We start from the raw sequence: 70,393 nt of genomic DNA, 5'->3' as shown, positions 1-70,393 counted from the left end.
CTTCTGTGGCCTCAGCTCTCCTGCTTGAGCTTTCTTTTTCTGTTCTCCTTCCTCTCTGCTGTTCACTCCAGGTATCCCAATACATGGTGAAATGTCCTAAACTCCCTCCCGAGGTAGGTGCCAGTAGGAAGGAGAAACTGAGTAGTCCACTTTGAGGGAATTCTTATGAACTGGAAGGATGACTGTCAACAGGAGCTATTGATCAGGGTGACAAGGGTGACTCCCTTTTAGGATTAGTCCAGAAAAGAGAAACAATTGTGGTGAACTTTGTTGATATCTTGTGTCCCTGAAAGCAATAGAATATGTGACAATGAATTCCCATGTCTTCCTAAGGGAGCGGGGAGCTGGGATCTCAGCTGAGAAACGTCTGTCGTGACAGAGTTAAGTCTCTCACCTGTTGCTATTTAGATTTCCTTGGCTTCAAGGCTGCATTTTGGTATACAGAAAGAGCAACAGAGTGGCTGTGACCTGCTTTTTCCCCTCAGGTGATGATTTTAGGCTTCAAACTGTCTAACTTCAGGCACAGAATTTAGGTGCTCTAAATCACACCTGCTTTCTCTGTCATTCTCAGTAAGTATCATAGCCTACTAACATAGATGCTCTAAACTACATCTTAGTCTTATGCCAAAATTTACTTAAGCTGGTTAGTGGAGTTGGCCCTTACCGCTGCTTTTAGTGTTATTTATTCTGGCGTTATTAAGCAGAAACGTTAAGAACACCTCAGTTTGTGGCATTTGCAGTATGGTACTAAGAACTAAAATTATGCCAAATTCTTCTTGGTTTTGCTGGGATTTTTTTGTTGTTTGTTGGGGTTTTTTCCCCTGTTGCCCAAATGAAGAATTCAGTTGTGAGGACATTACTGCTGTGATACATACTCATCTAATGAGCATCCTGTACATTTTGTCACCAGAACGTTCTTAGATCCCCGATATAAATCATCATCTTTGATTAAATAATAAAATCCCAAACCAAAATGAGATGAGACACTGCACACTAATGGCTGCCCACATAAAATGCTTGATAAAAACTGTCAAGATATGTGACATAGCAGGCCAGTAGAGAAGTTGTTGTGGTTAATAGCTCAGTAGTGGGGCTTGAATTACCTATTGAAGGCTGTTAGGGTTTTTTGGCTTTTCTTTTCCTTTGAGCAATCAGTTCAAATGAAAGAGCTACAACATGCATTGTAGATCTTTCACTGCTACATTTGCTAAGAGTTTTGGGAGAGCTCTGATGTGTGGGTTTCCTCACCAGAATGTGAATCCGGTGTCTCTCTCTGCAATGAAAATGTGAATGCATACTGTACCTTATAAGATAAACTTGAATTCTTCCATTTTTGTTTTTTTGTCTACATGCTAATAGACTCTTTTTTGCTTTTAAATAGATGCCACTAATGAAGCTGTGCTCTGATAATATTTTTTTGGTGATTTCCATGTGGTACATGTGGAACTCATGGGCAACAGTATGTCCGTTTTTAAAATCAGTGCACAGAATGCTGTTCACAGCAAATTGGGGGGAATTTTGATTTAATTCAGCTGCTTATACATTACATGAATTAAGTCAGATCCAAATTTTTTTGTGACAGAAAACATCAGCATTGACCTGGAAACATTTGGGGAAAACAATTTACTATTGAAGATTCTTTTGTCTTGCTTTTATCAGTAAGGCAACTGAAAAGATAAGACAACTTAAAGAATGGTACCTGTGAAGTGATTGTGAACAAAGTATCATTGGACCTCATGTATTTTCAGAGAAGTTTTAACTGGACATATGATGTAACTTCTATAGAGTTGCATGTGAATTGTGTTAGTCACTGGTTTACATTGTATTGTTCTGCAGTGCACAAATATGACTACTGAACACAGAAGTGTTAATTGCATCAAACTTAAAATCCTGTTGCAGTATATAGTTCCCCACTTTTTGTGCCAAAAACATCAATACATTCCATAATCTGTTCTAAGAGAGGTTTGCACTTTGGGTTTGTTTGGGGTTTTTTTTTTTGTTGTGTGACTCTTGCAGTTTCAATTCTATATATTCCCATCACGAAGGAATAAAGTGTCAGTTGTACTGTGCACTGTGTAGTTTTTGCCTTTTGCTTTGAAGTTGGAAGTGTATGCATTTCAATTAATACTGTTTCATGCCAGCTTTGGAGGCTTTTTACATGCCTAGAAATAAAGCAAATTATAGACACGAGTGCTAAAACCTTTAAGCCTGCTAGAAGAAATGTTGATTCTGAAAACAAATAATGGGTTTGTGCTCTACATTAAAGAATAATGTGTATAGAGAGGATATTGCCTATATGCTCTAGATCCGGTGGTTCTGACTAAATTTTATTGTTGTCTGAGATAATTAAAGATGTTACTATAGTATGGTGTTTTCTTTGTAGTTTCTGTATTTACTGGAAGCTACAAAAGGTAAAACTACAAGGGTGTAGTGGAATGACAGTTGTATTGTTCATGTAGCTCTTGTATCTTCCCCACTCCCTGCCCCCAGATGTCAAGAGATGTGACATTTTAGACATTGCTTTCTGGTAACATGACAGATGGTTGCATGCTTTATATCTAAATATTACTTGTGTGCTACAAACAGTGCTTGTGGGACTAACCTCTGCTTATACCCTTGTGCTCTAGTGTCATTAGATTATGATATTAGGATTAACGATCTCAAGAGACAGCGCAGTGACTCCAGGCTTCGTGGACGCATACTAGTGCTCATGGGCTTTCAGTGCCACCTTGTGGCAACCCAAGATTTAATTGTAGAAGTATTTCCGTTAGAAAAAGACCTCTGTCGGCAGTTGCTCAAGGCCTCAGTATTGTCATTTCAACTCCTTAAGAAACCAAACATAATTTAACAGTACTGTAGCAAAGTAATTACATCACTTCCAAAACGTACAGTTTGCTAGATCTTAAACAAACCATAATATTATACACTTCCTGCTGGAGAGGCAAGGACAAGGAAAGATCTCGTTAGGGCTGATCTAAATACACCCTTTGTACCAATTTAACTACACTGGTTAAAAGTATGAGGGTTTTATACTAATATATTTAAATTCATGCTATATTTAATGTAGATACATTTAGCTTGGCACTATTAATATAGTGAACTACTGATTTACATGCCTTTTTTTTTAACACCTTTACAGGAGCCAGTTGGTAGCAATTTACTTTAATTTACTTCTAAATGGCAATAATAAAGAACAAAAGCAAGCTGTGCAAGCCACTTCCACTTGCCACAATAAGAGTATCATCACCTTCCTCATAGGCCATCAAAACCTTCAAAAGTAAAAAAAAAAACCAAACCACCAAAACCCAAACAAACCAAAATACACCCCACAAACCCCACAAAGAAAACCAACCATAAGTCATTAAAAAGGGAGTGCCCTTTGCAAAAAACAGCTGTAGAATAGTACTCCAGAAAGTTGAAGACTTCTGCACTTGGATACAAATTCACTCTCCACTATTAAGTTCATCCTGCTGAAAAAGCATCAGTCTTCTGCATCAAAGTCCACACATTCTGATATCTCAGCAATCTCACTCCAAAAATTCATGAGCAGTAGGGTGGTTGCTGCAAATTTGTAGTTGAAAACTTGCCATTGGTAGCTGCAGCTATCCATCTGATCTGGTCCCTTGATCTGGGTCTGTAACTGAACCAGATTCTTTCCTCTGTAGCTTTTTCTCTTCCTCCCTAGGGAATCATGGGTGTAGAGCCCTCTTGTTCTCACTGAGGCTACTGGGTCCTTCATAAAATATGGTTGTCCTGAGGCAGGACTCAGACCCCTTGAGTAAGGACTAGGAAGCAGAATGGGATGGAAGCTGATCAATGAGGGCAGAGGGGGAAGAAATCATGGAGCCAGTCAGCTCTGAAAAGCCAGATGATCTCTTCTCACAGACTGTGACAGTGTTATGTTTTCTAAGACCAACACTGGGAAAGATTTCTAACAGTTTTGGGTTGTAAGCAGTTCCAAAAACTTACTTAAACTTACTGTAGAAATCTATTCTAGATGGACATACTCAAACAAAACAATGTAGTGTCCAAAAATCTTCCAGCTCCTTTGGAAGAAATTATCTCTTTACTTGCTCTTCATTGAGATTCACTTCTTAATATTGAACTGCTGTGATAACTTCCTGAAAGGAGTTTCATGCTGAGAGTTATCTTTTTTTTCTTTTAGCTGCCTGAACCTGTTAGGATTTATCAGCATTGTCTGCTGCTTCTTGTATTCTCTAGCCACGTTTTGGGGTTGGGTTTTTTTTGTTTGGTTGGTTTTGTTGGTTTGTTTGGTGGTGGGGTTTTTTGTTTGTTTTTCCTTAACACTGGAGTTAATTCATTTCAGTTTGTCTGAAGGGTCGGGAATCCAAAAATCTGACATTGCATGGCTTTGAACTGTGCCTCTCACTGAGCAGGGTTACTAACGAATACTCTAAATCCAGAATACACAATAGCTACATTTATCAGCAATATTATGTGGAGCCAATGAAGTCTACAGTGTAATTCACCTTGAAGAGGAGGAGCGGGAAGGCATTTGGTTTAATGAACAAGGATTGGAGCTAGAAGCTGGGAAGATGCCTGGTTATGTCCCAGCAGTGCCACAATCAGCTCACTGGAAAAACTGAATTCAAATCTGTTTCAAGTATTTAATCTGAAGGTACAGAGACAGTTCTGAGAAATTCAACTGCACTACAATAAATAAAGGCTTCTTGGGCATAAAACTACTCCAGGCTTAGGGCTGTGAGTAGAGGTGTGCTGCCAAATTACCATCAATGAAGTCTGTGGGGCTGCCTGGTGCCTCTGAAGTTTTCACTGGCCAGAAGTGCTCCTCAGAGGAGTAGCAGGGAACAGAGATGGTAGGTTGGTTTCTCAGTGTGATTTGAATACCCAGCTCTACAGAAATCAGCTCTGTCACTAGGTGAGAGCAGTATTTAGTCTTCTATGTTTTAAGCATTCTGGCCAGCACCTTTGCTATCCACTGTGTTTATGGAAAAGCTGAGACTGTTAGCACTGTAAAATAGGTATCATTGCAGTTGCTATTTGAACTGCTATTGAATTAACAAAGCCTATCAAGAAAAATGCCTTTGCAAAATACTGTAAAAGGGGTAGGTTTGCCCTGGTATTGATTTCATGTTGAATTGCTGGAAATTAAGGCTGCAGCATTTGCCTGACTTTGACAGATGAAAAAATACCAATCAGTTCTGTTTTGTCTCTATTCTTTCTTTAAGCATCTTCTGCATTGGGCTAGGCTGGGGGCAGTGGTGGGACTCTCTCTGCCTGGGCTGAGGTGGGAGCTGTTTGGCCTTCAGAGGAACTAAAGGGGAGCTGCTGCCAGCTCCAACTCCTAGGCCTTAACTAAGAGCAACCACTTTGGTCCTTGCATGGGGCCTAGGCTTTTTTCATCCTGCCTAGGAAGGTAACCTTTTACAGCACTGGTGTTTGGAAAAGCACCAGGTGCTGGAGTCAGTTGTGAACTCCTGTGTCCTCCTACTGTCATTTAACTCAGCATGCTTCGTACAGCATTTTTAACACGCAGATATCCCTCACCTTTCCCCTACAGCATTGCTGAGTCCAGTAACAGGCTCCTGAACAAAGGGGTGAGGTATTGAAGAGATGTGTAGGAGTGGTGCTGAAGGCCATAGTTCAGCAGTAACCTGACAGAGCTGGGTCAGAGGTTGGAGTCGCTACTCTTAACTGTCTTTTCCAACCTCATCAATTCTATGATTTCATAACCCGCACCCACTCAGCGTTTTAATGAAAGGGTGTTAAAGCGTCCCCGTAAGGCAGTTGCAAGCAGTGGGCGCTGCAGGCACTCGCAGCATTGTGCCAGTCCCAGAGCAGAGTAGGGTCGACCCCCGCCATGGGAGCCGCTCCCGGCGCGTCTGCGGGGAAGCGGGGCGAGTGGGAGCCTCGTCGTTCGGGCGAACGCGGGCAGGCCTGTGCGGGGCAGCCGGCCTCCGGCCGTCCCACCGCGGCGTGGGCGGCGCCGTCCGCGCACGCGCCACGGGGCGGTGCTTTCCCCCAGGCGTCGGTGGGCTGGCGGGGCCGGGGCCGGGGCCGGAAGCGCTGCTTTGAGCGGTTCCCGCAGCGGCGACGGCGCTGGCGGAGCTGTTTCCGCGATGGAGAGCCCGGGCTCGGGCTCCTGGGCTGTAGGGCGGTTGCTAACGGAGGACGAGATGGCCGAAGTGAAGAAGGATGTAAGTGCTGGGCTGGGTCGAGAGGCCAGAGTGCCCGGGGTGCGGGGCGGTGGGGCGAGGCGGGGCTAGGGCCCGGGCCCAGGCCGAGGAAGCGGAAGCCTGGTCAGAGCTGTCGCCTGAGGTGGGACGGGGCGGGGGGTGCGTGCAGTGGCAGGAGGTCCGCCGGGCCGGGCCGGCACTGTGCCGCGCCCCCGGAATTCCCCCGCCTTCCGCAGGGTGGGCCCGCGGGGGTGGGCAGGTCACGTGCAGTGCAGCGGGGCCGGGGCGCAGGTGGCGGGGCAGGCCCTGGGCCCTCCGCCAGGCAGTAGGAGCCTGCGCTGGTAGTGACTTGCGAAAACGTAACCTCAGGGATAGGTGTCCACCTGAAAGTTCCCTTGTCTTTTGTCTTCCTCTGAGAGTGTTCCCCTGTCACAAGGTTGCCAGGGTTTGGGTTTCATGGTGTCCGTATGTACCATGATGAGACACAGGGAACACAGCAGAAGCATTGAACAATGAATATGTAATCTTAAATGTTAGCTGCAAATGTGTATGCTTCTTCTGGTGTTAATAAGATTGTATCGTGTAGATTATTAATATTTGGATTAAATACTAGTATTTGTTTCCTGATTTTCCCCATCCTCCATATTCGTTCACTGATGGCTGGAATCTGAGGGAAGACTTCATCCTGATTCAGCCTGCATTTACTTGCCTCTGCCAGTCTGGAATCATGCAATGTGCTAACTAACCTTAATAAGTGTTTAGTTAATTTAATTAAGTAAATAAAATTTTGTCAGTTATTTTCTGACTGTTTCTGCTTCTGTTTGGAACTTACAGCATCCTAATGTTTGACTTATCTTCCCTTAAAGTACAATAAAGAATGTTTCGAGATAGTTTTTCAGGTGGTGGTGTTTGGTTGTTTTGGTTTGGGGTTTATTGCTTTGTTTGTGTGGTGGGAATTTTTGTGTGGTTGTTTGGTTTTTTTCCCCTAGCTTTATGCATGCATCATCTTCTTTAAATGCTTTGTCATAGTTTTGTGAGGCATGTTTTTTTCAAGTTACTACTTGCATCTGTGTAACCAGAAGGTATTACTGCAATAGTTAACATCCGGTAGTTACACCAAAAAAATACAAGCACTACTTAAGTCAGACTATATATGTAAAGTGATATGTATGCTGTCTGTGTCAGTGACTGAATTTGTGGCTGCATCTCACAAAGTTGTGTTTATAGCACTTTCAGCCCTTAGTCTTACAGGATTCTCCCACAGTAATTGGGTGATTTGGTGGAAACTTTATATGTAGGAAGAAATAACACTAGTTTTATCATCAAAATATAATCCAATTAATCTGACCTCCTCTATCAGGCTTTCAATGTTGCAACTTCATGATGCAAAGTGCTGGTCAATTCACTTAGCTGTTTAGGTAACTTTGGTAGAATCACTTCAAACAGAAGTGCTGCATTACCAGAGGGGGAGGCAGTGGCTCTTGTAAACAGTTACCTATGAAGACAAAGAGGAATTTAGAAGTGGTACGCTTCATACAGTGAAAGCCTCATTATAGGAGCATGTTAGTCAAAACACAATAGTCTTTATATTCCATAACGATTCATCCTATTCTTTTGGTCACAGAATGGTAGAGGTTGGAAGGGACCTCTGGAAATCATGAAGTCCAACATCCCTGCTAAAGCAGGATCACCTTGGGCAGACCACAGAGGAATGCAGCCAGGCAGGTTTTGAAAGTGTCTGGAGAAGGAGACTCCATAACCTCTCCGGGCAGCCTGTGCCAGTGCTCCATCACCCTCACAGTTTTTCCTCATGTTGAGGTGGAACTTTGGTGTTCCAGTTTGTGTCCATTGCCCCTCATCCTATCACAGGGCACCACTGAAAAGAGACTGGCACTGTCTTCTTGATACCCACCCTTCAGATATTTGTAAGCATTAATAAAGACCCCTCTTGGTCTTCTCCAGACTAAACAGCCCCAGTTCACTCAAGCTTTCCTATAAGACACATTCCAGCCCCTTAATCATCCTTGTAGCCCTCCATTGGAGACTCTGTCCATCTTTCCCTGTCCCTCTTGAACTGGGGAGCCCAGAACTGGACAGAATACTCAGATGTGGTCTCACAAGGGCAGAGCAGAGGAGCAGGATAACCTGCCTGCTGGGCACACTCATCTTGATGCACACGAGGATGCCATTGACCCTCTTGGCCACAAGGGCACATTGCTGTCCCATGGATAACTTGCTGTCCACCAGGACTCTAAACAATGTCCTTCTCCATGGAGCTACTTTCCAGCATGTCAACCCATAACCTGTACTGGTACATGGTGTTATTCCTCCTCACGTGCAGATCTCTACACTTATCCTTGTTGAATTTAATTAGCTTCCCAACGGTTAAATGTTGACTGACTTAGGTTCCAGAGTTTGGTTGATCCCTCTGGTGGTAGGATGAGATTTCTGTGAGATCTGAAGATAGCTGTATTGCTTGTATTCAGGCTTGTTGCAGCTGGACACTTGAGATACATTCCATTGATACAAGCTGTACTATTGCACTTTCTTGCTGTTACTGTAGTAGTGCTACCTCTAGTGCCAATGTGATTGCACATTAAACTGAACTGGGTAATCTGTCTCTAAGAGGCGGGGGGGTGGGGGTGGGAAGCACTCAGTCAGTTTCTTGATTAGGTCACCAGTGCAAGAGAAAGGCTAAGAACACACAGCTGCCATGAGGCAGACAAAAACCATTGAGTAAAGTTGAAAGTAAATACATCTGTGGATAAAAGTGCATGTATTTTGGATGCTAGTAATCTGTAAGACTTGTAAACAGTGGTCTTAATTTAACAAACTTTTTGAACAGTGAGTATATTGATGCTGTTACTCTGGAACTGCTTTTACTCACTGTACAGAAAACCATCTGTAATCACAGTACTTTGGAGTTGTGCATTGTGGATACAAATAGTATGTGAATGTGGCAGTCAAGTAGTCAGTGAGAATGAGTGTTGTCTGTAGACTAAGTAAGAGCTGTTGTGTTTTGTTAGTATGTTTTCATTTTTACTTGGTAACTTCTGAAATGTGATAACCATAGAATTGATGTAATTAACATTTTCAGTAAGTATTCACCTTATTACTTATGTATGCATTACAAGTCTGCAGTTGACTCAAAACTAATAAAAGAGGTAAGTAAATTAGATTATGTGGGTTCTTTTAAACAGTATTTTTAACATGGTGGTAGCTTTAAAAATAATTTCTTTAGCCTGTAGCATAATCATATGAGTGTGAAATACAGGCTTTGAAATAACTGGAAAGGTTGACTAATACCAGTTTGTTTTGGATTTTTTCAGGCTTTAGAAAGGATGCGTCCTTACCTGTGTGATAAAATCATAGCTGAGAGACACTTTGATTACCTACGTTCAAAGAAAATACTCACTAGAGAGGACACAGAAGAAATTTCATCTCGCTCTTCCAGTAGGAAAAAAACTGGGAAGTTACTGGACTACTTAGCAGAAAACCCAAAGGGACTAGATGCTTTGATTGAATCTATCAGACGAGAAAGAACACAAAACTTCCTCTTAGAGAAGATAACCGATGTAGTGTTGAAAGTCAAAAATGAAAAACTTGAAGCTATCAAAGGTAAGGCATTGATAATAATGTATTGTAAGACAAATTCTATTTTGAGTCTGCAAAGTCAAACTTCAGCTGTTCTTTAAATCATGTTTTAGTATAGATTTCCCCCCGCCTTTTTCTAGCATTTCAGACAGCATTGTTGGAGATGTCACCAATTTGGGTTTAAAATCCTAGTGCTCGTATCCTGGCTTTGTCTTTTTATTATCTGAACACATCAGAAATAACAAAACTGCAAAGGATCCAGTCATGTGTTGTTACGATGGGCGAGTCTATCTCTTCATGTTTCTATTTGCTTTCTGTGAGGTTCTAACTCAGAATTCAAAATCCATTTTACATGTCTTTTGAAGCTATGTACTATAGTTGCAGAATGCTCTGAAGTTGTTAAACCTTTGTACCTGAGCAGAAGACAAGCCAGCAAATGTAATCTGAAAGGACTTTCCCTGTGTGCCTTCAATGCTAGAACTTAAAATTGGACACTATAAATGTATGCATGTGGCATTTCATGCAGGCAGAGAGGCTTTGTTGATACAGAAATCTTGCAGTGACTATATGTAGTCGTGTTTTAAGGAAAATAAAGGAAGAATAAGCTTTCCAAACCAAAAGCCTTACTTCCCCTTCCACACCCATAAGAAGAGAAATAAAGAAGGAAGTAGAATTTAATATTAGAGTTGAAAGGCCTGAAGTTTCTCTGGCTTTAGTTGATACAGCCCACTGTAGAGTAGAACCATGTTGCCAAAGCTTCTAAAAGTTTAAAAAACAGAAAAACATTAAAAGATGGGGCAGAGGTCTAAAGTGACCTCCTGAAATAGAGCTTAAATCATGGTGCTACTTTGTCAAATAGTAGCTGCTCCAGAGATACTGATAAATCATCCACATCAGCCCAGGTAACCTGCATGTATTTTTTAATTCTTTATGGTTATTGGGATGTCACAGGTGAGATGAAGAGGTTAGTCTGTTAAAAATACTGACAACTGATCTTTGACAGTCTTGCTGATACTACATCAGAGCACAGTTTCAAGAGTGCACCATATTGTAATTAAATCCAGTCTCTGTGTTTTGTCTTAGGTCTAAGCTGCAGCACCTGTATGACCTCACTGTATGGAGGAACAAATAATCTTTCTAGGTCATATTCTGATGAATCTAATTTTTTTGATAAAAAAAAGGACAAAGAATCTACCCAGATACATCATCCAGAAGAAGATTATAGCACCGCTGCCTTTGTGTCTGCTGTCTCTCTTCGTTCGATGAATTTGCCAGTTGCAGAGATGGGAAATGCAGAGAGTGCTATTTTCTCAGTCACCCTTCCAGGGCCTGGAGAGCCTGGTGCTCCCCCTCTCCCCCCAGAGCTCCAGTCAGAGCAGCAAGAACCATGTACAAGCTCGAGTGACAATTGCTTTTTGCCTTTAAGATCACGTTCTCTTCAACCACAGTGAACATGGTGACTTTTGTCTGTTCATCAAAATGGTACTGAAACTTTGTGTGATGTAACAAAGGTTACAAAAGTTTTCAAACTGCTAACCAGCAAAATCAGAGGAAACTATCTATGCTATTTACTGTTTTTAAGGAGTAACTTTTTTGGTAACTGAATGACTCTGGAGCTACAGAAAACATGTCATTTTGTGGTTCTGTTTCTTCCTACAAAAAGTAACCAGTCTGATTTTCTTAATGTTTCTGTGATGAGTGAGTTGGGAAAAATGGATAGAAAAAGTACTGAAAAAAAACCAACTTTCTGAACTAAAAGCTTAAGCATGCTTACCAAAAGTCTTAAAGTAATTTATAAAATTAAATGTTTCTCTTCAGGACAAATTACACCCTCTGTGTATGCATGTGCAGCTCCATTTGCAACAACAACAACAAAAATCCAAATCTGGCCAAATCTGTAGCTATGCATATTTGTAAGAAATCTCTTAATTGTCTGAACTTTGTCCTACTAGCAAATCAAAAGGGCTTCAGTATCGCAGTGATTTGAGTTAGCAAATACACTCCCATAGTATACTGTTCTTGTATATTAGTTAGAGATTTCTGATTTGAGATGCACTTTAAATTCTCATTAATACTGGAAAAGGAATGTAAACTGCTGTAACGGCATCCTGTGGGCTGTAAGAAAATGGCATTTTATAATGCTGTTAAGGAGCAAAGCTTGTTGTGTTTTCTCTGGGTCAGCAGGTAGAGGAGAAGTCCTGTAGCAAGAAAGCATCCATACCTGAAAGACTTGTAGAAATGTTGCACTTCACATGCCTACTCTTCCAAGCAGATAGACAGGTTTACATTTCAAATTGTTTAGAATCAAATGCATTTTAAATTATTTCACCATGGGGAAAGTTCTCATTTCTTGACACAGCGTAAAACACAGTAGTCCTCTCATACTCTGCTCTTGAGTTGTAATCTGCTTTTTATGAAGTTGGCCTGTGATCACTATAAAATTACTAGACAAAGATGAAGTCTTACTGGGAAATGTGTACAGTTGTGTTCTGCAGTACTATAAAGTGATGGGGTGTTTTCAGTATATCAAAAACTAGGTTTATATTTAAGTCTTTAAATTATTTGGGCTCTCTTACAGTGCTGTAGCCGTGTAATTGCATTTAAATTCAAACCCAGGTACTATTCATAAACTTTCTTCCCCTGTTGTGGACACAGGTCATCTTCAGGACCACAATATATATCTTTCATGTTTAGTGTGGTTTTCAGACTAGGTTAACATAAACTGCAATGTCCAACTACACTCCATATTTAGCATATGAACAGCTTACATTTGATAAAGATGTGGACTTCTGTGTAGTGTTTATACAAAGCCTTGTTTTTCTTGTATCCTTCTGCAGTCATACACTGTCAGGATGGTGAAAATGCTTTTCAGTAAAACTGCTTGGTTCAGAATGCAGTCTGGAAGATAAGTGCCTAAATATGCAAGCAAAATTTTGCTCTTTAACATGAAATTAAGGATGGCCTTAAATCCTTCTCTTCCATTAACTTGAACTGCACATACTCAGGATGAACAAAAATTGATTTCTCTAACTATCCACTGTAATCACTTAAAAGAGCTGTGCTTCAGTTTGGGTCCCTTCTTGGATTCTTGTAGATGGAGGAGACTGAGCAAGCTTGGCCTTAACTGACTAGGAGCAGCAGCTCAGGGTGAAGACTGCCTTGCAGACTGAACGTGAGAGGTGGGAAGCCTGCCTGTGCTGAGATCATTCCTGCAGGGGGGAGCGTAGGCACCTGAGATTTTACTTGAATGTATTAGCTCACCAAATGTTTATAACATGCCTTTTTTTTTTAATCTGAAATATTTTTGTCACAAGTTTTGGAATAAATTCTTTCATATAATTGTCTGGTTTCCTGTTTGCCTCTCTCATTATTAATGTGTATAGGTTGTGGGAGGAGTTTACGCCAGTATCTGGATGCGTGGTTTTAGTTTAGGGGGGTGGGAGGTAAGTTTTTGTTCTCATTGCCTCATTGGAGAGTTTTTCTTTGGTGGAAACACTGAGCTGGTGTGAAACACCAGTGCTGCAGGACCACATTCAAAAGCATGTGAAATTGAGACCTCAGCTGCTTGACTACACGTTTTGTGGTTCATGACTAGTATTGTTAACCTGATTCTTTTTACAAACTACTCGACCACTAAACTTAAAGCTGTGAGAAGTGTTACGTCCAGCCATGCATATAGTGACTTCAATCTTAATTTTTTAAACTTTTTTTTTTTTAATAGTGGGGGAGAAACAAAACCTTGCAAGGGCTGTGAAGTGTGACTCCAAAAAAAAGTTGCAGGGACCATGGATTCTCACTTCAGTCGTTGTTTTCATCATACTTGGTGTGTAAGGTTTCTTTCAAATTAATGATTACAGTATTGATTATGACAGATCAGCCAGACCCTGCGCAGCATCTTTGCAATAGAACAATTATAACCAGAGCTCCGTCCTTAGACATCATCCTGCTTCCTTGGTAGTAGTATAAGTAACCTGGAAAGCACTAGTAGTAAGAACAGGTATATGGGCTTTCTTGGCAGGAGAAATCTAACGCATGTTTTCCAACAGATTTGGAAAATCTGTTTGGCAAGGACAGCCTGCGTGACTCTGTAAGCTTTTACTGGAGAGGTGACAAAAGCTTTATCTGCCCGGGGTTAGCGAATTCTCAGACATTAGGGAAAAGGTCGTTCTCTCAACGCAGCAGGTGTGGAAAAAAAAGGAGAACTGGAGGTCGTCTCAGTTTCTTGTCTGATTTTCTGTATCTTGTCTATGGTCACTCAGGGGAAAAAACCTCCGAGTTACGGGGGTGGGACCTGCAACCCCCGGGGACGCAGAAAGGTCGGCTCTGACACCTCCTCCTGCTGGAGCCCTTCGCCAGGTACAAACTGGGCTCCCAGCTACACGGAAACAGCCATGGGTTTCGCTGTCTGAGGCGCCTGGCGAAGCCCGGCCCCGGGCGGGCCGCGGTGCCGCTGGCTCCCTTCGGAGCGGCGGAAGGCCGGAACCCTCGGCACGGGGCCGGTTTCCGCGCGGGCGGTGTCGCGGCGGCAGGCCCCGCCATGGCGGCGGAGGGAGAAGATCCGCTGGGCTATTTCGCGGCCTACGGCAGCTCCAGCTCCGACTCGGAGGCTGAGGAACCTCAGCCCGACGAATGCGAGGCGGGAGACGGCGCGGCGGCTGGGGGCAGCCCGGGAGAGCGGCCCCGGCTCCCGTCGCCCGATGAGCTCTTCCGTAGGGTGTCGCAGCCGCCCGCCTTCCTCTACAACCCACTAAACAAGCAGATCGACTGGGAGAGCCGCGTTGTGCGGGCGCCCGAGGAGGTGCGGAGACCGGGGGGAGTGCGGGAGGCGCCTCTAGGCGGACGCCGGGGCTAGGCCGCGCAGCCTCGCAGCTGCCCCGGCTGTCCAGGGCTGGTGTGATGGGTGTCCTGCTCTTCCTCCTGCAGCCCCCCAAGGAGTTCAAGGTGTGGAAGAGCAACGCTGTGCCCCCACCGGAGACTTACAACCCGCCCGAGAAAAAGCCCCCGCCGCCGCCTGCCCTTGACATGGCCATAAAGTGGTCCAACATATACGAGGACAATGGTGACGACGCGCCCCGGCAGGCCGGCAAAGCCCGGTTTCTGCCGGATGAGGAGCAGGAGCAGCTAGAATCAGGTGAGGTCCAGGCGTAAGGCAGCAGTGCTTTGCACAAGGGGTGTGCTTCAAATTCGTGTACCAGGGAGGCGAACTGAGTGAGTGGGTGGGTGGGTTTGGTGAGTGGCCTGTGGCTGGAGCTCTCCCTGCCCAGAATCGTCTCGTCTGCACCTCGTGCTGCTCAAAGATTGAGCAGTCGTTGGCGGCGGGAATGGTTGGCTTGTGCGCGGTCTGCTTTTCCTAGAGTTAACTAAGACTCTCTATCAATCTCTCTGCTCCCTTTCCGTTGTCATTAGCAGAAGCAGGGAATGATTAAAGAGTCTGTAGATCTGTAGTTGCATGAAACTTAACAGATTCAGTCATGGTACTGTTAGAAAGGGGTATGAGAGCTTTTTCAAGCTCCTGTCCTGATCCTGGGTGTAGATATACATCAGATTATTTTTATGATGCTTGCAAAACTTGGGGGCTAAGAAGGGAATTAAATGCCTGCATGATAGGTTGCTGAAGAGAATGTTTATTATCCTCATCACTTAATCGTGGTACAAGCTGTAGCAGTAATCTAGGAAAGTAAGGAAATAATTGTTAGGAGGGAGGAATTTTATTTTTTTAATTGCTGGATGAAGAGAATAGCCAGGAACAACCAAGAGAGCAAAAGCTGACAGTAAACCTTTTGTAAAGGAAAGAGGGGTTACTGTCTTAATATTTTCTATGTTTGGAGTTGGGGGAGGTGTTGGTTGGGGGTTTGGAGGATGTTGGTTTTTGCTCTTAGTTTTCCTTCCCCGGTGTCAGGGTTTCTGTCTATGTCTTGCTCCATTTGTTTTGTATGCTTTCTCTACCACCACATTTCTCATGGTGAACCTTTATCCAGACATTAAGAAGATAAACTGTTAGTTGACTTTGATGTTACTTTCTTTTTCTAATATGTCATTTTCTAGCTCTCTGTCTTAGCTATTGAAATAATTACTTATTTTGGTTTAGAACAGGTACTGTGCAGCAGCATAACAAGGCCTCTTCTTAGTTATCTGCAGTAATCTATGGTAATAGTAACAAGTGAGCATTCTCATTCCATCCAAAAATGAGCATCATGTCAGTTAATATTACAGTCTTTTGTTCCAGGCATCTCAGATGTGGCTAAGTCACTTGTTCTGAGGTTGGAATAGTATGTAATACAAAGATAGTGGCTTCACTGACATGGATTAATTCTGTCTTTTATTTAAAGATGGTGAAAAAGATGACGAACCAGCTTCTGCTAAGAAATGTAAACTAGACTCTGGGGAGCAGACAAAGAAGAAGAAGGTATAAGTATGGCGTGCTGGATTTAGCCATAATGAGAATTTCAGTGAACTTGGATTCCTCTGCTAGAATGGGAAACAGATACATGTTTACTGAACTTCTCTTTCCTTTTGGTTGGGGAATTTTATTTCTGTAGTATGCTTGCCTTTTGGAAAGCACGAAATTAAATGGACAGTATTGTGATAGAAACTTGTCTACTGAACAAAATTTAAACCTGTTTATTTAAAAGAGGGATTTTAGAAGAGGGATCCATTGGAATGGATACTTGTGCTCATGCAAGTTACAGGACTTCGTGGTATTTTGTTTATCAAGAAACCTGGTAACGTGAGCTTTCCTGGACTGACTCTTCCATTGTGTCATAACCTTTTATAAAGGAGTATGTACTAAAGATTCCTTAAGTGCTGTTCTGTGTTATGATAGCATAATATTGTTTTGAAATGTCTGTAAAGACTCCATATGGGTCACTGGAATAAAACTACATTTGAAAACATCTTTGATACAAATACTGCATTGCGTGCTTGGTGCATAGGAGGGATGAATTCTCTACTGTATGCATTTCAGTGATGTATTTCTTATGACACAACAGATTCCTCAGGGTTTTGTTTGTAATAAATATACAGCTGGAAACTGGGAAAAAAAATGAGCTAATGATGGAGTTTAATATTTGTTAGTTTTGATGTTATGTGATCTAAATCAGTGTCCTGAGTTAACGAAGCCTGCTCTGCCAAGCCCCCCTCTCACCCTATACAGACACGAGGGAAAGCGTCTCATCGGTTGAGTTCAAATCTGCTGCTATTCATACCATGCTGCCTCATGCCAGCTTCAGAAATATTCTACTTTGTCTAGAATGTTAATTCTCCTTCATAGTGCATGAAGCTTCCACAAAAAATTATCATCTAATGCTGACCAGTTCTCTTACAGGAGTTGCTATCTCCATGAATTTAATGCAGCCTTACAGCATCCAGTTCAGGATGTGGATTGTCACAAGCTTTTGAGGTAGCTGGTATGTAAGTCCTTGTCATCTGAAATGGAATGTTTTCTGTGAGCTTTACTTGCAAAGAGTTTAATAGTGCTTTCCTTTAAATGCTGGACATGAAGTCTGAATGAAAAGACTCACTCTAACCTGTTTGATTTCAAATTTTTTCCCTGTATCTGCTGTCCTAAAGTAGCGAGGTTGAAGGTGCTAATCTTCAAAGAATATGGTAGGTTAAAATGACTGCATGTGTTCCTTTTTTAACAGGATTGAATTTATACTATGACTGTCAGACTGAGCTGAGGGTAGGGAATCACAGCAAGCAGCCATGCAGATATGAAAATTAGGTGTTCAGTCAGTTTCCCAAAGGTTCGATTTGTGTCCAGGCAGCAAGTGGCAGAGTACAGTATGTCTAGCAAGACACTCTTTGAGAAAGCTGCCTCTGCTCTCCTCTATGTACAGAATGTATTCCAGAGTCATGAAGGATGAAGAGTACCATTTATTGAAATTCAAAGGATTTGATGTAAAGCACACAGTTTAGTTGACTGCCTAATTCTCAGTCTGCTACAGAAGTGCTCCAGGAGTGTTAGAGCTGAAGGTTAATGTCACCAGCTCTGGAAATAGGATGCATTCCCACGACTGCTGTGACCAAGGAGGCTTTTGTCCTTGTATTGTTTGCTCTGCTATTCTGCAGGGCAGCTCAGGAAGTTACCATGCTAATCACTCCTTTTATTTCCAGATCATATGATATATGTGGTATCCAGTAGTCTTGAAGTTAACACCATCTGATACTCAGTTTCCAAGGAGAAAACCAGCATGTCTAATCTGGGAGAAGAATGATTAATTGTAGTATTTACAGGTTGAAATCTTCATTGTAAGGAGTGACCATGGCAGCTTCCCTATTCAGGAGAAATGGCAAAAGTAACTGTACTGCTTTTTTTTCTAAGACAGACATCTGAAACAAAGATGTGAGAGCTTGTCTGAAGGTGAGCTATTTGGGTGAACTGATTCTACTTCTGGTAGGCTTTATTGGTAGAGATGCTTCAGTGCCTCATCTTCAGGAGAAGATAAGAGAAGTGTTAATGCTGCTGGTTCTCAAGCAACTCGGAAGGTTTCTTGACATACAAGGCATACAAATAAGCCAAGAATGTGGAGGGGACTGACTTTCCTGAGTTCAGAGACAACAGCATTTGCATCTTCTTTTAAGTAAATAAGATCACATAAAAGAAATGTTACACTTGTAATGCAAACAACTACAGAACTCCTCATAGTGGAACAAAAAATGCCTGAGTCCTAACTGTGGTAAGAAAATGGCTGGAAAAGCACAAAACGTTTCCAGTGATCAGCTTTGATATTATGGTACTTACTAAGCAGTACTTGCTTCTGATGGGAAAAAACCCCACAGGTATAGCTGATACAAAGAGGCTGTTTGGAAGTCGCTGGACTGAGCTAGACAGAATGTAGCTGCTAGTCAGGAGAGGAAGAAAAGGAGGGAAAGCCGCCTGATTTTCCCAAGGACCTGTAAGGTCTTATTCAGATACCATAAAAAGCTTCCAAGAAAAATGGGCAATAGCCTAAATGATAAATGCTCATCTGGAGCTGGGCATCTAGATCAAAATTGCTGACAGTGCATGCATGGCATTCATAGCTATGAAGCTGAAAAATTGCCATTGTTCCAGTTCTTCAGTAAGTCGCTACACAGAGCATTACGAGGAAAGATGCAGTCACAACAGGCCTTGCAATTATAGGAGTGCATGAAAGAGTCTCCAAAAGTGGATTCAAGTCTTCTCTCTTTGCATGATTAGAAGTGACACAGATGTACAAATCAAGAAAGACTTATGGAGTTCTTCAAGGTAAGTGTGAAGAAACAAGCCATGTGAAGATTTTCTAATTTGTTTTGAAAGCACAAGAGGGAAAAACTCAGAAGAAGCTGAGGAACCAGAAACGGACTTGTGGGTTTTCTTTGGATTTGAGTAGCTACTGATGGGAAATGGGCTAGTTGTGCATCAGGATCTGTGAAGTGCATGAGCAAGCATGAAACTTAAACTGATTGCTCAAATGTTCAAAAAAATCTCTAACTAGAGAACAGTTTATCCTGAACTGTGTTTCAAGAAGAGAGAGTGACAGTGAACAGCCCCACTGACAGGGAAGCTTTGCTGTGAAAATTAGCCCTCTGTTTTACGATGAATCAAATGTGATGATGCTTGTTATGTGTAAGGGGTAAAAAAGGCAGTAACAAAGTGTGCAAGTTTGATTTGAGAAAGTTCTCCTAAAGTATTTGTCAAGATGACTGGAAGGCAATTTGCAATGAACACATTGTGCTGCTTCCAGATGCTGGCACAAGAGCAGCTAATTACATGGATTTTGAAGAAAGGATGATCTGGAAAAGAGGAATGCATATCCGTAGAGAAACACAGCTGCTGAGGATAATGGCTTGCATGGCAGGCAGCAGCTCCTCCTAGAAATGCTAACAGAGAGGTTGTTTCAAAGCAACAGAATGTTGACAGCTTGATGCATACTAATGCAATTGAAGAACTGATTCATTTACAAATGGTTTGTGGTAAGGTTAGGGCTGCTAATCTGAAAGTGAATGCAGGGAAATGCAGTGTGTTCCACAAAGAGTAATTTATTGTGAACCTGGAGTTAGCACAGGAGAAGCGTGCTTTATCAGTGGAAGGAAACAGAAGCTGTGCAGTGCTGGCTAACTTTCCCTGGTGACAAAGCTCATTGGCCAGTTTGCCAGTCTTGCAAAAGAATGGCAGAATTTAGATGAACAGATGTAATGCTTCCGGTCACCAGTGGGATACCATTTGGGATTCCTTTCCAGGCTTAAAAGGCTCAGGCCTGTTTGTCTTGGCTTGCTGGGTTTTGTTTTGGTTTGTTTTTTTCCCCCAAACTCTTTTAGATACTGCTTACAGACATTTGTGCTTTTGCTTTGGATGTTGGTTTGATGTGAGAACAACACACGAGTGTTTTAGAAGTGTGGGAGCTGTTTACAGCTGAAGCATGCATCCTTCAAGGACAAATAGCTGTACCAGTCACAGGTGTAACCATGCCCATGGAGGTGAGCTTGTTGCCAAGCTAGTTGCTCTAGTAGCAGCAGAGTGGAAATGGCTGCCCAGGTATGCTCAGGAGGAGATGCTGACTCTTGTCCCTACAATTCATAGGAGGGCAAAGGTTATAGAGGATAAAAAAATTATCAAAAAGAAGACCAGCATAGGATGTGCTGAGGAAACCCTTCAGAAAATGGAGGCACCTTGCTAAGAAATCTGATTCTGTTATTACCAAAGGCTTTTTCTGGATGTGTCAACCAAGGTGAAGTTTGAAGAACAATGTGACAAGAGGTGGCATTAGCTAGGCAGCCTGCAGCCGTCTCAAAGTGTCAAGACTGAAAAAGGATTTCAGTAAAGTGCTGGCAAAATACCAGAAAATTGCTGAAAGAAACATCGTGTTTTCATTGCACAGGAAGCTTCCCATGGGGCATGGGAATCTCAGGGAATGGTTCTGTTCCTAAGACATTGGGTTGCTTTCTAAAAGCTTGTAAGTCATACAATTAGAAACTAAGAAATAGTGGGGTAACAGAGGGACAGAGATTCCAGTGAGGTAGTTGCTCATGTGCAGAGTATCACAGACAGAAGAAGCTAGTGCTGTCATCAGAGTCCACACAACTTGTATTGCTGATAGAAACGTGCAAACATCAGTTACACCTGGGAGATGGAGTTGCGCCAGAGGCTGGAACAGGTTTGTGCTGCTGGTTCCTTTGAACAATTTTCTTCAGGGCACTTCTGAAAAAAAAGCAGGGAAGCCAGAGTCTGTGGAGCTGGATTGACAGAAGAATGCAATGAATTCAGTGAATGGAGATAAGCATTTTTTTGGTCCTTACCAAATAATTTTATCAGTGCTCTTCATTTAGAAGATGAAATGTTCTTCATCTTTAGAATACTTTTGTCTTGGTAGCTTCAAAAGATAAATCACATCTTTGCTGCAGCTTTGAGCAGCAACATGAGGACTCTGTGTTTCTCTGCCTTTTAACAAGGTGACCTTTGGAGCCAACATTGATTTCCCATCACTTTCCTTAGCTTTTCTCACCATCTCTTTTTTCCTGTAGATGGATTGCAACATAAACAAATACAGGGTGAATTTAGGGTAACTCCAGGAAAGTGTCATGGGGAGTTAAACCTAAACCACAAGCCTTACTGGGAAAGGATAAGCATTCTTTCCTCAAACAAACCTAACGGCATTGACCCTACGCCAGCAGCAGGCTCCCAGCAAAAGTCATTTGGGTGAAACAATTAACTTCTCTGACACAGGGTGGTAAGGGATGCCTTGAGGAACCAGACCAGGTAATGTGAGAGACAAGTTAAACTTCTTTCATAGTAAAGACCACAACTATTTAATGAAGACCTGAGAAAGGGGCTTACAAAAAAAACAACCAACCATTCTGTTTTTCTTCTGAGGTAGAAGAAAATGCTGCTTTCTACTGTAATTCAAAGATGCTTAAGGAATGCACAAATCCCTTCCTTAGAACTGATAAAAAGGTATTTTGTGAGGCTATGAGCTTATATATTGTCTGAAATGTTTTAAAGAGTTGTGCTACTTAATGTAGTTATAGGTTTGGCAAGGGCAAGGACTTGTTTGAAGACCTACTGCTTGAATAGGAACACTAGTTTTTTACACAAGAGCTAAGGTTTTGCTCACCACCTTCAGTGACTTGTCACAGGAGCCCTTGTGCATGCCTCTTGGATAGTTGTATCTCTCTGATAAATTAAATGAGCCATGTCACCTTGATCTTTGGCATAATAATGAATTAACTGCTTTCAGATATCTTACCAACTTAATTTTTTTCAAGGTGTCTAAATAAAACAACACACAGACTTACCTAAAACAACACAGAGAGTTCTATGCTATAAAATTAGTACATCATTGGAGCATGAATAGAGTAATTGCCTTAGTTCCCCACAGAAGCATAATGGATACCTTATGTAAGCACTATGAAAATAAGTAGAATCTATGTCATTAAGTGATTCCAATGCTGATGAAACAGGGAGGCTTACCTGATGCACACTATATATATATGGAAATTCAGGGCTTAGGAACCAGGAGCAAATAAATTGTCTGACCTTGAGAGGATCCCAGGCATCTTTCCCACCCTTCTGCTGAGTATATCCTATTTCCCTGCCTTTTTTCAGCCTTCTTTGCACAGGTATTGAGTCAGTAAAGTAGCTGGCAGAAAGATGCACTGCTCCATTGGCCCACCAGACCATTGGACAGATGGAGTCCTGCAGTAATTTAGCTCTTGTATTCTACATTTGCTGGCTTTTCAGCTGTGCCTCTCCAGTAGAGGGTGCTTTTGTTAACTGCTGGCATAATGCTTGTTTCTGTTTGCAGTTCTACTTTGAAGTGTAGTAGATCCTGGTTTTCTTCTGGTTTTCTTTATAATGCTTGAATAAGTGCCTCTTTAAACAGTACACCTCTGTTTTGATTGATTTCTTAATATCTTGCTCCATATTTTCTTAGGCTTTTAAAACAGATTTTGTGCTGTAAATTTCACAATATTTTTGAATGCTCTCTGGTGAGGTTACCTTAATATTTTTTATAAGTAATTCTTACACAGATGGATTGCAATGAAAACATTACCTGGAAAACACAAATTTAGTCAAGTGTGTTTGTCTGCAACAAAGCAGTAAAAATCAGTATGAAAATAAGGAATGGTTAAGTGTCCTGCTAAACTTCTAGTTTGTCCAAAATTATCATCGAGTTCCAAAGTTTTATCATCTTGTGGCTGAAAGAGTAATACTTAGTTTCAGAACACTCGAGAAACCTGAAAAAACAAAGTGAGGAAGAATTTGGTCTGAAGAGTTGAATTTACCTAATTTCTCGTGGATTCATAAGCTTCTCTCATAGAAAGTTACTAAAATAAGGTTAAAATGGATCTTCTCCAAGGTGACGCAGGCCAGTGGCTGCCCCAGGCCAGCCAGCTGGACCCACACCATTCCTGGCAGACCTCTCAGCTTGCCACAAGGATGATCAGAGTGCTGGAGCACCTCTCCTAAGGAGACAGACTGAGAGAATTGGGGTTATTCAGTCTGGAGAAGACTCCAAAGAGACCTTAGTGTGGCCTTTCAGTATCTTAAGGGGGCCTACAAGAAAGCTGGTGAGGGACTTTTTAGGCTGTTGGGTAGTGATAGGACTGGGGGGAATGGAGCAAAACTGGAAGTGGGTAGATTCAGATTGGATGTTAGGAAAAAGTTCTTCACTAGCACCTTACAGAAGCATTTTTCAATTTCAGTACAGTTGTCTTAAAATATTAATTTCTTCCTGAGGACATTTGGACAAGGTGGAGAGGGAGACTGCTCCTTTCCAGATGCTCTTTGCTGAGAGGCAAAGACAAATTCTCCTTCGGGTTAACATTTGTAAATGTATTAAAAACTAAGCCAAAAGCATATAAATATGTAGTATGTGGATCTGACAGAGTGCAAGCCAGTAGAGCAGGCATCTCAAAAGCACTTGAGATGCATAGATTTGCATTAGTAAGATGGTACTTGCCTCTGCTGATGGAGCTAAAAACCTTTGGATCTTCCCTCTTTCTATCTCCTATGGACAAGCAGAGATGGATGTACTTTCCAGACAGAAGCATAGAGCTCATGTTCTCTGTGCTTTGCAGTGGGCAACTGACTCAGCAGTACTTGCTGAATGAGATGTGAAAAGGCACCATTCCCCTTTCTGTGATGTTTTGGGTGCATTTGCTAATGTGATTCCTAAATACTGCACACTAAGTGCTGGCAAAACTTGGCCCAGTGAACAAGTAGTTTGACTTTGGGCTTCTGGGGAGTACCCTGAATTAGAGAAGCAGGGAGAGCTGGTGTGTTACATGTTACCTGAGAGGACAGGCAGTGTGAGAGCAATTGTGCGTTTGTATCCTGCTTGCTGTGCACTTGGCTCCCCTGCTGAGCACCTGCAGCACTCCAGTACCAGCCCTGGGGGCACTACTGCTTTTGCATCTGTGCAAGAAATTGATGCTTACTTTGGTGTTGGCTCTCTTGCCCGGCTGTAGTGTCTCATAACTACATGAGGGCTTCTAAATAGTGAAAGCCAAGCATCATCCACTTCTGTAGGAGACCCTGATACCTGGGAAGAGCAGCTGCCTCTTCAGATGATGCTGATTTCTAAGGCAGCAGTAGCCAGCACTGAGCACAGACAGTAATGGGGTTTATGCCTATCAGCAGCAAAGAAAATGTGTCCTTCCTAATGTCCATCCATAAGAGCTGCTCTGTTTCTCAAACGATGGGTAGAACCAGAAACTCCATGGGAGACCCTGATGCTTTAGTGAGTCATAAGCTGACTTTTGCTGGCTGGGCAGAGGAGGTGGGGACAGTCAGTGGGACCAGGTGCATGCCGCCTGCTTGTGCACATTGAATGATGGAGACAGAGGTTTCTGTCTAAATGATCAGTAAACTTGTCTCCATTCAGAGGGTGCTGAGACTTAAAACTGGTTTAACTGTCCAAAAGACTGATAAACACATTTTGGCAATCCGGAGAGGGCTCCGCTCATGAGCGTGACAAAGCTCGGGGCCCTGGGAGCATTACAGGCAAAGCCCTTCCAGGGATAAAGAAAGAGATGTGTGAGGACTGCAGTGGATGTGAGGTTTAGAGATAGTAAAGTCCCTCTTCAGTAAATGAATCTTCTATCGACCTGTGTCATGGCACATGTCACACTCCTGCAGTAAGCTGAGCTGTGACAGAGTAACAATGGTGAAATAATAAGGGGAAGACAGGAGATTAAGGGCATCATTCTCTGGTGTTACTCAGGTAAATACCTGGCTTGGAGTATTCATTAATTTCTTATGTTTCAGAGGCAGGCAAAGTAGAGGGGGAAGATGACTCTGAGTCAAATTTCTGAGTGTTTTCTTTGAGTGCAGGATATTAGTAAGGAGGAAAAGGCAGGACTGGGTAAAAAAAAAAAAAACAACAACACATCATTCTAGTTTTTGTCCATAACGAAGGAAAACATGCCATACAAAAGAGGGTATTGACAAAGTGTTAATGATATCTGAGACCTAATACTGCAGCTAACAAAGCATCGGCACTTTTTTTGCACCAGTAGTGTTGCTGAAATGAACTATCAGTTTTGAGGCTGTTTATAGAGCAATGCAGCAGGCAACCTTTGGTGTTTGCTTAGGGTTCTCTTTTCCCCCCTATATAGTTAGCAGTGAGAATATATGAAGATCTGAAAAAAACGCATTTTGCATGTGTGTCCCCAAGTTTTTTGTTTCACAACCTGCCAATAGTTGCCCAGACAGGGTCCTGTCTATCCCCTAACTGCACAGTGCACCAGCTCAGGAAGGCTGCAAACTTGTAGCAGGGTCGTAGCACTGAATTTAACCTGTGATACTGGATTAACTGTATGTGTGATGAAAGTGTGCTATTTGGGAGTGTGTAATCCAAAGGGATGCTAGAATTGTCAGCTTGAGAATTTGACCTGGTTTTAGTTTGTCGCTAATTGTAAAGACAGAGCCAATATGAGGTTAAATTCGGTTTTGTTGTGTTTGGTTGACTGAGTTTTATTTTGAGAAGGAGAGGGATAATTTTAGTTCTGCAAAACTAAAAATTACATCAAAATTCTGGCAACTGTTCAAGGTAAATGAACAACCTTGTAATAAAGGGGTTTCTGTCACCTTGGAAACACAGTTTGAAAAAGCCAGCTGGAGTAATTTTAGTTTCAGACTTCCCTCTGCCCTTGTCCCTCCCATGCAAATTCTGGTTTTACACCCACTATATCCTGTTTAGCTGTGTTTCTTTTCTATATAGACAAGGGAATTTGCCAGACAAAAGTGGAAAAACACTGATGTTTCAGAGCAGAAACTGGTGCTTGGAAACACACAAAGTTAAATCCATCCAAAAAAAAAGCATCAATCATTTTAGCTCTTACAGCTCAATGTAAAACCCTCAGAAGTTTCACTTTAAATACTTGGGGTTTACATACCATTGTGTCTTGTTGTTCTGGAGAATAATATGGCATGCAGGAAACAAATTGTAGACACAAATAGTAATGTTGGAGAGGAAAAAATCTAATTTGAAAAAAAAAAGGAGATAATCAAGTAAATACACCTGGCCTTTCGGGATCCCCATCACTGTGATACCTGCTTGAAATTTGGTGTATTAAATTGCTGTGTGTCTTTGGTATTGGTGTTACAGAGATCATGCTGTGGCAGGGCTGGAAACTCAAGTAGAGCAGAGATTAGGATGAAGTGGTGCTTCTGTCCAGTAAGAATGCAAATGTTTTTAATATTTTCAATAGCTCACACTTCTCAGTAACAAATCTCACCTGAAGAGCGCCCTTTCTCTTAAGGGCCCACTAGAGAAAGGACAAAAGCCTTTATAGCCTTTCCTGTCAACTTGAAACCAGGTGAGATACATGGACTTTCCACTCCCACTCAGAAAATACCGAGAAGTTAAAAGTCAATTGATTTTCAATTATGTGAAAGATTAAATTGCATATATATAATTAGAATACAAAATATACAGTAATATATTCCTAGAAGTTCAGAGGAATCCATCTAGGACTGGCTGACATTCACTGTGCCAGCACATGGTGTCACCTCTGCCTGGTGGGGAGCTGTGCAGTCTGTTAGGCTGCACAGGAAGAGATTTCACCTAGGACCGTGTACCATAGTCTGAGCAGCCACAAAAGAGTGGTGGCACATTACCCAAATACATCTCATGAGACATAACTAGGTAGAATAGCCCACTAACATGTGGGTTCATAGCTGGAAATGCTTCCTAACCATGTGGCTGGTTAAACTGTTGAGGTAGTAGTAGGATCACATTACCTGAGATTGGTCTGAATATGAGTGAGTGAGTGAGGAGGTGTGTGATTAAGGAGAACATTTTCTTGGATTCTGTTGTGTCTTCCACGAGTGACTGAACATTATGATGGACACTAATAATTAAAAGAAGCTTGACCTTGCCACTGTCACATGTGCTGCTCTGCTTTTGTCATTCCTTGGTTATCACAGAAGTGAGTGTTGGGAACAAGTTGTCAGCAGATGGCAAGTTTACTGGAGCCAGCAGGATCAAATACAAATATTCTTGCTGCATTGTTCTTCCCAAGTCAAGAAAAATCATCTGCTCCATAGTGGCTGGCCTAAGCAGAACAACTTTTTACTCCTGTGAAACACAGGTTTATTCTGTAATACTTTGCTTTCGAGGAGATGCAAAAAACCTCCAGGGTTCACCTGCACAGCCATACAAGAATGCCTTTCCAGTTTTCAGCCACTGTAAGGAAGCAGTGTTGTTCAGATTCTGCAAACAAGCCAAGCATGAGCATGCAGGCTCCAGTGTCACAGCTTCTCACTATTAACTTTTCTGATCTCTCCCATTGATGCACACACAATGGAGAGAATATTTCTGGTACGAAATGCCTCAGCTCTCTCAACAGCCTGAGGGTGGTGAGACACTGAAAGAGGTTGCCCAAGGAGGTGGTGGAAGCCTCATTCCTGGAGGTTTTTAAGGCCAGACTGGACGTGGCTCTGAGCAACGTGATCTAGTGTGAGGTGTCCCTGGCCATGGCAGGGGGGTTGGAACTAGATGGTCCTTGAGGTCCCTTCCAACCCTAACAATTCTGTGGTTCTATGATATGCTGGGTGTCTCTGGGTTTTTTGTTTGTTTGGGTTTTTTGTTTCTTTGTTTTTCTCTCTTTTTAAAAAAATGTATTTGGTTTTCTAAGGTACAGGATGATTATGATGAAATGATCATATGTGCACACATATAAAGTTGTTGGAGTAATAACATATAAAGTTGTTGGAGTAATAGACTTATTCAGCTTACATAAAAGAAAAATAGATACTTTCAATGTGTGGAACCAATGGACAGATTTTGAGTACAGAAACAACATTTGTTGCTTAAAATTTAAGATTATAAAGAACACATCTTTAAGGCACCCTTTTGACTATCTCAAGTAAAGAGCTTTGAGCACAGCACACTATATACAGTTCTTTAAAAAGATCAGTCTTTCAGTTTAAGGACTTTGCACTTTTAAAATACTGCTTTTCCTTTCATAGGATTTATAAGTCCTCTGTGCTTTGCTCTGACTTGAGAGTCAGAGTTTTGAGGCAATTTCTAATGATAGAAGTGGAAGAAAGGAATTTTAAGAAATTGGATTCCCCTAAGAGCATAGTCACTAAATGTGTTCCCCCATTCTGACATTTTGGTAACTGTTAATAGGCAAACAGGAGCCATTCAATGTATTCTTCTTACAGTGTTTAAGCTTTGCAGAATTTAAAATAAATAAATCTTGCATATGCACCAGGTTTTAGAACCCTGTGCATAATGCAATTTATCATGGATGTACCTTGCAACATCTCCTGAACACTGTTGTGGGGTCTGGCAGACCCTTGGCTCTGCTCAGGGTGTGTCAGCTCTTCTGTATATTAGAAGTGACTGTTGCAGGACACAGCTCAAAAAGCTGATGGCTCCAGCTAGTTAGGGTATGAGATTCACTTATGTTACACTTGGATTAATAACAAAATGCCATGGGAGACTGAATGATGGCAGAGACTTTGTGAAGGTATGAAGCCAAGGACAAAGATGTACCAAGACAGATGTGGGTGAGAACTCTGTATTTCTTCCCTGCCCTCCTGGGGCAGAAACAGCAGGACCACAAATGTGGTTCTAGCCTAAAGAGACAGGGCAAAATAGACAAATGCTTATTTACTGAATTAAATTTTTTTCACAGAGAATTTCCTAAGGTTTTGAGCATGAACTTGAACCTGTTTCCCTCTTTGTTGGTGTTTACTTTCTCTTCAACAAAGGTGGAATGTTAACAGTCTATGGGTTTTACCTCAATCTTACCAGAAGTTAATGGTGATGATAGTCACAATACCATCTATTTTTATACTGTGTGGGTAATACTTTGGATTCTTCATATCCAAAATACTTTGGTATTTTTAGCATATCTTCAGTAAGGCTAGCATCTTACCCTGGCAGTGGCATGCCGTAAGATTGCAGTCAGAGGTAGTAATGACAGCCCTGAAGGTCAATGACATGTTCAGAAAAGCTTATAGTGATGTTAGCTTGCACTCTCTAAAAGGAAAAAAAAAAACAATGTAATGAAAGAATGCAAGATACTAAAAAGTATTAATTACTGTCTTCCTTCTGTCCTTTGTTTAAACAGATGTCAGAGCTATGAATACTCCAGCTGTTAAACTTACCTGATAGCTATGAACAGAAGTATTTCCATCACACTGCTCCCTTGAATCTATATTAACTGTACATGGTTCTTAAAATTCTCTCCTGTTCAATTTTAATTACAGCTTAACAGGACAAGTTGACAATGACACTGGGAGCAACACACTCAGCACTTCACAGACAGCCAGGGCAGCAACCATTCTGATGCTATGAGTCATATTGCCAGAGCCTGGGAGGAACTGGTGGTGGCAGTGGCTTCTCAGAGGTCTGTTACCTCTTTGTGACAAGGCACCAGGTTCGGCTGGCTATAGCCAAGCAACAAGAATGCAGGTGTGGTGCATCAGGTATAAGATCTTGACAGCAGTGCCTATTTGGATTAAGAAGGTTTCTGGCAAGGATACATTCTAGAACGGATTCAGTTTTCTGAGCCAAACACTTGACTGTTCTTGGAGTCTTTAAAATTTGCTTTTAAAATATGCAACCCCAACTGCAAACGGTGCCAGAGCCCAGGGAGCAGATGGTGAAGCCATTTGGTAATGAACACCTTCAGCTTTGTCCAGCTTGTTGTCTAGCAACCTCCTCAAATTCAAAATATAAATTATTTATTCTCCCATTGGTTTGTCTTCCTCAGAAGATAAGCAGCTGGATTCTGGATCCTCTGGGATCCCTCAGCTGGCCAGTTCAAAATAGGGTCGGGGTAACAAAGGTATGGATGACTGTTGTAGTGTCTGCATCTGAGAGAGATATTTCTTTTGGCAGGCTGGGTATAATGCATCCAGGTATTAGCTGCCTGATAGAATTTTGTGGGACTCTGACTTCAGGCCATTCCAGGGTCAGGAAGGCAGATGCTTTCAATAAAAGGAGTGCTCATAGATTTTATTGGGGCATTCAAATGCTTCCAGTTCCCAGCTGTCATCGGCTCTGCTTTAGTCCTGTAGCTGTCACTTTATCTCCCTGCCTGTGACAGGTTTTGAGAGAAGACACTGATTTGCTAAGCTTATTTCATGAAAAGGAGACTCACTCACATTTCCAGACTTTTATTTTTACTCCTATGAATGAATCTCACTGAAGTAAAATGTATCTTTACACAGTTACATCCTAAATTAATATGAAACTTTTGTTTCAGGTGCAGGAGCAGCTCTTAGATGCTATGAAGGATGGAATTTTCCAGTATCAGGCCAGAACAGTTCAAAACCAGTCTCTGAGTTTGTACAGAAATGAATGCCTGTGTACTTAGGAAAGCACAGCTTCTTCATGGCATCTGCTGAGGCAAAGTTGACCTCTGAACCTGTCAGCAAGGCTGTAAAGTTTATCTGTCTTTGATTAGAAATAATTTATCTGTGTAATTTCATCATTCAGGTATATCAGTGCCCAAACATTGCCACACTAAGCATCAGCTTCATCACCAGGGATATCCTCATGAGTGCATTTTATTTGCAACTTGAATTTGACCTTTTTCTTGTGCAGTCATTTACAATTCTCATGTCATCAACTCAGAAAAGATGAAGCAATTGGCAAATTCTCAGTCTGTTAATGAAAAAAATTAATCTAAAAACATTTCTCCATGTACCTTCAGAAGAATACTGCTTTCTGTTTGCTTGAAGTCATGCTGCTTAACTGATCCTAATTATTTGCCAGTCTCCTAAAAAGCTTTTCAAGTTGATGCAAGCTCTAGTCTTACCCTCTTGAAGTAGCTTTTACTTTTTCTGGAAGTATGAGTAAAAGGACTCATATTCAGCACCATGTGCTTTGCAGCTCCTGAAGAAAAGAGGCTCAGCTGAAAACAAAAGATCAGCTTTGACTTTTACTCCACTGGTTCACGTTAGTTCCAGCCAGATCCCTAATGTTATTTTATCTGCAGGGTTTTTTTCTGTGTGTGATTAATGCCAACTCTGTTGGGCAAATACAGGATGCATAGGGATTAAAAAAAAAAAGAAAAAGAAAAATCCAGCTGCCAACAAGAAAAAGTGCTTTGTAACCACAGTTTGGAATGGAAACAATTTTCTAAGATACAGATCAAACTATGTTTATAGACTCGACTATTGGCAGCTTTTCACCAAGCTATTTCCTGTGTGCCCATTGCATACAGGAATAATCTAAATGCTTAAGCTAACATTTGAAACCATAGAGAACATGAAGAAAATACTGTGTGAAGCAGCACTGAAAACAATGATGTTGAATTTTCTTTTGTTTCCAAAGCTAATACGCATGGGAGAAGGCCACACTGCACACCAGATGTCAGTACTCCAGTTCTTTGCTGGGTTTGGTCCTCATTCTGGCTAGTACCTACTCTCTACTAGCAGTGTTTGAACTGCTACAGGAAATACCCAAGGAACAAAAATGTCCAAAAATGCCACCTAAGTAAGAGGAACTCGCTAAAAATTACACACTCTGTGCAAATAAATTGTTATTCATTAGGGAAATAATTCACACAATCTAAGGCGCAGGTAGACAGGAGGATCTCCCATTAGGACAGGTGGGAAAGCTGCAGGTGTGAAGATGATAGTCAAGGTAGGTGTAGGCTTCTCGTGTTTGCTTAGTTGGAACAGGCTGCAACAACTTGGTCTTGCAGGAAAAGCTTGGTGTTTATCTGCTCGCTGTTTCAAATCTTATCAGTGTTTTTTTAATGGTGCAGATCCTCTCTTCCTGACTTCACTGCATGCCCTTTGCTTTGGCCATACACTTGCTGGTGGCACAGCTAACCTCCTGATAATATCAGTTAAGGTAAATACTTGGAGCTGTGGTGCCCATGTAGAATTTTACTGGGGATTCTGGTGCTGGTGTTTTGCTCAGGTGAATTTCATTCCTTCTATCCAAGCTATGCCTCAGCTAGGAAGGGTGGAAGATCTGGTAAGAGGAAAGGTTTAATTATTGGGACAGTAATTTAGGTTTGATGGGGTGCTTGGTGCCATGGTTTAGTTGATTAGGTGGGTTGAACTAGTTGATAGGTTGGACACGATGATCTTGAAGGTCTCTTTCAACCTGGTTTATTCTATTCTATTCTAAAGCAAGGTTGGACAAGACCTCTGGATGTCCTCTGGTCAGCCCCAGTGCAGAGTGGGAGCCATGTAGGTAAGCCTGGCCAGGGCCAGCCAACTTTTCAGTGTCTCCAGAACAGAGTTCCCACAGGCTTTCTGGGCAACCTGGTTTCAGCACTTGGCTATGAGATGAACAAAAAAAAACTCAAATAAAACAAAACCTTCAAATATGTTTATACCTTTATTTTTGATTGTATTGTTACAGATCAGGACCACAGTTCTGGAAGGTACAGGAAAGAGCCTGCAAATCAGAGGTTTTTCTTGTGAATGAAAGCTTAACCAATCAGATGGATAAAGGAGGTGGCATTGGGCTTTTGCTTTACTTGGGCCCATGAGTGATGAAGAAAAAATAATTATGAATTAGTCTGATGGAGACAGACTCCTTAATTGTGCACAGTGAGCACATGCTCAGAAAAGCACTAATTGTTTTGTTTTTATGCATTTCTTGCATGCTACTTTGCCTGAGGTGTTGTTCCTGAACCAGCCCATGGGTGCTATGGCATGGCTGGCAGACAGGGCAGGATCTGACCCCTGCAGAGACAGAGGCCAGGCAGAGTACTCAGGACTCACATCTCCTGTTTGCACAGGAGTGAGCATTGAGACCGTCGCAGCCACTGCCCTGCCATCTCATCTGTCATTTTTCCCACACAAAGCTGAACACTCTGGAATTGTTTTTACGTCTGGCTCTGAAACTGAGACACAGGTATTTCCCAATACGTGTATGTAAAGGAATGCAAATGGTTTCAAAAGACAGGATGGCAAAATAGCATTTCTGTTGGAAGAGGTTTCGAGTTGTTGTGATGTGACATATAACTATCTTGAGATTTTAGATGCAATCACAAGTATTCTAATGATTTTTTTTTATGGTAGAAATACAGCTGTCACTGAGTTGCCCCTGGTGGTGTCTCACATACAAAGATTCAAAATTTTAATCCAATTTTGCTCTTCAGGAAGATTTAGTTTCCCATGATTAAACTATGAAACCCCTCTCAAAATTTGGTGAGAGGAAATCTGTGAATATGTGTGATGTTCATGAACTGCAGTTGTTTTCCGCAGAACAGAATGAGCACTTCCTTTAGCTCAGTACTTGGGGGTTTGTTTGGTATGTGGATCGCAGTGCTGACTCCATACAGAGTATGTGGTATACCTGCCTGCTAACAGCTGCCTTCTGCAGGAGGTAACATCCAGCTCACTGCCAACGGGTGGCAGACAGTGAAGGCTGCTCTGTGCTCACCCACCACAAGACTGGTGTATTGCAGATCATTTGCAAGGTATGTGATATGAGCAGCATCAGGAATATAGTTTGTTGCTTTTTATGACAAAATGAAATGCAGGAGATGTAGGCCCATGTAGATGTTAACGATAAAAGCTGTTTCAGTACTTTTATCTTGGTAAAAAAATCAATACTGTACCATTTCCTGAGATTGGTTTCAAAGGGCTGTGCACTCGCTAATAGAAATTGATGCACAATGTCACTGAGCAACACATACAAACCCAAAACTCTTCCCCGCGTCACCGAGTGCACCATTTGCTCTGTTTTTGGCCTTTAGGCTAGAAGACTGAACACTACTACCAACAAGGCAAACTTTATCCCCGTGTCGCTGGCGCTACTCTGCTGAGGAGCATGCGGAGGCTTTATAGCACAGCCGTGGCCCCGGGAAACGGCCGGGCAACAACAACTGCCACAAGCATGGCCTGAGTCCCGCAGGGAAAATTAAATTTGCAGCCTACAGATTTGTTTCTTTGGGGGGGAACCCCAAACATTATAATGGGAAAAGAAGTATTTAAGGTATGCTGTGAATCGTTCGGTCTTTGGCAAGAAAAGCCATGCACGTGGCTGACGGAGGCGATACTCCGACCTGTAGTGAGAAACGCTACCGAGTACAAACTGTAGTGATGGGAGCCTGTACCTGTGCAGGACGGATCCCGGGATCGAGGGGCCGGGCCCGCTACCCACCTGCAAAGGGCCCAGGATGCCGGGCCACCTCGTCCTACACCGCAGGTACCTTCCCTCAGGCGGCCCAGAGGCGATACCCCGTCCCCTCCTCCGGGGCCAGGCGCTGTGTCGCAAATCGCGGCAACTCGTCGCGCTCGGCACCGTCCCACAGCCAGCGACCCACCTCGCCCCGCGGGGAGCGGCGGGCGCGGCCCCCCGAGCGAGGCAGGGAGGGCGGCGCAGGCATGCGCAGTGCGGGCGCCCTCTCACCCCGCTCAGCTATGCCAAGTATGTGCGCGGCGGAGCCGGGGCTGGGCGCGCGGAGCCACGCCGCCATGGGGGTGTGCGGCCCAGGGCTGCCGCCGCCGCGCAGGGGGGCTGCTGGCCTCCGTGGGCCGGCGGGCAGCGCCCGCTGAAGACGGCGGGGAGGCAGCACTCAGGCATGGCTGAACCGCTCCGCAGGACACTCTCCAAGCTGCGGGGCAGGAGGTGCCAGCGAGGGGCGGCCGCGGGCACCGGGCACCGCCACGGCGGGGTTTGCGCCCCGCAGGGTAAGTGCTTGCGGGTGGGGCTGGCCGGGACTCGGTCGCGGGGCTCCGGCTGCTCTCCTGCCCGTGGCCGCTCCTCCACCTGCCGGGCGCGGGTGGTGGGCAGCGCCGGAGCGGGGGCGCGCGACCGTTTCCCTGCGGGGCGAGGGGAGCAAGGAGTCCTGGGGGGGCTGGGGATGCGCCGTGCCCGCGCTCCGGAGAGTCACGGGAAGGGGCCGGAGGTGGGCGCCGATCTTGTTTAGGACTTGACTTGGTCCTCAGCGGTAGCATCGTCACATCAGTAACAGCTCTTCTTCGCGTGAATAGAATTTTCGTGTTAAAATAAGAAACACTTGAATTTTCGCGACGACTTTGTGTGAATCTCTGCATACTTTCTTAGTGTTTGACTGTTTGTCATTCTTTGGGTTTGGTTCGTTGATTGTTTGGGTGCGCTTGAAAGCTCACAAATAAGTGTTTAATCTTGCTGTTCTTTCACTTAAATACCTAATTATTGCATTTTATAGTTTTGCTAGGAAACCTGGTGAAATAAGTGTGTTTAAATAGCAACCAGAAGAACTATGGACTGTTTGGTCCTTATACGGAGAGACTGGAAAAAGCGGTCTGAGCGGTGCACAGTATTACGTTGAAATATTTTATGTGCCTGCATAGTAGGCAGAATATCAATTTGAGCTGAAATATTGAAGCTGTTGAGCGTATAAGTGTTGCTACCATAACTGTTTACCTTTAAATACTGATTTAATTTTTTTAATGTCGTGGAAAGGCAAGGGAGCAACTGCATTTTTCTTTTTCTTCTTTTTCTGCTTCTTTTTCTCTTCTTCATCATATATTTAAAAAAAAAAATTCTTTTTAAAATTTTTCTTCTTTTGAGGGAGAACCATTGTGATGGGCTGTATTTGTGTGGAGGACTGATCTGATTTTGAGCATCTTTTAAATAGAGTGCAGGCAAAAGTACTAATAGAGTGTAAGAAGCATTCTTCTGAATGAAAGTTTGCTCTAGAACGAAAAGTACGTGCCTGACCTGTTTGTCTATGAAAGCGCTGTATTTATTTAAAATTGGCTCGTTAACTGTAACAGCTAACGACGTTGAAAAGTTGCTCTGTGATACTGTGCCACTGGTTGTGCAGATACTTGCATGTGAAACAGTTTGTTACTGAAATAAACACAAGCATAAGGGCTTTCAGGATCGGGGCCAAGTTCGAATAAAGGGGAAGCAGTGCTTGCAAATACTGCTATCGGTTGCAAGAATTGCAGTTGGGAGATTGTACGTGTAAGTGCCGTTTGGATGAGATTCAGTGAACATTCACAGTCGCTGACCTCTGGCTGCACGCTGGCCGGTGGGGAGGTGGAGAAGGGGTAGTTTTGAATAGGTGTGATAGGTGGCGTGTCTCTGCAAGCAGCACCGGCATGTGCCGGAGCCGCTCGGTTATTAATGTTTCTGTGGTAAACTTTTGCAGATGGCTTGTTATTGAGATGCCCAGATGGATGTTGAAAACAAAGCGAAGTTTGCTCTTCGTGTTTGCTGCTGCTGCTGGGACTGAAGGGCAGTCTGAGGCTGGTGCCAGATGTGTCACTGGATGTATATTTAGGCACGCAGCGCTTCTTAGGAGCCAAGCTGTTTTGGGAATTGTAGGCTGTTGTAACCAGTGCGGAAGGGCCTGCGTTTCTGCAGTGAAGCAGGAAGTAGTAGATATTTTTGTTCGTGGAAATACAGCTTTTGGATGCTCCATCTATTTATTTATGTCTCTGGAACAGGAACCACTCCTTGGGCTGTCCATGCAGAAGTGGAGGGCTTCGAGGTAGTTGTCACTAGCAGCAGGATGTCTGCCCAAGAAGCCCCGATCCAAACTGACTTCTTGGAAATGTAGGCATAGCCTATCCACTGCAGATGAGTTCCCTGTCTGGTTGGTTAGTTCTTACACAAATAGTCACGTAAAGGGGAACTTTTACAATGACATGCTTTCACTTCCAGGCTATAGTTGGGGGAAGGAGTACTTTTGCAGTAAAGTCACTAAAACTTTGCCAGAGGTCTGTGTCTTGAGCCCTGCTTTCACATTTTCGTCAAATGCTCTTAACTGACTGATTTAGGCTTAAGTGTAACAAAGCAGTTAAGTGGAGGTGTGCACAATTTCCACAATGAGCACGGTTGATTTTGGTAATTCTTTGAACCACATGAATTCTTCAAATCATGTTTGTATTGTAGTTTAGTTAAACAAGCAAACCTCACTTCAAAACAATCATGAAATAATGAATCTTTTATCAAATTAAGTGGTGTGTTAGATCTTACCAAAGACCTCTCCTGTCATTGATCTGCAGACCTAAAAGGAGATTTGAAAGGAAGGTGTTCAAGTGACAGTCTTTTTCCTGTCTCCACCAAACATAGCTGGATTTACAGAGCTGCTCCCTGAGTCCCTCAGAGGTGTCTGTATTTTAACATCCATTATTGGTGTGTAAATATTTTTTGTCTGAGGATAATGTTCAAGCAACGTCCAATAGCTGCTTCCATCTAGAATTTCCAGTTGCAGGGGGCTTTGAATGAAAACAAGTTGTCTGTTTTATGAGAACCTTTTACTCTCATTCAGTCTTAGTGGCTGTGCAAACTCTGTGTGGTTTGCTGCCTTCTGCACAAGAGTGTGAGGAGTATCTGACCTCTGTTTCTTGTTGTTAATTTGGTTGTGTTTGCAGCTTTCCTTCCAGTCTCAGCAAAGGGCCACTGCTTGCTCGGGGGTGAGGTGCTCATTCCTTATGAGATCCCACCTCTCTGGACAGGCGTGCAGCTGCTGTGCCCTGAAGCCTGCCAGGGACATGGCATTGCTGCTCAGTGTGCTGCTTGGACCTGCTCTGACTAGGGGCTCAAATGCATGTGGATTTCTTTTTTTGTATAATTAAATGTTTGGTCACTGCTTTAAGGAAATTGTTTCAAGTTTTGGGAGCAGTCAGTGGAATTTGAGTGTTGTGTGAAATTTTTGTTTCATTATGATATGTTTCATTGTATCTCCCATGTTTCAGGGGATGCTTCTATCTTAATTACAGGATAAAGCTTGTAAGGACAGTACTGTCTGGAGGTTTTTGTGCAAGATATCACCTCACTTTTATTTATACATAAATCTAGAAGTGAATCTTTGGAGTTCTTTTGTGGCTTTTTAAGCAGTACATTATACCAAATTATATTTCTTCATTGGCATAAGTAAACTGGAGAAATATTGGGTGGCAACTTTTCAAACCAATTGTTTTGAACTTGGCAGAAAACAGCCATTTCTATGTAAGTATCTGTGACCTTTCAGCAGGACTCTCTCACTGCAGTTTCCCTAAATTGCATGGTGTTAAAAATACAGACAAGCAAACCTGACTCTTTATTATGTGCACATTCTGCTTCAACAGGCTGAAATCTAATTTTGCAATCACATCTACTTATCTTTTGTCCTTTCTGATGATGTCTAATGCAGATGTCACACCAAGGCATATATATTCTAAACATTTGTCTTTTCTTCTTTTTTTTTTTCCTTTTTTTCTGGGAACAGATTTAATAGAAAATGTTTACATAGCTTCAAGGAGCAGGAAGGAGCCCAGGTACCCCCAGGCCAGCGAGGTTACTGAGCACAGGCTGCAGGTGAACAGCATTACTGTTTCCAAGAAACGCAGCTGGCTGCAGCAGAGCACCCACCAACCTCCTCCTCCTCCTCCAGAAGAAAATGCCTATAAGGAAACACAAGGGGCTGTTATCCTGGTACCCAAATCTCCCATCCCACTGACTGAACCCACAGTGCCACAGGGTCCTTCTATACCACCAGTGGGGTGGGAGCGCCCTGCACGAAGCTGTGCTCCCGATGGTGTCCTGCCAAGCACCACGAGCCCTTCTGCACTGAGGAGTACTGCTTTGGACTTCAGTGAGGAAAACGATGCAGATGATGAAGGTGAAATATGGTACAATCCAATCCCTGAAGATGATGAGCCAGACTTGCTGAGAGTCTGCTCTTCTGCTGTGAATAGTCCTGTTGCTATGGGCTCCCCAACGGTCCAGTACAATCCCCACCCTGGGGGTGACTCTGGGATGGTGGTGGGTCTCCACGAGGGTGCCCCATGCTCCATGCAGAGTGTGGGGAGCAGTCGGATGGCTCATCCCAGTGAAGTGAGTCAGGCTGATGCCTTGCATGCCGGGGAGCACTTTCAGCAGCACCGGCAGAGGTTTGCCTCCAAAGCTCCAAGTGTACCAGCAGTCGAGGACAATCCTGCCTTTAAGTGCCCTTCAGCAGGTAAGGGGGTTCAGGAACGTGAAAGTGTTATGTCCTCTATTTTCTTTTAAAGAAATAATAAACCCTTATGTCTCTCTTTTCTGTTTCTCTTCACTGTTGAGCAAATTTCTGGTAGAAATGCATGCCAGGGTCGTTAAAAAATTGTGAGACTGATACCTCCTAACTGTAGAGCTGCACAGTTGTTTCTCAGTCATTTTGTTGTATGTCCAGGTGTGGTTGTCCTCTGTGGTCTTTGGCTCCCATGTTGCTGAAGAAGAAAGGTTTTACAAAGTGAATTTACTAGAGCCATGGTAATGTGAGGACACACTGGGTTTCCTCTGTTAACTAGTGCCTAACCCTGGCCTTGGATTCCAGCCTTGAAGACACTACATCTGCAGAAGTTTCTTTAACTTGCTGTCTGGGACTTTTTTAATAGTGACTTTTTGGAAGACCATGTAAATGCTATTAATCACCTTGCTTTCTGTAATTGCTATCTTGTTGGCTGCCTTGGGCTAATCTAATAGACTGCAAAGGAGTGGTTTTCACTTTCAGAAGCCAGCCTCTTTGTTGTTATCTTTGGCTGAGTGATAGTCTCATTTCCATAATTCCATCAGTGTGTGAATTCAGCATCATATTAAAGATTTTTTCCCAGAAAAACCCAAACAAAAATAAAACCACACCAAACAAAAGTAAGCAGGTAAAAACCCCAGCCCTTTCCAAAAAGGTATTATTTTTAAGTACTGCTTTAAGTGTCTTCTATTATCTTGACCTTAACTCTAGTATCCTATTGAGAGTTAGTGTAAAGTTCAGAAGACGGAGAATTCCAGTTCCTCTCTTTGCAGGAAGTTTGCTCTTTCTTTGCACTGATTTTAAGAGCCACTAACTCTGCCCAGCTCAGCAGAGAGGACCTGAAGCACCAGCATTGGAGCCCAGATGTGCATTGTCCTCTAGAGGAGCCCCCATCTGGGCTGCTCCCATCCAACCTCACCATCCCAGCAGGCTTCTGGCCCTGTGTCCCTGGATGCCGGGAGCCGCTGTGCCTGGATTCCCAGCACAGAGATTGCTTCTAGGAATGGGGCTTGTTTTCAAAGGCACCAGGGCAACTGTTGTAAACAGCAGAAGAAAAAAAGAGTCTTCTCTTCTGGGAGCTCATATTTTGTTCTTTTTGTCAAAAATGCTGCAGATATGAGCATGTTTTCAGTTGCAAAGTGTGTTAAAGTTATCATGCATTTATTTAGCAGTGGCTGACTTTTAGAGCTGCATTAAATACTGCAAGACAGATAAAATGCCATGTTCTTAAGCAGATTTTTGTCATTGTTGGAGCTCTGGGCGCTTTGGAGAGGCCAGTAAACAAGGTGTGTCCTCCTGAAAGCTGTTTGACTTCTATTTCAGTGGTTAATCTCTCACTATATAGGTGACTTTTTCTTTTCTAAAAAAAAAATTAATCCCATTATGTAGGAATAAAAAAGTAAAAATTGCTTTTATAGTGAATAAACATTTATTTCTGATTGCAAAATTGCTCCTTTACAGTGTCTCATGAAACCAGGAAAAAAAGTGTTATGAATTTCTCCTGATTAGTTTGTTATACAGTGAGTTAATGAAGGTGCTTTAAATGCAGCTCTCCTTTTGCATGTTTTGAATAGCTCTCACATTGAATAGATTAATTGATGATAAAGTGGATCCCTGCTGCTCAGTAATTTGCTTTATAATGGAGAAGTGGCTTAGTTATTTTTAATCCATTTAAGGCATTTACAGTTATTTCCAGTCAAATTTAAAATGACAGTTCATCCATACAAAATTACTGTGTGAAAAACAACATGGCCTTTGACACTGTTTCCCCCAGAATTCTCATGGACAAACTAGCTGTTGATGGCTTGGATGAGCACACACTCAGCTGGAGAAACCATTGGCTGGGTGAATGGTTGCAAGTGGTGTTCCTCAGGGCTCATTGTTGGGACCACTTCTGTTTAACATCTTTATTGATGACCTTGATGAAGACATAGAGTGTCATCAGTGAGTTTGCAGATGACACCAAGTGAGGTGGGAATGTTGATCTGCATGAGGGTAGGGAGGCTCTCCAGAGGGACTTGGATAGATTGGATCTATGGGCCAGTGTTAGCGGGATGAGCTTCAACAAGGCCAAATGCCAGGTCCTGCATTTGGGTCACAGCAACCCCAAGCAATGCTACAGGCTTGGGGAAATCTAATTAACAAGCAACTGAATATGAGCAAGCAGTGTGCCCAGGTGGCCAAGAAAGCCAATGGCATCCTGGCTTGTGTTAGAAATGCTGTGTCCAGCAGGAGTAGGGAGGTGATTGTCCCCTTGTACTCAGCTCTGGTGAGGCTACACCTCCAGTATTGTGTTCAGTTTTGGGCACCTCAATACAAGAGAGATGTGGAGGTGCTGGAGCAAGTGCAGAGGAGGGCAATGAAGCTGGGGAAGGGCCTGGAGAATAAATCTTACAAAGAGCGACTGAAGGAGCTGGGGCTGTTCAGTTTGAAAAAGAGGAGGCTGAGGGGAGACCTCATTGCTGTCTACAAGTACCTGAAAGGCTGTTGTGGAGAGGCTGGTGGTGGTCTCTTCTCACAGGTAATTAGTGATGCAACAAGAGAGAACAGCCTCAAGCTGCGACTGGGTAGGTTTAGACTGGACATTAGGAAAACTTTTCACAGAAAGTGGTCAGGCGTTGGAATGTGCTGCCCAGGGAGGTGATTGAGTCACCAACCCTGGATGTGTTTAAAGGTCATTTGGATGTGATGCTTGGGGATATGGCTTAGGGGGGAACCTTGTAGAGTAGGGTTATTGGTTGGACTTGGTGATCCTGAGAGTCTCTTCCAACCTGAACGTTTCTGTGATGGTCAGTTAGGACCTTGTTTGAATTACACAACTGCTCTGAAATCCCTGTCTATGTTGTTAGAAAGCTGGGTACAATTAACGGTAATGCCTGAGAAATAAGCAGTTACTGCTTTGGGGAAAAGTCTGCTTACTTTTCTTCTTGATATGGTTTTATATATGTCAATAGTGGTGAGCATGTGAGTCTAAAGTATTAGATTTTGAGAAGCATGCATAGAATAATTTGGGACACTATAAAAGTCAATAAAATACATTAGTTGTTCATTTTGTCATTTGCTGTTTTCCTCTTTGGATAATGGAATAATTTTTACCTTTAAAACTTTAAATGTTGCTGCCTTTCTTGGATTTCCAGCCTCATAGAGAGAAAATGGTTGTGGAATTTCTTTTTTTTTTTTTTTTGAGAGAGAGTCTGTTAGATGGAAGATTAAGAAAAAAATCAGAATTGAGAGTCTTCCCCAACACAGTAGCAAATACCTACTTCCTGTAAATGTTAGTGATAGAATGGATTGTAGTTGTAGAGATGCTAATTTACCCCATAGTCTTAATTTATACCATTAGTTCCTGGTGTTAATCTAGTTACTTTCTACAGTAAATTCCATTTATGTTAATAGGATTTGTCAGGCAACTCCTTAGCCAATAATTCTGGCCATGCTGGCTTTTGCAAAGAAACTGATTAAAAATGAGGCACCCCTGTAGCAGAGCTTGAGAAAATAATTAATGTGTTTTGTTTGTAACAAGTACATAAAAGATAAGAGTAAGACAGTAGCTCGGTTCTCAGTTAGTAATGTAGCCAGCTTGTGCTCTTAGGTCTTCAGGAGAAGTGTTTTAAGTAGTGAAGGACCCTGGAGGCTGTTTTTAATATGTCTACTTTCACAGGCAAGATGGTTACAGTTGGAAAAGAGCTGTATTTTTTTATGAATTCAGTATGAAAAGTTATATATAGTTTTTTTTGGCATGTATAAAATGTTAAAGCAAATTTTCTTTGCAGCCATTTAGGATTGAACTCTTAACTGCATGTTTCTGTAGATGTGTGCATCACCAGCAAAATGCTGAGGAAAAACACCTCTTTATAATTTCAGCTCCTGCAGCATTTACAGCATGGAGCTCTGAACTGTGCCTTCTGAAGAATTTGTAATATTTTTGCTTTTGGGGAGGATTACTGTAGGGATTAGTGTCTGCCTCATCAGTGGAATCGTCACGCATGTGTCTATCTCAGAGACATCCCAAGAGGACTTGTGCAGGTTGCCAGGATATACATGGGTTAGCTGCCTGTGTGGAAAATCGTGGTAGGAATCACCATAAGCAGATTTCAGTGTTGTGGGAAGTGAAGATTGATACTGTGTTCTCACTTAGCCTAAATACATGCCAGCTGGAGCTGTGACCACTGTCCTGGATTTCAATTATACTTTTGGGGGCCAATGAGGGCAAATACTTTGTATGCTTAGATGCTGCAAATAAGCTTCCAGCAGTATACATACACTGAGCAGAAAATCCTATCTACCAATTTCCTTCCATACCTTACAAGTACTATTAGCTTAATTATTTTTTATTTTTTTCCAGGTTTCCAAGTGCAAGGAACTTTGGTTTTGTGGGGCAGAAAGGCATTCATGCAAAATATTTGCATGATGTTTGAGATACCAGAATGGTTTGGGGGGGGTGTGGCAGAAAAGTCCCTCTATTCCCTCTTTCTCCTGCAGAGCTGAATCTAGTTTGTCAGTGGGCTTTTGAGGAGTTTGTGCATGTGCTTTTAAAGTTTGAGGGCTTATTCATGCATGTGTCTTTGATCCATGGGGTGACAACGCCATAAAGACCTACTGTTGAGAAGAGGCAAAAGCATGTAGCAGCTGTGGAGTGGAAGCAGTTAGTTTAAAATAGCTATTGCCTTTTGCAGTTTCTGATTTGTACCAAGTTACTGTTTATCCTCTGACTGGGGAAATGGGGGCAAAGCCACTTTTCATGACATGAAAAGCACAGCAAGAGGAATGCAGCCCAAACAAGGCAGTGCTTGGCGTCAGCCATGGTACCGCCACTTGCTTTTGGGGTAGTGCCAGCATCTGAACAGAGCTGAGTGGTTTACTTGCATCACAGAATCGCTGATGTTTAAAATATCTGCAATTAAGTCGTGGTTGTAGATACTGGACTCTAAGTCTGGTCAGATATCTAAAGTACTGTTATATGTCCTTGTTCCTCTCTCTAATGAGATACTGCTGTCATGGATGCTCTGAGGATTGCTGACATGATGGAGAGCAGGCGGTAGTCAGCCCCTTCACCTCTTGGCTTGCACGAGCCTTGTGGGGGTTATACTGTGATTCCTTTCCATTTTTATCTGAAGCAATTTAGTTTATATCTTTTGCTCCTGTAAAAGTGTTCCCTGGGTTGATGGGTTTATCACAGCCTAATTCATGTCAGTGCACTTATTATTTGAAGAAAGAAAACTATCTTACAGAGTCCTTAAAGAGTTTGGTGGTTTTCACCATTCCTTGACTCTAAAGTGGAAAGAAAAAAAAAAGATTCTTAAATTTATTTCCATAATTAAGATGTTACTTAGAAATAATTTCATTCTATCTCAAACTCAAAATGTTCTTTATTAATTATTAGTTGGTTTTTTTCCTTAGTTGCTGATGTGTATAGAGGTCCTGCTTTCCTTCTATCTTAATCGAAGCTGCTTGAATTTGGTGTAGCATGAATTCTCCTTTCAGTGCCATTTAAAGTTCTACTCTGAAGTTTTATATCAGAACAAGCCTGGAACTACTGAAATATAATTTGCATGCACTCAAGAAAGTTAACACCTTCGACATCAGCAGAGCTGTGCCGTTTATGCCAGCTGAGGATCCAGATCAGTATTTCTTGTGGAGTCCAGCACAGGGACAGTGGCACTTTTCTACTCACCTGTTGTTTGCCACAAGGACACTTTTGAGATATTTAGTCTTTTCTGGTTTTACTTGCTGCTTTTTAGTTTTTAATGAATTTTCCCAATATGCCCTTGGGCTGATTTTTAGAAATAATAATAAAGCATGAAAATACAGGCAGAAGGGAAACTTTGGTTTTGAAAGTTATAACTACTTAGTGTAAGCTGTATTTTGTTTTTCTCTTTTCTAAATAAAATTGCATAGATCTTCAGCACTCATGCCATTATTCTAGAAAGGTGCCTTCATTGTTAGATGTAGTTTACTTATCAAGTATGCCTGGAGAATGGTAGGGAAAATTACCTATCAGGTTGAATTTGATGGGAACTCATTCCTTCTGTTACCTCATACCAATGGCCATGTGATACTTCCATAGTTTTCTGTAGTAAGAAACTGATCGTTTTGTGACTTACTCATTCACCTAAAATTGTTGTCCCCCCAAAAAATTACAGGTTTTCTGAGAAACTTTACAATAACTCAGCCTACCTTAAGCCATGAGCAATGTTATATGTATAATAATCAAATGTGCCTGTAAAATACCATGTGTTGCTGGCAGGGGGTATGGTGGTGCCATGTGTGCCCAAGAAGATGTAAAGTGTTTAGCAGGGTCAGACCAGCAATTTTTACCATGCTGGATTACTGCTTGTACTGACAGAGGCTGTGTTGGAAGTGCTTAAGATAGTTTGAACCCTTTCTTCCCTTGGGGTATGGTTTGTAATCACCAGCCTGCTCAGCCAAGAGGATGGTGGCGATTGCCTCATGGACACCTGGCTGGATAGGGTGGGAGGAAAGGGGGTATGGGTTTGCAAAGCACTATGAGCTGTTCATATCTCTCCAGTTATGTCTCTTTGGTCAAGAAAAGGCTTTGTCCTTTCATGCAGCCATCTCACTGAGCAAAGCAAAAGGTGACTTTACTAGCAGTAAAATTACATGAGTATTTTCACTTAGAGCCACTTTTGCATCCCTTATGAAACCAACAGTGGTTCTTGCTAGCAATAACCACCCCATTCACTCATCACTTCCCAAATTTTAGCAAAGGTGCTCGTGTAGCCTTGCCCATTGCAGGCTAGGGTACTATGGAGCCCCTAAGCGTGCTAACCCTTTACTAGTCAAGCTGATGGAAGCAGTCATTTGTGATATGAAGTCACTTAGACTTGGGTTGTGTTGTCCTTCTAAAGCTGGAATTTTTTTCTGCATTACTCATACTGCTAAAGCTTCTGGAAAGCACAAGGTAAATGTAAAGACAGCATATCATAGAACAGTCACAGCTGAAAAGAACTCAGAAGGTCATCCTGTCCTCCATTTGATGGGAAAGGGAGCCTAGATAAGATTAGCTAGCACCCTTTCCAGTCGCATCTGGAAAACTTCCAGTGATGGGGACTGTACCATGCACTTGGGGATGTTGTTTGAGTGATTGAGTGTTCTCACTGTTAAAAATTACTACATTATATACACACACATGTATGGTAGTCATTTACATAACACATCTCTTATGTTTTATCTCCTCCTACCATCTTTCCATATGGCTGTTTTTAAAGTTTAACTATTGAGATGGGACACGTAGTGCCAGAATGAGTGGGGACGGGGACAGTGAAGAGCTTGTTTGCAGCATGGCCTCGTAACCTGGTAAAAGGGACAAGGTACAAATCAGTTCCTCTAGCACCATTGTGAGAAAGCTGCACCAGATTTCTAGGCTGGGAAGTGAAGTGTTACTGGCCTGTGGTACAGCTCCTTTTGCAGCTTGTGCAGAGCTGTGTCATGTACACTCTTTAAAATTGCGTGCATACCTCAGCACATTGCTGGCTTTAGTGGAACAACATGTGGCTCAGTGCTGATGGGAATACCATCCTGCATAATACTCGACTGTTAAGTTTCTTCCAGCCACATATTTCCTTTTAACTGTTTGGTGCTGAACACAGCAGAAGTTGGACACATAAAAGTCAGGGTGTTAGATTGACTCTTCAGTTTTAATGAGCTGAGGGGAGTTTAATTTGCTGGCTTGCTTTTCCAAGCCTGTGCCAGAGGCTTTCGACGGAAGGGGAAGATTAATGTTAGCGGGCGGCAGTATGGCACTGATTGCTGGGGAGCGCTCCAGGCCAGCCCACCAGTGGGACCGTGCGGTGATTTGCAGTACAAGGGAAGGCTTTGTCCCCTTTTATCGAACACCACATTTCTAACTAGCTGCTTGCCAGAAAAGCACAGCAGGCGTGCTAGAAATAGCCCTTCCCCTGCGAGGGGGAACTACTTCCATCAGATCCAGGGCTAAATGAATTTTCCTCTGTTCCTCCGGAAAACAGATTCTGTGTGTTATTCTTCATAACTGAAACTTTCTTTCATAAAGATATTCTTTTAAGCAACTACCTGCAAAAGTTACTAAAGCCAAACTTCTGTTGAAAATAGAGCTAGTCTTTTTAGGGTGTTTCTGGGGAGAAAAGTCAGAATCACAACAAATCACTTTGGTCAGACCAGATAGCCCGATTTAACTGTTTAGGCTGAGTGAAGTTTAAAAGGTAAGTTACAGTTAAATGGCAAAAATCAGTTTTGGAGAGTGGGGGATTTGTAAAAGAATCACTAGCTGTGTGGTGTTTTGGACTTGAAGAGATTAGTTTAGAATTGAAGTACTAAGACATTGAGAAGCCTGTAAGAGAAACCTCTGTGAAGTGTGATTTGTTTAAAATCTCGTGAAAACAACACTTCTGTCTGTCTTTTTATATTCCCTGGCTGGCAAGGTGGATGTAAGTGTTTGACTCTCTGTGAGCTGCTCGGGCTAATTGCACCACACAGGGTTAGCATGCTTAGGGGCTCCAAAGTACCCTAGCCTGCATGGGCAAGGCTACACAAGTGCCTTTGCTAAAATTTGAGAAGTGATGAGTGAATGGGGTGGTTATTGCTAGCAAGATTTCTTGATTTCTCAAGGGATAGAAGAGTGGCTTTAAGTGAAAATACTCATGTAATTTTACTGCTGTCTGTCATTGTGGCTTCAGTTCCCTTCTTGCGTGCTTCATTAACTTGTGTAATTTCATTGCCTTTTCTACAGTCATTACTGCCTCATACTGGTGCAAGTGAAAAAAGCCTAAGCTATAATTTGATTTGGAATGGCTTGAGTATTGGACCATGAGGTGAAGCACAGATTCCTGACTGTGTGCAGTACTGGCTTATGTCCAATAGTGTTCTTTAACTAATTGTATTTACTGCAAAATTGAAGGAGTCTCTTTCATTTTCCCTCTTTAGCATCAATATCTGCTGGGATCATCCTTTTTTGTTTGTTTGTGGGTCTTTTGGGTACCTTGAAAGATGGGTAGTTTTACATGAGGAGATTGCTTGGGAACCATATCACTTTAAGCCTTGTCATAGGATCATTGTGCCAGGAAAGATGGAAAGTTGCTGGCAGGAATGAGGTAGTGCAGGATGCAGCTTTTGGGAGGAATAAATCTTCCTTGTATTCATCTTCCTCTGTGCTACCACGAAAAGGAGCAGGTGAGAGAGAGGGAAGAAAAGGTGTGAGACACTGCCTGTGTCTATGTAGGCGGCATTTAGGGCTCTTTGGGACAATAGAAGGACATGCACAAGAGAGTAGCCGTATTCTTTACTAGAGACAAGTGTCTTTCCCCTAGACCTAAGAGGAGTGGGCAGCACTGATGTGTTGGCTACGTAGTTAACTGCTTCACAGACATTTATTATTTATCACATTACAGTGTTTTGCCATTTAAGATTGGTTTTGTTGCACCTGTGCCCCAAAAGTGCAGCCAAGTGTGCTTGTGTGGGCAATGCAGCACAAGTGGATCAAACCGAGTGCAGCAGGTGAGATGGATCACTTGTTTATTTGTAGGTTCTTGTCCTTTTGTCTCCATAATGCAGAAAAAATCTGGCTTTTGACTCTGAACTGACAAATTAGGCTGGAGAAGTCAACAGAGCACGGCTTCATGGTTGCTTGAGAGCTGAGTGATGAATGAGTGATCGTCGTCTAAATTGTTTGTCAAGTTATGACAAATCAATGTGTTTTCCCCTAGTTAAAGATCTTTTTTTTCATTGCTGTGAAAGTTACTAAGCTGTTTGAAAAACATTATTAATTCTCTTTTTTTTTCTAAAGGGTCTGGAGTTGTACTTGCACACAAGGTTGATATACCCTCAACAGAGGTTTCTCCTCCAAGTCCCAGTCCTCTGAAAAAAAGCGGATCAATCAACTGGCCTTTCCCTGATAGAATTAAGTCTCCCAGGACTGTGAGGAAGCTTTCCATGAAAATGAAAAAACTGCCAGAGCTGAGCAGGAAGCTGAGTGTCAAGGGAACATCAAGCCATACTAGTTCAGATAATCCTCCTTCCCAGCAGAAAGGTAGCTGTCGAGATACAAGCCATACAGTGTCTTTGCCATCTTCTGGAAACTCAAGCACAGCTGCCAGCAGGAATGTAATAAGCCGTTACCATCTCGACAGCAGTGTGTCATCACAACACACCTACAAAAAGAAAAGCTCAAGGAGCTCCAAATCCTTCAGCAAAGGTGGTTACCTCAGTGATGGTGACTCTCCTGAACTTATATCAAAATCAGGTAAACATGGACATGAAACCAAATGTGGGAAAGGAAAGGAGAGCCTTCCGAGTAACAGTGGTAAAACTGAAATAGATATCGATGCCTTCAGACACTACAACTTTTCTGATCAACCAAAGTGCTCTCAGTACATCTCTGGACTCATGAGCATCCACTTTTATGGTGCTGAAGACTTGAAACCACCAAGAATAGATTCAAAAGATGTCTTTTGTGCAATACAGATTGACTCAGTAAACAAAGCAAGAACAGCCCTGCTTACATGCAGGACAACCTTTCTAGATATGGACCACACGTTTAACATAGAAATTGAAAATGCTCAGCACTTAAAGCTGGTGGTGTTCAGCTGGGAACCCACCCCACGGAAAAATCGGGTGTGTTGTCATGGAACTGTGGCTCTTCCCACTCTCTTCCGAGTGACAAAGACACATCAGCTGGCTGTCAAGCTGGAACCAAGGGGGCTTATTTATGTCAAGCTGTCACTCATGGAGCAATGGGAAAACTCTCTTGATGACCTTGATGCAGGTCAAGAGCCCGTGATGTTTGGGGTGGATGCTCGAAAAGTTGTAGAGAAGGAAAATGTGGGCTTGATGGTGCCACTTTTGATGCAGAAATGCATTCTGGAGATTGAGAAGAGAGGCTGTCAGGTACTGTGCATGTTTTAATCAGTATCGTTAATATTTCTGTGTTGGGATAGTTGTTGCAGAGTGTGAGCAGGGGAAGGGGAAATTAAAAACACTTTTACATGTCTTTACATCTTATTTTGTTTTGTGGGGTTTTTTTTTCCCTCTACTAGTCCTGTTTGGTGCACACTAGGCATTGTAATATAAGAAGAATAGCAAGACTGTGTGACATCAGTGCTTCTGACTTGTCCTTTGTAGATGAGATGTACACTTGCTCACAGGAGATTCTCACAATAGGACTGGGGTTAGTGAGATGAACCTGCAGCCCCCAGCAATGCAGAGTCTCCCTCAAAAAGCAGAGATGAGATGAGAACTTGAAAATGCTTGAGTCCTGAGGCACTGATCACTCCATATGGACATGTATCTACATGTAAAAATGTTCTCTCTTACCCAAGACTGAGATGCTTTGTGCAGTGACACGAAGTGACAAGGACAGGTCTTCTGACAAAACTTTACTTTCCTGTGTGCAGTCTTAGGGCAGCATGCCCAGGACTTGTCTGTGTGTCACTTTGTGCACAGGAGGAGACACTGAGGGGCTGAATTAGTCCCCATATTACTGCTCCTTTCCTTTCTTTGAGTTGGTTTTAGAGTTAGGACAGGAGATGAATGCTGCAAAGCAGCAGTGCATAGCATCTTCTCTTCATCCTATTACAGTTTACTGGTTAATGTATCCTAATGGACAAAAATATGTATGAGAAACAAGGCATGGAAACAAATCACCAGTTATGGACGCTAGATGAGAAGTCTGTTGGGAAGGACTATGCACGATCCTAAGGTCATATGTTCCTGTTGACAATTAATTTGAAACTGTTTGAGAGACTCTTGCACAGTCTTCCACAGCATATGTGAGCCCTTGGTTTCCTTTACACCTGTTGTTGCTTAGAAGTAGTCACACCTACCACTGTTACTGTTTGAAATTGCTGACAGGCTGGATGTAGTTCCAGGTGTTGAGAGATTAACTCTGTGATTTATAACCTAGGTCATAAAATATATAGAGAGATGGTACTTCTGTGTAATTGCTTTGCTGGAAGTCACTACTGATAATAACTGTATGATTCTTACTCTGAATGCTTCTACTAACGTTATGCAAATAAGTGGAAGAGAAGTTTTATTTTTCCAATGTATATATCCCATGGTTTCAGCATTTTATTTTGGGCTTATTAGCACCTAGTCATGCAAATGATATTGGGTAATCAAGGCAACACTGGTAATGAAGTGATCGGAGTCTGAATTGTCTGAATGTACCTGGTGCTTTTGAGCATGAAATCTAATTTGTGTATTTGCACAGGGAGAACCAAAAATGCAAGATACACTGTTCTTGTTTTAACCATATGTTTGTCTGACATTTTTTACTGCCCTATGGACTGCTGTCACGGTGTGAGATCTCCATGTGCATTTCAGATGCAGCATTAGAAAACTAAAAGTTTAGAAGTTCAAGTCTTAGGCAAATACTAGATTGTAGTCAGCTTTGAGAGGAAGAGAGTACAAATTCCATTGGGTAACTTTCAATTTATTTAAACAGGAATTCATATATGAGCAGACAAATACTCTTGTTTGGAAACCTAGATTGATGTGATCTAAGTCAGTACAAAGTCAGCATATTAGAATTTGATTTTTGTTGTCTCTTGAGTCCATGGTAGTTTTGGACTCAAAATTCCCTGCTCAGTGCAGCTGCCTACAAAGTTCATTGTAATAAAATCAGTGCGCTTCAGACTTAGTTCCTTAAGGTCATAGGAGTGCTTTGTGTAAATGGTGTTGATGAAAATGAAAAGTAAGTAATGATAAAATGCAAAATCCGAGTGCAGGAGAGCACATGATTCAACGAGTACATTTGATCCACGATTATGAGTTACATTCCTATCATCTTGAGTAATCCCTCTTTTGTATAAAACTTCTCAGATAATTTGAAACATGTGGAAGTCAGCATCTTGTCGTCTTTAAGACAGCATATTTGTAGGTCTAATCCATCATTTTCTTGAAACTCTGGTTAGTGGTATTTTAATTTTTTTAATAACTTGTAGGAATTGTATTTTGTTGTAGTTTTTCTAAACTGGTTTATAGCATTTATTAGTTTTAGTAGGTTTGTATTACTTTTTTTTTTTCTGCTTATGATTGACTTTATTTTGGTATACTGCAGTATTGTCTACATAAAGATCAAAATTCTTTTCTTCCTTTCTTTCTGCTGAATCATAGAATCATTTTGGGTGGAAAAGACCTCTAAGATTATCGAATACAACCATTATCTACCTACCAAGTCTGTTGCTAAACCATGTCCCTTAGCACCACATCTCTGCATCAAGTTCCAGTTCTGTCTTGTATGATTAAACAGTTATACGGGGGTGGGGTGGGAAAAAGGTGACCTGGGTGAGTAGAATAAGAAGAGATGTTTAATCTGTATTTCTTTGTTTCCCAAGTTTGAATAAAAGTAAAGCACTGAATGATTCCAACTTGAAGCTCAAGTTCTGTCAATAAAATACTGCTCAGCACATTCACTGTTACAGAAGATACTGGTGTCACTTATTTGCTACTTAACAGTCCCAGTTCTGTCTCTTGTGAAATGTTTGGTGCTGCACATGACCATTTGATGGTCATGGTTTGTGCTGTTTCAGTTTCCTTAATATACATTTCCTAGCAGCTGTGTTTTGTTGCATTTCCCAGATGAGACCTAGTTGAGGATGCCCCTGCTTACTGCAGAGGGGCTTGCACTAGATGACCTTCAGAGGTCCCTTCCAACCCAGATTGTTCTATGATTAGTCAACTATTAGTCCTGCCTGCAGGAAAATGACTGATGTGAGGCTGCTGTTTTTGCTTCTAGGTGGTGGGACTGTATCGGCTTTGTGGCTCAGCAGCAGTTAAGAAAGAGCTTCGAGAGGCATTTGAGAAAGACAGCAAGGCTGTTACACTCTGTGAAAGCCGGTACCCAGATATCAATGTCATAACAGGTAATACATTTGCTTGCTTTTTGGGTTTTTTAATGTGGAATTGTACCATACTCCTAACGTGCCTTTTAAAAGGTGAAATTGTGCTCTGAACTAGTTTTCAGTTGTCATTTAGCAAACTGTTAACTGCTGGTTTGTATGTCTAAAGGTTAGGTGAGAAGGAATGCAGAAACCTTGAGATTGTGTAGATATGAAGCAACGGTGATTTGGAGGGAGGAGGGTATGGAAGGAGCTGCTTTCATAACTGCTCTAGTACAGGGAGAAGTGGAAGAGTCTAAAATGATCTGATATCCCCAGAGCTGGTTAAAACACTGTTGTTGATTTGTATTGCAGCTGAAAAAATTGGTTATAGTCAGGCACATCTGCCGTGATGGTTGCTCTACAACACATGATCCAAGGGCAGTGCCAGATCAACCTGTTGTCCTCCCTTTTTGTTGGAGATGGCAGGATTTTTGGAAACAGATTTTCTGTCATCTTGTGCAGGCTAGTTACTGCTGCTTATTTTAAATCATAATTAAATATCATTCTCCTGCTGTCTGGAGTAGTCCTCTACTTGCTGTCATGCAGCAAGCTCCTGGAAGAAGTGAGGAGAACTGGGAGTACAGCAACAGAAGGTTTTAGGAAGCCTGTCTGCATCTGTATCAGCTCATTACATGAATGTCTTGACAGGGGTTGCATTGCACAGCTGAAGTAAGTTGTTGAGGATTTTTTGTTGTTGTTGTTTGCTTAAAAGAGAAACAGTTTTATAGCTGTTGGTACTTGTTATGTAAGTCAAAGTTGATCTAATTTCAGGCATCACTGAGTAAAGCAATTGCCCTAGGAAATTAGTGAAAAGCTTTCATTTCCTACCTATCCAGGGGTGGAAAATGTAATAAAAGTAGTCAGTGTATAATTTTTTTGTGCCAATGCCCTTTCTGTAATGTCCAAAATCCAGCTGTGTGGGACAGTTCTACCCTGTTTGGTAGTTCCTTTCAGTGTATTAGGAATTAATCTTGTTCATTACAGTTTACAAAGTGACACTTAAGGGGTTAAATAAATTTTTGGTTGAGAATGTGCAGTTAGTCACTTAATCTTCCTTACCTTGGCTGGTTTCATTGAGTTCAGTGCTGCTCACAAGTACTGGCTTTCTCCGCAGTGAAAACTTGTGTTTATATTTCACTCCAATTGGATATACCCTCTATGAAGAGTGTTGAGGGAGAATGTTTCCCATATTTGCAGTTCTAAGTCTGATGCAGGATTTGTGCTTTTATCAGCCAAAACATGTATTTAGTAAATTATGAATCCTCACCATAAAGCTTGGATGATTTGAAGTGCCGCCTAGTGTCCTTTTTGAAATTGAGAAGGAGCATTGCTACTCAAAAAAGATGAAAAAGACCTTCTTTTCCCTGACAACTCTCCAAAGACCCAAGAGTGAACATTTAATCATTAAATCTTGACTGAGAAATGCTCTTAGGATTGGCCTAGGCTTACACATAATTAAGTGTCTTCATGGCTCAAACTGAAGTGTGCAGCAAGTTTTCAGAGCTGACCAGTAATCATCTTGTTGCATCAAATCTCTTTGCATCCACGTGAATTCATGTCTCTACATAAAGCATGCAATACTGTTAACAGCCCAGTGGGTCAGAAAAATCAGGAATTAATGAAATGGATGGCAACTTCTGCTCGCTATCTAAATTTGTTGTGTGTGGCTGTGTCGAGGGGAATGTGCTAGTGGCTGGCAGCAGCAGGAAGTGTAGATTCGTGGAAAAAAAATAACAGCAGCCTCTTACTAGGCTAATTTGGCTGAGTGAATAGCAAAAGGATTTAGAAAGGTCAAGGAGCATTCATGGCTCCCAAACTATCTTGTTATTCAGGGCTAAACAGGAGAAAGTTGTTTGGCAGGTGGTAGTCCTGTGACTGTGGATGCTATTACAGAAATTCCTACTAAATGATTATTAATAGATGGTTGTGAGTGTTTCAACAGTGTAAGCTGATTTGATTATGAGATACCACTTCCTACTGTAAGCTGATACCAATTTCAACCTCTACCTCCAAAAAAAGCACAACTGAAACAAAGATCCCAATAAAAGGCATCATCTCCTGCTAGAGTTTTTCTTATGGAAAAAGGAGAGTATCACAAACCATGTTCTGCTGCACCAGCCTCTACCACTTTTGTCTCATAATGGAACACAAGCCTTTAAAATCTGGGGAAGAAATAAAATTTGGTGGAAAAGGAGGAATGAGAGTAAGTTACTGAACAAACAAAAACTAGCCACTTAAGTGGAGCAGTAATAAGAGTGGCATATTCTTTTTTTATTTCTTTTTTCTTGTTTTCTTTTTTTTTCTTTATCCCCCAAAAAATAACAAAAAGCAAGCACCAAACCACCAGAGGGAATATATTTTCAGGAAAATGTGTGGAGGGTTGATGGTTGTTTACATATTTTACGTTGCTGATGGGACATTCCCATTTTAAGCACAGGGTGAGCTGATAGGTGCTGTGCGGTGGCGTGCAGAGGCAGGAGTTTTGCCTGGCTGCCCCATGCCTTCGGCCTATCAGCTCCAGGGGGTGATGCTGGTTAGTTAGTGCTGCTCGTGTGCCATGGCCTCAATAGCTTCAGTAGGTGCAGTTTTTTGCCCTATGAGGAGAGGCTGAGGGAGCTGGGATTGTTTAGCCTGGAGAAGAGGAGGCTCAGGGGTGACCTTATTGCCCTCTACAACTACCTGAAGGGTGGCTGTAGCCAGGAGGGAGTTGGCCTCTTCTCCCAGGCAACCAGCACCAGAACAAGGGGACACAGTCTCAAGCTGCGCCAGGGGAGGTTCAGACTCGAGGTGAGGAGGAAGTTCTTCACCGAGCGAGTCATTCGGCATTGGAATGGGTTGCCCAGGGAGGTGGTTGAGTCATCGACCCTGGAGGCGTTCAAGGGGAGATTGGACGTGGCACTTGGTGCCATGGTCTAGTCATGGGGTCTGCGGTGTCAGGTTGGACTCGATGATCCTCGAGGTCCTTTCCAACCTAAGTGATACTGTGATACTGTGATACTGTGATATTGTTTTTAAAATAACAATGTGTGCAGATGGAAGCCAGTTCTTAACTGCATTCTGCACGTGAACGTGGCTGCAGAGGAGCAGATGTTGACTTTCATTCCATAGGTTTGGGTTTTTTTCCTCATAATGAAGCCTGCTGCTGTACAGTCCAGTTAACAGCTAGGTTCTAAAGGCTGAGTTTTGGTGAGCTGTTGATTTGTTAAATAGCACAGTGTGGTGGTGTTTGCAGTGACTTGGGGTTTTACAAGGCTGAGTACATATCTTCCCCCTTTCCAACTTTGTCTGTTTATAGGTCAGGTTGCTTTGTTGATTGCAGTAACTGCTTTCAAAAATTTAGTGGTTTTTTTCAGTTCACCATTTCTTCTTGAAGTATTTAAATTCAGTTGTGACCTAGCTAAAATGAGATTTCTAAGACCCCCTTCCTTGCCTCTCCATCACCCTAGTCAGGGCTCTGCTCACCTTGTACCTGGTGCACCTGCTCTTGCACACACAGCAGCCTGTGCATGCACACCTTTTCTCTGGAGATGGTGCACCTTTCTAGCCTGATGTCAGTCCTTTGTGATGAGCTGCCTTACATGAGCTTGGAGAAGCTGCTTGCTCAGCAGTGCTGGTGCCCCCAGCCTTGGGACATCACAGAAATACCTCCTGCCTCTTAGCTGATGTTGTGGGGAGTCCTCATGTGCCCATGGTTTACTGTGGCCTTTTGCTGTTGTCCTCTCATCTCTCCCAAGTGGAAGGCTTGCCACTGACATGGAAGGTTTTCTTACAGGACAGGTGAAATTGATGAGCTGTACTGCTCCCCAAAATCACTGGAAAGTGAATCTGCAGCATGCTAAAAGCAACTGTTCTTGTGTCTCTTGTGAAAGGTGTCCTAAAGGATTATCTACGAGAGCTACCCTCTCCCCTGATAACCAAGCAGCTCTATGAAGCAGTGTTGGTAGCCATGGTGAAAAATCCCTTGAAAATGACAGCAAACGGTTGTGAAAATGACCCAAGTGACTCTGAGCACGCTGCAGCCCTTCTGGATTGCTTGCCAGATGTTGAGAAGGTGAGCAGTTTTAGCAGGTTCAAGTTAATTACGTGCTTCCAAAAATAAAGCGGCATGTTCACACTGGATATAAAACGTGTCAAAATGTGTACACCTGTTTCCTGACTTAACATTTCACTTGGATTTTTGATGCTCCACGACTTTGAGAAAGCTTCCATACTGTGACAATTGGAGAGTCTGAACTGCTGGGTTTGTTGTAGCTTGCATTTTATATTACCTCTGTAAAACTGAATGAAAAACTGTGATGACTACTTTACATTGGTAGGTGGAAGTTTTTTCCTGTGTGGTGTCCTCCTTTGTTTTTGTGGAGCTCTCAGATGTGTGTACCATAATTACATGGGCAAATGCTTCCTTCTTCCTCAGTATGTGCAATGAAGCCTTTGCTGTACTGTGCAGTGCAGTAGTGCTGTGTGATGTTAGCTGCCAAACTCACCACTGTAGAAAACCAGTTAGCCCATTTCTGGGCAGGGAGAGAAGGATAAAGTGGCCTGCACAGTACCTGGAAGTTACCTAAAAGCTTGTTCTAATGCTGAGGTCATCTTGAGGGCTTGTTGGGGTTTTTTTAAATTTTATAATGTACCTGTATTATCTGTGCTGCTTTTGCAGCTTCTTTCCACTCTCTGATGTCTCTTTTCCACTGTGAGAAAACTCATCCCTTTAAAATTTCAGATCAGGTAAGAAACAAGCTGAATTTTACCAGGAAGTCTGCCTTAACTAGTTGGTGCTGTCACAGTCTAATGGAAATTTTCTGTCACTAGATGTTCTGTTGATAAAATATATCTATTGGCCTTGATGTTATCCCTCTGGAGCACTGATGTTAAGATGTCAACTGCACCTTCAGCTACTGTTTTGTTTCCTGAGCAGTATTCTGTTGTTCTAGGCTACCTTGAAGATGCTATTGGATCACCTGAAACTGGTGGCTTCTTACCATGAAGTAAATAAGATGACATGCCAGAATTTAGCTGTGTGTTTTGGGCCAGTATTACTGAGCCAGAGGCAGGAGACTACCAACCATAACAACAGAGTTTTCACAGACTCAGAAGAGCTTGCTAGTGCTCTGGACTTCAAAAAACACATCGAAGTTCTTCACTATTTACTCCAGCTGTGGCCAGGTAATGTTTCATTAAGCTGATCAAGGGTAAAAAAAAGTCAAACCATTGCTGTCTGTGTTTACTGTGTGACAATTCATGTCACTTCACAGGATGACTGAGCAGCATTGGGAATTCCTGAAACATGAGGTACTATGGCATCACCTACTAATCTAAAGAAATCATGGCAATTTTATAACTTACTCTTTGTATTTGGTCACTTTGTTTAATGGGACATTTCTTCTTTTAATTGCTTTGTTACCAAGTGGCTGAGTTTGAGTATAATGTAAGAAGTAGTAAAGAATACTTTCTGTGAGTAAAGGCACTAGGAAATACAAACTCAGTGACAGTACAGTTTCCACATCTGAACTGGGGGCTGTTGGGGTATTTTATTTTTCTCGTGTTTTATTTCTGCTCTCCCGTTTTGACCATTCAGGTTAATCTGTGTATGGAATTCATTAGTTGTCTGGTCCCAGAGATACCCAAAGGTTTACTTTATTTCTGCCCTTGAAAATAGTTTGGCAGAGTTGGGAATATTCTTACAACAAGAGCTGTGCAACTTCTAGTTGTTCTTGCAGTTTTGTGTAAGGAAAAATGGTTTTGAAACAAAATGCCCAACCCAAACAAACAACAAAATCCAGACCAAAATGTAGGCATATTCACTGGATTTGGGATCTGTTATGAGTGAGAAAGGACATGGAATACTGATATTCCTAATAAATTTACTAAATTATTATTCCTAATAAATTACCAAACTAAGTGTGAAGGTAACTATTTCTGCTGTGATCTGCTTTTCAAATGGGAAATGATTGCCCAATCTTCACCTTTCTCCTGGTACTCAGACATAAGCCAGTGGAAGTAGTCAGCGTGACACCTGGAGCCCTGAGTTTCAGGCTGTGGTGAATTCCTGTGCTTAGCTGCTGCTGAAGGAAGGAAGGACGTTGACTTGCTGGAACGAGTCCAGAGAAGGGCAACGAAGTTAGTGAGGGGCTTGGAACACAAGCCCTATGAGGAGAGGCTGAGGGAGCTGGGGCTGCTTAGCCTGGAGAGGAGGAGACTCAGGGGTGACCTTATTGCTCTCTACAACTACCTGAAGGGGGGTTGTAAACAGGCAGAGGTTGGTCTCTTCTCCCAGGCAGCCAGCACCAGAACAAGAGGACACAGTCTCAGGCTGCGCCAGGGGAAGTTCAGGCTGGAGGTCAGGAGGAGGTTTTACACAGAGAGAGTGATTGCCCATTGGAATGGGCTGCTTGGGGAGGTGGTGGAGTCGCCGTCACTGGAGGTGTTCAGGAGGAGACTTGACAGGGTGCTTGGTTACATGGGTTAGTTGATTAGGTGGTGTTGGGTGATAGGTTGGACGTGATGATCTTGAAGGTCTCTTCCAACCTGGTTTATTCTATTCTAACTGCAGCCCTCTCTCATGCAAGCACTGCCCAAAGTCAGGAGTGGACAAAGGTATTACAGCTTTTCAATTAAACAGGATAATAACTGTGAAACAACTTGACATTGGATCTGATGAGTTTAGTTTTATTTTTAGATAGTCTTTGGCCAAACATTTGTCAAAAGCTACCTAACCATGCCTTAGGTAGTTCATTGAGTCCTTTGTGCTGGAGTATTGTCTTTTGTTCATGGTGGTCTGGCTAGCTGTGTGAAGAACTGCTCTTTTGGTTAACCTGATCAATTTAATATCTACTTCTCAAATTTGAGCAGTTTAAACCTTTTAATTCTCAAGACAAAGACAAGATTCAGCTTCTGCACCAATTGAAACGTGAAATGGAATTACAGCTAAACTAAATGAACAATATGTCCAATTTGGGTTTGTTTCTAGATGTATTGTTACTTGAAGAGGAGGTGGTCTGCTTTTTGTGGGTGATTTGGGGTCACCTGGGAAACATGGAGAGTCACAAAGAGCCTGTCTTGGTAATACTGAATGACAGATGCTGTGACTGTATTTGAGCAAGCCAGGTGTGACCTGAAGCTCTCTATTCAGGATACAAAATCTTGCCTGACTCATTTAAAGAGTGTTTGGGGAAAGACTGCCTGGGTTTTTGTTTGTTTGTTTTGTTATATTGGGATTTCCCGCCCCCCCCTGTAATCTCCCTTTATTGCAAACATAAACTGACATTCCTAGATAGGTGGTTCTGGAAGCATTTTTATTCTGGAGGTCTCAGGAAGGGCTCCTGGCAGGTAAGCATGTGTTGGCAAAGATCTGCATCTGTCAGATTCTATATACTACTTTAAAATGTAAAATATATTAAAAGTGTCTGTGTTTGTTGTCTGTTCCTAGCCATGAGGTATAAATGAATGTATGCTAGCAGACAAAGTGTGGGATAGCCACATGAAGGTGTACTCTTTGTCTTAGTAGTTCATAACCATGTAAGATGTATGATCTTGCTGTTACTTAAAGGCGGGGGGGGGGTTCTTATGATTGCCAAAAAAGTATAGGAATCTACTCTGTTGTTACTGTCTGAGTCATCTTCAACAGCAACAGCCTCTGCGCTGCTTAGTAATGCTTGTTAAGCTTTAATCTAGAGGTTATTTTACATTTGTTAGGTGGGAGTGGTTTTGGGTCTTGGGCTTTTATTTTAACTGAGAGAGAATTTTTGGGGAGGGTTTAATCCTTTCTTGGCTAAAACTGTGAGGTATCTGGACAAGTGAAGCGAATGCAAAAGACTGTAAGGTCACTTGAAAAGCACAGCGTAATTGGCAGGTTTGTGCACGGCCCACTGAGGCCTTTCAAGTGCTTGAATGTTTCTTGTGGTATGTCAGTTACTGAGTAGTATAAAGAATATTCTGAGCACGGGAGTAATTTCAGCCGTTGGGGGCTGCTGCTTCGTTCCTCTTACAACAGTTTCCACAAGAGGAGTGTCACCAGGCTCCTTCTTGCTGCCACAAATGGTGCTGGTGAGAGTGGCTGCAAAGCAAGGTGTGCTGCTGCCGTCTGGGCTGTAGTGGTCAGCAAGTTCCTCAGCCTGTCTCTTGTTCTTAGCAGTGGGAAAGATAGTTCGGGGAAGAAAAGTCAACGTAGACAACTTGTGTACTGGAGGAAAATAACGAACAAGTACAGTCTCAGTTTTGTTTTCCAATTCCCACCCCTGTCACTCTGATATGTAATAGGCTGCTGGCATGAGACATTACTAGCCACTTTGCCCTGATTTTCTTCAGGGTGGGTGGGTTGCTTTCCAGCAGCTCAGGTGCAGGTGCTGAAAGGCTGTCACTGGATGGACAGCTTGAAATGCTGCTTGTGGACAAATGTAAATGGTAGTGCTTTTTACTTGTTTTGTTTTTCCATACTCTGCTGATCTGATGTTGGCCATGCCCTGGAGTCACCTCCTGTGGCAGCTGACCCTAAGGCTGTGAAGAGTACATGTTGACCAAACAGGATCAGCACTGCTGGGAAGCTACTGGCTGTTGTCTCTGCTCACTGCAGCCTCTTGTAAACCTTCTCTGCCTGAAAATATTAGTGAAAGGGGAGTTAGTTTGACATACAGTGCAGCTTCATGATGGGCCTGAAGCAATTGAAGACACTTCTGCTCCCTTGACAGCTGCAGCTGGGTAGCCCCAAAGCTGCTGACCACCAAAACGAAAAAGCAGCTTTTAGTCAGGTCAGTCAGTGTGTGCAGGAGAGATGGGGAATGTGAGTGGAGGAGGAGGGAGACCAAGAGCTTTTTACACAGCAGGAGTTAATTATGAAAACTCTATAGATAGCATATGGCATGGCTGCTGTGGGAAACAATAGCAGGGAAATGTAGCTCTGTTTATGGGAACAAGCATTACTGTAAAGGAGTAGGTTAAGTAGTAGAGTTTTCCTTTTCCTAAGAGAAAGCTGAAGCCTATCCCTTAGCTTGCAAGAACTGTGCAAGTCTGTGCTAAAATGGATGTGAAATACGAAGGCAGGGATGAGCAAGTGAAGACCAAGCAGTGTAAACATAGTAGTTGGACCCAACAGAAGGATCACAATCTTGTTCCTTATAGCTAATCTTTGTAGATTGAGACAGCTCAGTAATGAACATGTTGTGCAATACTTAACTTCCGTATTTCTCCAGCTGAAAACAAATAGTCCTTGTTGGGTTAGACCATGTAATACTGGCATTATCATCCTTAACTCATGGTCTTTTGTCTTAATGGAGCATAGTCTAAACAGAAGGGCTTTTGTTACAGTCAGAGGGTTGGGGAGGAAGCAGTGATTGTTATTGCATGTTACTGCACGAGACATAAAGTAAAACTAAATTTCCCTGGAGAGAACCCAGAAGGAGGTGCACTGGGCACATCTCAGGGCTCCAGCCTTTGTGCCTGTGTGCAAGGAGTCTAACAAGGAGTCGTTGAGGTTGTGAACAGCATGAGTTTGTGTTTTCAATAGTGAATGGGAATGGAAGGTCTGTGCTGCTAATTACAAGAGGCAATGGTCTGTATAAAACCAAGAAAAGTGTAGCAGCTCAGATGCTTGACTGGCACAGGTCAGTAAATGTATTTGTGCTGTTTACTGTAGGAAGCCGGTAAGAGTGGAGGAGACTTAGTAACTTGTGCTGTGTAATCGTGGGCTCAGGTAACACTGCCATCAGACCTGTCTGAGTGTGCACCTGACATGGGGTTCTGGCTGTTTAGAGAAGGTAGTGCAAATGAGCTTCTTAAACAGCACAGAACATTAGGGCAAAAGAGGAGTTCAAGTCTTGGTGTGTCTTCAGCTTTTCTAAGTGCTTCTCAGCACTGGTATTTTTGTTGGTTTAACCTCTTTTGCTCTGCCTCCTTTAGCCTGGGTGAAGTGTGTGAGCTGAGCTGTTTGCTTTTCTTTGATCCAGAGCCAAATGGTGATTGACTCACGCAGTGAATTTAATCAGTGCTCCTGGAGTTTCTAGATTCAGATAGGCTTCTCCATTGCCATTTCAGCCTGGCATGAATCTTCAAAACTGAGCTTTTACAGTAGTTTTCCTAATTATTTTACATCAAATAGTGGCAGAAAAAGCAGTAGTGGAATGTGTTGGCTGTAAGCTTGCATGTATTTCATGCATGCTGTTAGTGTGTCACACTGAGGGAGGACAGTGGGCATCTATCATGGACTTTTGTTGCAGCATGGATTCAGTCCTGACTGATTTAACTTCTCCTCTCTTCTAGTGCGTCACTCACCTATCCGAGAACCAGCACATCTGAATGCACCTCCTGAGCACCCATCCTCACTGAATTACCTGAGACCCAAGAGGCAGAGACCTCAAATGCTGAATCTGAGCAGTACTGAGATGTCCGGAGTACTCAGACCAAGGCCAGCAGGTCTGGACAGCCCATCAAGCAACCGCTATGCTGGGGACTGGAGTAGTTGTGGGGAGAACTACTTCTTAAACACCAAAGACTGCCTGAGTGAAGCAGACTATGATGATGTCCCTTCAGAAGATACAGAGAGTGGAGATGACAGCAGCAAAGCCGATGAGTCAGATGCCCTGGTAAGGCACCCCCAGCCCAGCCCCAGAGAGCACACATTTCACAGCTATTTGACAATGCAAGCAATAGACTCTGCAGTGGATCACAGAGCAAACCTCAAAGACCTGCAGGACAGTATTGATACTCTGATAGGAAACCTGGAAAAGGAACTCAACAAAAACAAACTAAATATGAGTTATTAAATCCTATCCCATGCAACACCTCCTCCTTGTGCCTCCATGCCCTTCACCATAGCTGTGTAAGGACTGACAGTGCCTCTGAATGCCTTGTGGTAAGGCCACAGCTCACCTTGCATTAATAAATTTTAAGCCATTCTGTTACCTTTCTGCCTTTTTGTTAGAAGATGTTGGCCTGATTTGTGTATTGGAGACAAGCTTAGAGACCATGAGGTGGTTCCACATAGTGGCATTTCTCCCTAAAAACATTATGCACTTAGGTGGTCTAGGCAATACCTGGCAGAAGATAAAGCAATATTTCCACTGTCAGTGGCAGAAGAACTCCTTGTTCCTAAACCTCTGGCTCTGGTACAGATGTTCCTCTCAGAAGAGGATGAACGCTGCTTGGCCTGAGTTTTGCAGCATGGACTTCAGATAGACTTGTTTTTCTATATATGCAATGGCTGCTACAGAAAATGCTTTATATATATATATAATATTTATATATAAAGTTTAAATTGTACAAATACTAATGTATTCCTGTATTAACACTTTTCAGTAATTATTTAAGCAATCAAAAATTAAATATTTTTCTAACCTTGTTTGTATATATCTGTGTATAAATGTGCACGTGTCTGTAGCCACTTTGGAGTAGGAGAGGTCTCTCAGAACTACAGAATGGATCCTTTTCTAGGAAGACACATGCAGTGATGCCAAGTGAATTTGCCTCTTGGGTAACACAGCATTTGATTGATTCACAGAACCATGGCCAGAGAGAAGGCAGGGTAAATGATTAATATAAATGACCTTGTGTGTTGCAGGGCCATCAGTTCCCAGGTGTTGACTATTAGCTCTCACTCTCCCCCAATACCTTTGGTTTTTTCTTTCTTTATTTTGTTTTCCTTCCCTCTTCATGTTATTTTTCATCTATAAAGGACATCTGGAAGGTAGTTACTTTTCAAAAAGTACTTCTGCTTTGTCCTTGTAACCTGTTAGTTCATTCTTGACGTTTCAGTACTGTTGTTGTTTTCCTCTCCAGAGTTTCATGTTACGGTACCTTTGTCTGACTGCTGGTGGTTAGACATGTTTGAGCCCTCTCTGAAGGGCTATGGAGATGCAAGACTCCGGTTCTGCACAAAAGCAGCTACTTAATTTTGAGTCTTTTACTTACCTTGTCTCCCAAAAATGGAAATCCAAGTTGTTACGTGGGGTTGAGGGATCTTAGTTCTGGGGAGTTTGGGTGGGATTGCAGTTCACAGTTAGATTCAGCCATCACCATCCTCTCGTTTCAGCTTTTATCATTAGTAACTTATGGCAAGTAATTCCAAATGCCATGTTGAAGACAAACATTTGTGCTTTCATTAAAAATAGTTACCAAACTACATATAAACAGTCCTCCTAACCAAAAGGAGATGCAGTCATGCCTTGTCCCTCACAGGTCATCCCCAGTAAGGAAGGGGGCATTTGGGCAGTTGGAGGTGAGAGGGTTATGTGTTTTTAGAGGTCAAATGCCAATAAGGCAGGGTACAGCTTAATTCTCTTCATCTTTTTGGTACGATGTTGGCATCCCACCATGGCTTCCCAATGACCCTGTGGGTAAGTGCCGTTCTGCTAACCCATACTTCCTTATATTGCTTAATTCAAGAGTTATTTATTTACAGTAGCAAAGAAATAAGAATAGCTATGGCAAACTTCACCCCTGTTTTCTAAGAAATTGTTTTAGCATGGTTTCAAATGGTTTATTCAATCTCATTAAATTATTTTTTTTGTAAGTGTTAAAAGATGCAAAACAATTACTGCAGTGTAATGATAATGTATGAAAATGTAAATTTAACCTGAAGCATTTATCAATAAATTGATGTATTTTTTTAAACTTTTATACCTACAGAATGTGCTCACTTTTTAAACTATAAATTGAAATCCTAAATAAAATTTGAATTAAGAGCAAAATTTCACTGAGCGTAGTTAGTGATTATTTGAATCTGTCAAAGATCATAGAATTGCCAGGGTTGGGAGGGACCTCAAGGATCATCCAGTTCCTACCCCCCCAGCCATGGGCAGGGACACCCCACACTAGATCAGGTTTCCCAGAGCCATATCCATCCTGGCCTTAAAAACCTCCAGGGATGGGGCTTCTGCCACCTGTTCCAGTGTCTCACCACCCTCATGGTGAAGAACTTCCTAACATCCAATCTGAATCTACCCATTTCTAGTTTTGCTCCATTCCCCCGAGTCCTATCACTACCTGATACTCTAAAAAGTCCCTCTCCAGCTTTCTTGTAGTCCCCTGTAAGATACTGGAAGGCCACAACAAGGTCTTCTCAAAGCCTTCTCTTCTCCAGACTGAACAACCCCAGTGCTCTCAGTCTGTCCTCATAGGAGAGGTGCTCCAGCCCTCTAATCATTCTTGTGACCCTTCTCTGGACACATTCCAGCATGTCCAGATCCTTCTTGAAATAGGGGCTCCAGAAATGGATGCAGTACTCCAGGTGGAATCTCACCAGAGTGGAGCAGAGGGTGAGAATCATCTCCCTCGATCTGCTGCTGATGCTATCCATGTGCACATGAGAATTAATTCTGTAAAGATGTTTTGTTCTGGTATGTCTAGACTGACCCAACATTTGTTACAGGTCAAAATGACAAAGAACAAACCACCAGGACACTACTTAATTTAAATCCAAAAGGAGGAATATGCTAACAAAGTTGCCAAGCCAATGTTGTGGCAGCCATTCTTCTCTTGCAGGATGCTGATGCTTTTGAACACAGCCTGGCTTTTGCACTGGGTGTGCAGGTGTATTGGCACTAGTCAGAAGATGTTTGCATTTAAAGTTATTCGATAAACAATGCAAATTTGATATGCCATTTGTGATAATCTGGATGATGTAAGTGAGCACCTTTTGAATAAGTGTAAGCTTTTCCTTCAGGAGGGTTCTGTAACTTGGTGCAGCAGCGTGCTGCTCTGTCAACTTCAACATTTTAACCTTGCAACAGGGGAAACTAATGACTTGATAAACCGTATCAGTGTTCATCTAATTAAGTTGCAGTATTGTTAATCTTCAAATGAAACATTTGCTGTTGTTCTAGTTATAACCACTTGTAGAACATGTTTTTGTTTCATAGAAATCCTCTTTTGATGAGGTGTTTCCCAAGTTGGCTTTTTGTTACAGGCTGTCCCTTATGTATATTCTTGAATTTTGTATAATTTTTTATATAATCTGGTCAAGCTGCATCCTTCTCATGACTGTTACAGGTTCTTAATGATCAGGATTAATGTGACAATTGCCCTAATCCAGAAACAATAATCTAGTAGGTTAAAACAACCTGCTGCTACTAAAGTAGAACTTTGGTGTTTTTTTAACACAAAAGAGGAGCCTCGGTTTGCAGGTTGTGATTTGCAGGATAGAGCTCCTGTTGCACCTCTTGGTCACAGGAACTTCCGTTACTGGACTAACCTCTCTTCTCTTCTTGGTGTAACTCAGTTTGACATCAGGAGCAGCTCCTGTTCTGCTCTCACTGCTGCTAAAAGAGGCTAAATGCAGAGGGCAGAGCATGCAGTTTTTGCAGAGCGCAGATGTCTTTGGAGCATGTAGACTTCCTTCAGGTGTGGTAAAGAAAGCGGATGCAACTGCTCTTACAGAAACAGTTCCAAGACTCTCACCATACCCCTGCAATACACAAATTGTTATACTCAGGTATGGGGCAGTGATGGCCAGGTGCTGGGCTGAGTAGCAACCAAGAATCATAGTTTATAGTCCCCAGTGAAAAGCAGGAATGCATCTGTAGGTCTGTGCAGCTCTGTGCTGCCAAGTGTTAAGGGTGTGACACACTTAGGTGCGTTCAGGAATGGACTAGGCCCATTTGTAGATTTGTACTTGCTGTTTGTTTAAACAGGATTGTCCAAATGCTGCTTGGGCAGTGTGGCTGATCCAGCTGACACAAATTGCTTCTCCCCCTGTTTGAGCTTCCCAAAGTGGGTTGTTACAGGAGTGTGCAAGATGATGTGGGGTGTAGACTAGAGAGGTGGCAGCATGATCTCAGACTGGCTTAAGCTGCTGGAGACCTACATCCACAGAAACTTCAGGTCTTCGGATCTGTCTTTCCCAAATGCCTAACCTATATGGGTGTTTGTTAATGCACCAGGCAAGAAATATAGCTGTAGCTATTCAGACTTGTTCTAAAAATAGAGGGAAATATCCCCAACAGAAGTAGACACTCAGGGTTTTTACAGAATAAATCTATAAATCTGATAAGCTAGAGGCACATCTGGTATTTCTGCTACCAGTTCTTAACCCCTTCACCTTCTTCCCCATCCCAAAGCACAGGGTCTTCTTAACAGCAAAAATGTACTTTGATAGAAGAAGTCTTTGTCTCAAATTCTGGAGATAGCAACAGCTGAAAGATGGTTATTTGGGCTGGAAGGAAGACTGGTGTTACACTTGAGTAGAACTATGATGCAGTTGTTTTCAAATGTCATCCTACACAATTGATTTGTTTACATTCTGTCTGATTTTATCTTTTTCCAAAGCCCTGCAGGATACCCTGTAATTTGTCTTCATTTCACCTACCAAATTTTGTGGTTAACCTGCGAAGCAGTCTGCTATGTGATGATACAAAGCCAACTACATATATTTGAACATCTGGGGTTGCATTAGAGAGGATAAAAGATCACAACGGGATGTTTAATCTCATGTCTCTGGTGTTTCTTGGGAATAGACTACCCCTTTTCCATTGTTGGATTCCTGCAGCTCCCCAGTCTACTTTGCTCTGTGGAGGAAGGTTCTCATCAGCAGAGCCCTCATCCACTGCCTAGGTGTCCTCACTGTTAGGAAAACCCAGCTGAAAACCAACTGTCTTCTGCAGTAGTTTCTTGCTCAACACTCTTGAAAGTGCCTCTGTGGTGGGGGGTGAGGCTCATGCTGAGGCTGCTGCCTCTTCTGGGTTGTAGTGACAGAACTACAGTGGAAGAGGAATGGTTGGGCTTTCCAGGTAAGCCATGACCATATGGTTAACTTGAAAGAAGTATACATAGTTTGCAGCCCTGTTAATCAAAAATCTTGGGGAGGGTCATCTGAGGTGATGTTCTAACAAAGTCCAGGCCTGATAACAAGGAGCTGAGCTTTTTAATTAGTTGGCTGTGGGATATTTACGCATCTGTATGGAGCAGGCTGTTAAATATTGATTTAGCAGAGAACCTGTGTTCTCTTACTGTTTGAGCTCTGACTGCAAACACTGTGCTGCAGGTGGTAGGACTGTGCTTGGTTTTAATTCAAACGTAGCAAGGAATATTATTGTAGCATTTAAACTTTAATAAACAAAGGACTGTTTTTCAAGCCAAGTCCTATTTAGCCACACCAAAGCTCTCTTAAATCCAAACAAAGTTCAAGCCAAGTGGTTCAAAGTATGTGATGGGCAGATATTGAAGGGGCGTGTTTTTAACACAACCTAAAACCAAATTACAATGTTTATATCAGGACACAGGAGCTTCATGCTGCTCCTGTTTTGTGTCTGGCTGCGCTTTACTCTGAACTGAAGTGGCAGGGCTCTCATTTGTCAGTTGAAGATCCTCTCTGCAAATCTCCATGTGTCAGTCATCTTTTGTGCTTTACTGTCTAGCTTGACCATACGGACATTTGTTTGACAGGAGCCTGTGACCCTCAAAAGAGTTTGGTGAGTCATGGAAAGAGTGAAGTCACCCGTATAGAGTTTAATCTGCCCTCCTCCGATAGGTTTAATTTCTGCTTGATAGGCTCTGCTCAGTTACACAGTGTCTGACCTGGCAATTGAAACCCAGCAACCAGCAGAACACTGCTTACAAAAGAGTCGTCTCTTGGATGGAGGATGAGTATGAATATTCATGAGCCATTACTCATTTACACCGGTACATATTAAAACTTCTGGATGGCAGCATTTGATCTCTCCCAGGAACGACTGTCTTCCGACAGAGGTGCACACATTTGAGAGCCAGGCCGTGCTCGGCAAAAGCTGCTTGTTCTAACTAACACTGGTTTCTTTGAGGGAACAATATATTTTAATGGCTTTAATTTTCTGTTTGTAAGCACTTGCCAGGCTTACGTAACACCCACTTTCTAATCTGATGGTGGTGAGTAAAAGTGGCTCAGCCTGCAAAGTTTGGAGGGTTTATCAGCATTGTGGTCAGATCTATGCTTTTGGTGCAATTCTCCTCTAGTTTAGTCCTCCCCTAGTGTATCAACATATAGATTCAGCAGAAGTACAAGGGGCTTGTGTTAGCTCAGTCCTCTATTAATAGTCTCCAAAAAATGCATGTGGCAGGAACAAGCTGATAGCCATAGCATATTGAATATTTCTTATAGCTGCATTTAAAGGAACAGAATCAGGCTGCTGTTGTTAAGGGAGCATTGGTGTTGACTATGTAAGGAGAAGCATTATATGATGCCTATTGAACATTGCAGCAGTCGTCTTGGGGCAGATGCTCTTGTGGCAGTGATGACCACCTCTCTTTCCTGCTGTAATCTAAGTGACTGCATGTGCTATTTGGGTAACAATTGCTTGTGGAAGTTGTAGAGGTAGAGTAAGGCTAGCTAATGATGAAGTCATCTTTAGTGTAAAAAAATTTTCTTTGTTCCTATGTTTCATGAGCTGCAGTGGCTCATTGATTTATAAGAGCAACTTAGGG

The 70,393-nt window shown here is 42.4% G+C and overlaps 4 protein-coding genes across 4 annotated transcripts in view; all 4 read left to right on the top strand.

Moving 5' to 3' along the window:
- The window catches only part of DDAH1 (dimethylarginine dimethylaminohydrolase 1), a 57,624-nt gene extending 55,553 nt beyond the window's left edge, over positions 1 to 2,071 (top strand). The window contains exon 6 of the mRNA XM_068141184.1: positions 1 to 2,071. This exon is cut by the window's left edge and continues 2,474 nt beyond it. The gene's annotated coding sequence lies outside the window, so the exon portion shown is untranslated.
- Positions 2,072 to 5,988: 3,917 nt separating this feature from the next.
- Positions 5,989 to 13,096, top strand: BCL10 (BCL10 immune signaling adaptor). The gene is made up of 3 exons (XM_068141183.1): positions 5,989 to 6,179; positions 9,488 to 9,776; positions 10,836 to 13,096. Exons 1-3 carry the CDS (start codon positions 6,102 to 6,104, stop codon positions 11,201 to 11,203), a joined length of 735 nt encoding a protein of 244 aa, XP_067997284.1. The 5' UTR covers positions 5,989 to 6,101; the 3' UTR covers positions 11,204 to 13,096.
- A 1,151-nt stretch (positions 13,097 to 14,247) lies between these two features.
- Positions 14,248 to 16,645, top strand: CUNH1orf52 (chromosome unknown C1orf52 homolog). Its single transcript, XM_068141182.1, has 3 exons — positions 14,248 to 14,550; positions 14,676 to 14,883; positions 16,082 to 16,645. The coding sequence occupies exons 1-3, from the start codon at positions 14,290 to 14,292 to the stop codon at positions 16,162 to 16,164; spliced, it is 552 nt and encodes a 183-aa protein (XP_067997283.1). The 5' UTR covers positions 14,248 to 14,289; the 3' UTR covers positions 16,165 to 16,645.
- Positions 16,646 to 34,599: 17,954 nt separating this feature from the next.
- On the top strand, positions 34,600 to 65,680 carry SYDE2 (synapse defective Rho GTPase homolog 2). Its single transcript, XM_068141181.1, has 7 exons — positions 34,600 to 34,839; positions 38,355 to 39,086; positions 48,916 to 50,015; positions 52,867 to 52,993; positions 56,881 to 57,062; positions 57,943 to 58,174; positions 63,263 to 65,680. The coding sequence occupies exons 1-7, from the start codon at positions 34,731 to 34,733 to the stop codon at positions 63,763 to 63,765; spliced, it is 2,985 nt and encodes a 994-aa protein (XP_067997282.1). The 5' UTR covers positions 34,600 to 34,730; the 3' UTR covers positions 63,766 to 65,680.
- The last annotated feature ends 4,713 nt before the right edge of the window (positions 65,681 to 70,393 follow it).

The sequence above is a fragment of the Melanerpes formicivorus genome, unplaced genomic scaffold, assembly GCF_026170545.1.
Source record: "Melanerpes formicivorus ecotype bairdi unplaced genomic scaffold, bMelFor1.0.p_v2 SCAF_7, whole genome shotgun sequence".
NCBI lineage: Eukaryota > Metazoa > Chordata > Aves > Piciformes > Picidae > Melanerpes > Melanerpes formicivorus.
Note: the sequence above shows the minus strand (reverse complement) of the source record. Positions and strands in the feature narration are given on the sequence as shown.

Bases quoted from the DNA above. Each gene is read 5' to 3' on its own strand.
- BCL10 (XM_068141183.1), top strand. From the start codon at position 6,102: ATGGAGAGCCCGGGCTCGGGCTCCTGGGCTGTAGGGCGGTTGCTAACG. The intron at 6,180-9,487 runs GTAAGTGCTGGG...GGATTTTTTCAG, and splicing joins TGGCCGAAGTGAAGAAGGAT to GCTTTAGAAAGGATGCGTCC. The intron at 9,777-10,835 runs GTAAGGCATTGA...GTTTTGTCTTAG, and splicing joins AAAACTTGAAGCTATCAAAG to GTCTAAGCTGCAGCACCTGT.
- CUNH1orf52 (XM_068141182.1), top strand. From the start codon at position 14,290: ATGGCGGCGGAGGGAGAAGATCCGCTGGGCTATTTCGCGGCCTACGGC. The intron at 14,551-14,675 runs GTGCGGAGACCG...TTCCTCCTGCAG, and splicing joins TTGTGCGGGCGCCCGAGGAG to CCCCCCAAGGAGTTCAAGGT. The intron at 14,884-16,081 runs GTGAGGTCCAGG...TTTTATTTAAAG, and splicing joins GCAGGAGCAGCTAGAATCAG to ATGGTGAAAAAGATGACGAA.
- SYDE2 (XM_068141181.1), top strand. From the start codon at position 34,731: ATGGCTGAACCGCTCCGCAGGACACTCTCCAAGCTGCGGGGCAGGAGG. The intron at 57,063-57,942 runs GTGAGCAGTTTT...CTGTTGTTCTAG, and splicing joins GCTTGCCAGATGTTGAGAAG to GCTACCTTGAAGATGCTATT. The intron at 58,175-63,262 runs GTAATGTTTCAT...CCTCTCTTCTAG, and splicing joins TTTACTCCAGCTGTGGCCAG to TGCGTCACTCACCTATCCGA.